This window comes from Adiantum capillus-veneris, chromosome 22 (genome assembly GCF_014529385.1).
Source record: "Adiantum capillus-veneris isolate H3 chromosome 22, ASM1452938v2, whole genome shotgun sequence".
Classification (NCBI taxonomy): Eukaryota; Viridiplantae; Streptophyta; class Polypodiopsida; order Polypodiales; family Pteridaceae; genus Adiantum; species Adiantum capillus-veneris.
In genome coordinates this window covers 95,894,957-95,967,045 of record NC_140952.1, presented here as the reverse complement: position 1 = coordinate 95,967,045, position 72,089 = coordinate 95,894,957, and the positions used below count along the sequence as shown (strand labels likewise).

Sequence of the window (72,089 nt, the reverse complement as noted above, 5' to 3'; positions counted from 1 at the left end):
GGACATAGGTGTCCCTTCTTTCATCTTCAAGTCAACAAGCTTCTTAAGCCAGTATACCTGTGAAGCTACACTCTCCTTCTCATAAAGATCACTTAGCTTTAACCATGCTTGATAAGCCGACATCTCGTCTGCTACATTGAAGTAAACGCTTTCTGCCAAAGTCAGCATAATGGTAGAAAGTGCCAATTCATCCATTTCGCTCCATTCATCTTCGTCCATATCTTCTGGTTTTATCCCCTTGAGCTTTATAGGTTTTATCTGCTTCTTTTGTACCAACACGTGCCAAATCTGCTTCTTCCACAATGGGAAATTGGTTCTATCCAGCTTCTTGATATTGTAAAGAGCAGTGTCCTGTGATCCAGCCATAGCTACGCTTCACAGTGGTTTACTTTCCTGGGAAAAATTCGGCAGAGTTTCCCCTGTAAACTAACCTCTGAACCAATATCAACCTGTCAAATGAGCCAAGAAAGCTTCAGATTCTGCATAAATTTTGGCAGAGTCTCCATTGTAAAATGGCTCTGGTGTATTAAAGAACAGACCCAAAAACAGCTCAAAAAACACTGTCTCTCTGACACTGTAAGCTTTGGGTAAACCTGTCCGGCACCTGTACTGTCTCTCACTGTCCTATAAGCATAGACTGCGACAATGCCTCAATGGCAGTAAATCAAAGATGCAATCCCAACTATCTAACTCAAAATCAATACATCCTAACTGCCTATCTAAGGGTGCTCGAGGGATCGCTCCAAGACCTGTATCACTGAAAGGATCTCAACATTCGAGAATCCCCCAGCTCAATAAAACCTCACTTGACCCTCAACAAAGGCTGCAGTAAATCTGACAATACATAGACTTCCCACAAAATCATACATCCACAAATTTCCCACTATATGCTGTAACCGCTGCTGCGGTTGTTTGCTGCGTGACTCACAGCCAGCAAACCCTCAACAGACATACATCATCTCTAACAATACATCCCATGTGGAAGTACCTGCAATGTCAGGATGAAATCTGGAATATCAAGCAGCAAACACAAGCTACCTGATGAACTAGTGGATGTCGCCTACAGTCTGTGTGTAGATGTGCCCGTGTCGTATGTGACACGCCTCCAAGAACTGTAAGCTGTCCTTCGTTGTGTAGATAGCCACAAATCAGCACTCTGGAAGTGCAGATATCCTCATCACTTGCAGTCGTAGGCCGAAACCCCAAATTTGCAGAGTCGGATCTACACCCGCCAAGACCACGTAGTCGAAAATGGCCTGTGCAAATCTTTGTCGAAGCCGAACGGTGGCCGAGATGACCTCAGAATGGGGCCGTGTCTTTGCCTGTCGAATCTCACTCCAATCTGAGCAGGTGACTCTGGCTACCTGCAAATGCTGCCCCAAGCCTCGATATGAGCTCTGATACCAGTTGAAAGAGTACAAGCGGAAGTGCGACGGGAGAGAGAGCGCGAGAAGAAGAGCACGACGATATGGTGAACTCGCTCTACTGTAATGTGTAGAGCATAGTGAGTTCTTATTAGGTTTTTACAAAAGAATATGTGTACATACCTGGCGGCTCGCCCACTTACCTGGGCGACCACATTGGGCTTTATACCCCAACAATTTGCACAAAGACGCAAATGTTTACCCTTACCTCTCTGATACAATTGGTTTCCAACAAGAGCATAGTCTCTTGCTTCAGTTTCAATTGCTCTTTGACAGCGTTTACTTATATCCTCAGGAAATGTTGCACAAAGACGCAAATGTTTACCCTTACCTCTCTGATACAATTGGTTTCCAACAAGAGCATAGTCTCTTGCTTCAGTTTCAATTGCTCTTTGACAGCGTTTACTTATATCCTCAGGAAATGTTCGGCTTGATAAGTAAGTAACTCGATAGTTACTCCACTTAAGAACAGGCGACATTTAAAAAAAATGTTACATGAGGTATGGGTGTTTGTTTTTGACATTGAGGACAATCCTTTACAAAAGATCGAACATCCCTCCTCATAGTTGGCCAAAATACTCCAAGTCTCAAGATTCTTTGCATAGTTGGTCTTCCGCAAAGCGAAGTCCTACTATGGTAATATGTGATTGACTTAGGTACTGGTTTTTCTCTTCAGGATTAATGCCTAAGAGCAATATTCCATCTCGATTTTTTTTGTATAACCTACCACCAGTGAGTAATTGATACATAGCCGATTGCTCGATTCTTCCAATTGTAATAGGAAGTGGTATTTGTGAATCCACTTGAGCTATTGTCATCAATGATACCATGTTTTCCGACCATCGAGGTATCATTTTCATGGAGAACAAAAAGGCATCTGGTAGATCATCGTCTACCCCTTTAGGTGATTCTCCTAAAATAATCCTTGACAAATGATCATCTCTTTGATGTGTAGTGCCCTTTTTTACAACCACAGTGAAATCAAATTCCAGAAGAATGATGAACCATCTCACTATTCTTCCTGTGTTGCATGGCTTGTTGACCAAATACAACAAAGCTTGGTGGTCTACAAAGAACACAAACTTGTTGGCTAATAGGTAATGTCTATACTTTTTAACGGCATAGATCATTTCTAACCCTTCTCTTTCAGTGGTAGTGTAATTCTTTTCTGCCATGTACAACTGTCAGCTAGCATAAGAAACCCAAGGGATTCACTATACATAAAAAACGGGACGCCACCTACGAGCGGACAACTTTGATAAAACCCCTATATACTACTCATATTAGGGAATTGACCCCCCTTTCTACGCTTATACAACAATCAATGAAGAAAACTATCATACCCCTATCGTACATATAAAATTTAGGTCTCACATAATCTAATTGAGTAAAGCTAGTCAAAGAGTGTATAGCACAGTGACTGGCAACATACTAAGGAACCACTTCTGTTGATAACTAGAAGTACCCTAAATGTGTCTTAGTTTAACTTTCAAAGTATGTGCTTGATCAACCTGCACTCTGGCTACTTGTTCAATTATGACCCATCCAAAGCTGGTAAAAATCAACCCTTGACCTGCTCCAAATCAGCCCTTATCTATGACCGGCTTGATGCAAAATTTAATGTGTGACCTGATAAAAACTTCCCCAAGATTCATCCGAGTTCTATGCACACCAATGATCAATCGTTACAAGTAATCAAGTATTTTTAAGCTTGGGAGATAAATTATTGGGGACATGCCCCTAACTTATACGCTTATGTAACTTGTAATAAAAACCCCTCCCTTGAACTTATGTGGTGTGGTAAGTTTTCCATGGTGAATCCCCCCGGATAAGAAATAGGAAAGTCAATTTTTCCGTCTCCTGGTTGAGCTAGTATACAACCGATAGCGAAGTTGGAACCATTTACATGTATGTGAAATATCTTATTCCAACCTGGTGCTTTCAATATTGGAGTTGAAGTGAGAGCTTGCTTAAGCTTCATGAAGGATTCTTCACATGCCTCGGTCCAGTCAAAGTGTGTAATCAAGCTATACATGGGTTTTGCAATTATAGCGAACATGTAAATGAACCGTCTGTAATATCCACAATGCCCCATGAAGGCTTGAACCCCCTTGATTGTTGTTGGTCTAGGCAAATCAGCAATAACATGAATTGTATCCAAGTCAGTTGCTATGCCATTTTTAGACACTATATGTCCAAGACGTTTTCCTTGTCTACCCATAAATGTGCACTTTTCAGGATTTAGGCAAACCCTAAAAAGTCTACATTTTTCGAATACCTTTTTGAGGTGTTCAAAATGATCAGCTCGGATTGATGAATGTACGCATAGATCATCCATATACACAAAATACCCCATTCCGTTGCAAAATCAGTTTTATGCCGATCTTTTGGGTCAACCAAAAGTTGATTGTATCCCAAAAAGCCATCTAAGAAATTGTAAGCTTATTTTCCTGCAACTCGTTCTAAAACATGCTTAGTTGTGATTGGAAGAGGAAAGTTGTCTCTAATGGTAGCTCTAAACAAGAATCAAAATTTTCATAGAATAGATTTGAATGCTTAGATAAGACGGACATGTATAACAACTGTTGGGTTCATCTATACCTGCATTTCGTGACTAAACAAAAATGCTAATGATTTTTTTGTTTGCATGATGGTTGCAAGTAAGGATCCCTACTTCTTTTATCTTTGAATTCAAATGCTGCTCGACCAGTTTTTGCAGGGAACTTCTACTACTGCTATTTCATTTTTACTTCTTAGATGTAATAAAACCATCAGAATTCTATTTCAAATGTACATATGTTTAAGAAAAATACGTGCGTACCCACTTTTATTCATCTTTGTCAATTCTCTATTTAAATATATGTTTCAAATTGTGGATAAGGTATATAGATTAATACTCCAACACACACACACACACACAAAGCACAAACGAGCCCAAGACTTGTCTTACGAATCCTTGTAGCCCTAGGAGATAAGCGTGCTATTTACGCAGATGACTCTACCCTTTTGCATCTACTAACCCTTTGAATAAAAAATCATTGATTCCAACTCCACATGAATTGGTTTCCACAGTTTGTGACCAAAATGGCTTGGCTTCATTAAAGGTGATCTCATCGACTGTTTTTGAATTGTTCCCAAACTTTTCTAAGGATCCACCATGAGTGGAGATTAGTTATTCAAAGTCCATTCTTGACTTCAAGTTTCCTTATTTTATTAGAAATTTATATGCTTTATTATCCAAAAAACAAGAAATATAATTACAAATACCCAAAAAATTAACCAAATGAATTCATAGATTATCAAACTTTATACAAAAGATAAAAAATTATTTTTGGATTTATAAATGAAAATTTGGAAATTGAATGAAGTCTATGTCACTTAATCAAATTTTCTTTTATAATTAAAAAGGAGGTTTTAATCCTGTTTGAGCCATTATTTACACATGTAGACTTATAGGGCTCATATTTGACAGCTGCCTTTTTATCCACTAAATGGGCATATCTTCTTATCAGAATACTTCCATTACCAAAATTCAAGGAATTTTATTTGACTTTAATTCAACATTTAGCAGGGTTTACATAAGTATGCCTCCCCCCACCTCTTAGTTGGATCTACAACAGATTTAAAAGTGGTGCTTATGAAAGGCCATGGAATGTGGCCCTATTATGAAAACACATATAAAAAAATCATGTTGCGTAGACTCGGGGTCTTATGTGGAGTGCCCAAGGGTACTTTTTGCTCAAGTTTACCATTTTTGGTGATAACAATTAAGGAGAATTTTTCATGAAGCAACATATGAAGCTATTTATTTCTTCCTTGATTGTTGAGAGATTACATCACCTTATACACTTTGTCGCGTTGTTTGTGGCACTTTTGGTTGCCAAATCTTGTTATGTGCCTATGTGAGAACTTTTTTCAATTGTGGTTCCTTTAGCTATTTTGGGAATCCCATTAGGAAGAGAATGGGGTCTAAGGGGGCCTCTTTATTTGCCATGGAATTAAAAAGGAGATTATGGAAGGGGCAAATGGGTGGATGCCATGTGGACTGAATGGTGGGTATAGAAGGGCCTAAAAGTAAGTGGTCAAACTTGTACTCTTTTATAAAATATAAAAAGAAAATATCTTATAAGTTCAAAAAACTGAACTTTCCTCTAAATAGTTGGGTAAAAATAAATCCTTTCTCTCTCTAGTGGCTACCAATTTCTCCCCCCCTCTTCCCTAAAAGAGGGTCCCTCCAAAAATGTGTTGATCATTCCCTCCCTCTCTCTCTCTCTACTGTACCATCTCTCACTTTTCTTCACTTCACCTTGCAAGTTGCTTCTCTTTCGTTCCTTTCACTTTTCCCTCCCAAAAGCTCTGTAGAAGAAGTTTGAGCCTCCTTTCCCTCCTCAAGGTTACAGCATTCTTCTCAAGCTTGCTGCACTCTCCTTAACCTCAAGCTCTCCATTTCTCCATGAGCCTCACTAAGCACCTCTACCTAAAGTTGAAGATCTGCAACATATCCTTCTGCTAGATCTTCCCTCTTTCTTTCCTCAACAGGTTTCCTGGTCCTTCTCCATTAAGCTCTCTAGGATCTACTTTTCCCTCAAGCTTTGCAACATTATCTTCCCCTTTAAGACAACAAGCAGGTGGAGCAATATAACACTAAGTGGCATCAACTGTCTTTGTGTACCATCAAGAATCTTGCTCTTTATACAGCTAAGAACATGGATGTGTAGTGATTAATTATGAGTGTTTGTTTGCAGGTTGTGCCACTATTCCCCATGGCATCATCAGGTATTCGACGACCTAGGAGTGTCATTGACTCCATTTCATGCATCAATATACAATGGATGTTGGGTGACAATGGAGTTCAAATGATTGATGTGGGTGACAATGCAATCTGTTGATCGCACTTCCCCCTTTGCAAGTCCACATTTTTGGTGTCATGTGAACACTATGTAGCTGAAAGATAAACACAAACACATGAAGAGACATAAACCATGTTACTGTGGCTTTGTGGGAACTGTAGGTGCACTTCATTGTTGCTTGCACATTCGCCTCGATTCTCCTTTTGGTTGCTGCGATCAAGGCATTGTCTAGCTTAGGCCATTCCAGACTCTGCAAGGTTGGCGAGTGAACCGAGAAAGATTACCATACCCATTTGGCCTAGGCATGACATAAGTATGGTTATAAAAAATTGTCCCGTGAGGCAAGCTCAGAGGATGGATAGCCATCATAGAGCAACTTACCAAGGTCAGTGTGGATGGCCTCAAAAGTTCTTCTGAAGGACTCTATGGCTCCCACTCTACAAAATCGGATGGAAAAACATATGCAAACATGAACAAGCAATGGAAATTTTTGTACAGGCAAAAATCAAAATAGACAATCTAAAAACTTAACAGAGTAGTAAAATTACAGTTTGCAGGACCTCGATGGAGCCACTGTTGTCTCGATCTTTAGTTGTGAAGCAACATACACATGTTGTCGTCTTGTGTTTTCTTGAACTTCATGATTCTTTCCTTCCAATGGTGTGCTTGAGAAGCCATGTGTTTCCTTGAAACCTTGTGTGAACCTCTTGAGATAGTCTCCTTATAGTCGGATGGGAGACTAAGGTGGTCAATCACCAGGGAGAGAGAATCAAGTGCTCTATAGTTGCTGAGAATGTGGTGTTCAGATACCACATTGCGAAGCAAAGCTTGTCAATGGTCTTTCCCTACAGATGATGGAAGCTAATGATGGGAGAATGGAAGGCACCAGACTCTGATGTTGCTGCTAGAGAATCAAAGAGCTTTCTGTGTGAGAACATTCCGTTTTCATGAAGTATTTTGTAAAAGCTTGTAATCGACATGAATTTTGCTCCCAATAATAGATACGGTGTTTTAAATCTCGTCTCTATGCATACTTGTTCATTCTCAACTTGTTAAAGTTTTAATTGAAATGTGCAATCTCTTTGATTTGAAGTAAAAATGTTTTCAATGTTGGTGTCTTTCAATGCTTTTTCGCGTGATTTTGTTTAAAGTTATAGTTTTAAGTTATTTTGTCATTAATTTTAAATGCCTTTTAAAATGTGACCTTCAGTATATAAGTGACTTTTTAGGTTTTAAACTTCAATTCTCACATTCACAAAACTCTAGCTCTAAGCTCTCTTCGCATCTTCTTCGCGAACGAACCCATTGTAACGTCTTCTACACTTCTCACACGACTAGAAAAGGTAGAACTTGTGAATCAAGCACATAAACTAGTCAGTGTGTTCGAGGGGACAATTGATATGCATGCCACTGCCAACCTTCATGCAAAGGCATTTGAAAGATTTCTTGACTACATGGCACAACACATGGAAGAATATGCCATAGTCTTTGAGGGATTTGACACAGCGTGGCTGCCAATGGATTTCCTCAAACATCTCTATGTGACCGAAAAAACTTTTGCTTTTGCTTGTTGAGGTTTATTAAAGGGCTCACTGAACGGGACTATAGGACAGAGGATGAGGATTATTTCATAGACTTGGGCATGGGGTGCATAGGCACCCAATTCATTTCTAGGGACATGGTTCTAGCCTTACTTATGCTTGAGGGCATGGATAAGGGAAAATCAAAGGAAAAGACCAGTCAAAGACTGCCCGTGACCATTGTGGAGGAATCAAATGAAGTTATCAAAGAGGTTGATGAGCAGGCTGAAGCATCTATGGCACTCTTCCTCTTGCAAGAGATCAGCTTCACTGAGGAGGAAGATCGTATGATAGAGGGAGATGAGGTGTTGGACGAAGTCCTTGACCTCCAAATTCTCACTTTGCATGAAGTGGTGGTAGATGATCATCACGTTTTGTTCCTTGACGATATTGCCAAACACTAGGATTCAAAGAAGATGAGTCGCTCTCAATGATTACTATCTATGTGGGCATGAAGGATCCCAATGGAAAGGAAGAGAAAGTCATATTTTAAATTGACTTTGAAGATCAAGGTCTCCCAGCAAGCCTCTCTTTTCTCCCCAATGAAAACAAATAGAAGTTGGTACAAACGGTGGCAAGTACATTTTGGAAATCAAATCATGTGCCTCGTTATACGAAAGCGTCCCGAAAAGCGTTTTCCATCCACAAAAACTGCTGATAGCTATGAGTGGAGATGATCGCTCTAGCATCGATCTTACCAGGAAAAATCTTGAAGAGATGAATGAAGAAAACGGAGGTAAACATTTCTTAACCTGAATTATTGTATATTGTTCCTTACAAGTGTTAGAGTCGTTTAAAATTCTTTACAGACGGCATACCTTGTTGATAAGTTTGCAATGCATACTGGAGGTTCATGCAACATGCCCATGGATAGGGACAACTCACTTTGAGATCCACAAAGCAACAATACAACTTTTTTCCTTTCAAAACGCTTCCATAAGAACTCGAAGAGTGACAAGGTGATCAACAGTGCTATGATGCTTTCAAAAACCTGCTTGGCCAAGCGCACGTTTGCCGTTCTTTTCAGCCCATTCACTTATCTTCATCTCCATGATACATCCAAATAACTTTTCCATCAAAGAACCAACCATTATAGTGCGATAGTTGTTCACATTGTTTCCATCTCCTCCTTTGTGCAAAGGTTTGATCCAATTTGCACTCCAATCATGAAGCATGCGATGCTGAAGTGCAATGTTAAACATATCGCGTATCCAATATCGTGTTTTCTTGCTTGTCCATTTAATCATTTCAGCCTTGACACCTTGAATGTCTCCTGCCTTGCGAGTAGCAAGTTTCTCAAGCGCGCAACATACATCTTCAATGGTAAAGAAGGGAGTCATAAACGGAAGGGAGCTACAAAACTCCATCTTATCAACATTGGGTTGCTCATAGAGGTTCTTGCAATGCGTATACATATCCTCAAGAGTTAAGTCACCAAAGCTCTCAACACGCTTGCCTTTTAGATTTTACCAAAACTTGCCACATGCATGTGCTTTCTCTTGTGCTAAAAGAAGTTGTTTTTTGACTTCCCACCTTCTCCTCTTCTTTTGAACAAGTGCTTTGTATGTGTGTGAATGTTCCAAGTAAAATTCCTTGTGTTTTCTTGCGTCCAAACTTAGCAAGTGTTTTCGGGCTTGATTACATTCCATGTCAAACCATTCCTTCTTGGTGCTACCCTTCTTAGACCTTTTGCAAGACGTGTTTCACCGAAAAGCATTCCTTCGCAATTTACTTCTTTGAAAACTTTCCACTTGCATTCTAATGTTGGGCTCGCTTAATGCTCTATCATGCTTAACATTTGGTCCACCATATCAGCATATATAAGTGCTCATTTGAAGTCTAGACGTAGGTACGAATGCTCGGGGGGTTCACCGTTCAGTACACCCCTATATAACGTGCGTTCGTGGGGTATTTAAAAAACCCCTCTTTTAGCATGTTTGAATGAATAAAATGACCCCTTATTTTAGGACATTTTCCCAAAATTGAATATAAAAACCCCTTATTTTAACAAATCTCTGTTTAATGATTGGAGGCTACATGTTCGGGCCTTTTACCACACTTGAGGTCAATACATAATATTGTAACATTTAATGGCCTAAAAACTTGTGTGTAGCGGAAATTAGCATGAACATAGTGGGCATTTCATTAGAATAGATTCCTAATGAGAATTACAAGAGTACTTGGGTGGAGAGAGCAACAAAAAGCATAACACCTAGTTAGATAGCATGAACAATACTTTCAAAAGAGAGAAAAATTAAGCTATTGACAATAGTTGAGGACCGGATTTGCATGGAGCCGGTCCCCCCTCCAAAAGGCTTTGTATTATGGTTTCTCCCATCAAGAGAGACATTGTACAATACAATTCTTTGTGTTCCTTCAAGACTAGCTAGTGCAATGAAGATGAAAGCTTCATGCACTAAGCAAAACACTTAGCAAACACAACATCAATTATCCCCGGTCTCCTCACACACCTTCAAAGATGGTGAGAGCTAGCAGGGTATGAGAGTAGATTGAGAGGAAGAAGGAGTAGTCTTACAAGAAAGATGTACATCTCCTCACATAATCACTCATATTAGCATAGCTTAGCTTAGTAATTAGCTTGGTAGAGGAGATGAGCATGCATTGGAGCTTGGCTCTTGGTTGGATTTGCATCCACATGCCAAGAGTGTGTCGATGTAGGCTTCTATCTCACAAGCTTGGAGTAGGTGATGAGCTCTCCATTAAAGCTTGGGAAGAGATAGTCTTTTTTTACTTCACACATGAGATTGTGTGAGTGTGTGTGTGATAATGCCTTGCAAAAATCAGCCCCCTTTCTCTCTTGGGCGAGCCCTCTTGCTATTTGCTCTTGTTGTCCTCTCATTGGACCTCCCTAGGGCTAGCCAATGACAATTAAGAAGCATAAGTGATGGCCTTCTGACATGTGTCCCCCTTTTCCCTTTTGTGAGAGCTTTAGGTAATTTAATAATTCAACTAAACTCTCATTGGACCCCTTTGCCTCCTGGCCAATAGAAATCAGGCAAGCCATTGGGCTGCTGAATGCTCATTGGACCCCTTGGGAGACTGTCCAATAGTCTTCTAGAGGACTTAATTCTCATTGGTTCTTTTATTAAGTGTTTTTAAAGTAATTAAACTAGATTTACTCTAGCCTAATTCTCATTGGTCCACCTCCAACGCCATCCAATAGGAATTGTGTACACCTTGTGGGCATCTGGCCTAGGGAACTGACATGTGTCCCTCATTCCCTTTGTGTAAAGGGAGCTTGTGTGTGTGGCTTTCTCTCTCATCCCCTACATGCAAGGCTAGCCCCCTCCTAAGTAGGGATTGTAAAGACTTTTTTGTACACACACAAAGCATCCAATTCCCCTATGGTTGACCTTTGGACACAACCTTTGAATTTTGGAACCTTAGCATTTTGGAAGTCTTAATGGGCTGAACCTTAGGGTCTCTTTAGCCCATTGTTGCACATGGCTCTTTTGCAGATGGCCCCCCCTTTGGATCCCTACTATGGCCGGTCTGCTAGCTTAACCAATATTCTATCTTTTTCTCCCCTAGCACTTCCCCATATTGGATGATCAGTTTAACATGAGAAAATCATTTAGGAGAATTAGATATTGATTATTATGACATTACCTCTCTCTTGAAATCATAGTCATCCTCGACTATGGTGTAGAGAAGATAAAGCATATTCATGACTCCTTTTCTTAGCGGGTAGAGGATCCCTATGTTACCCTACAACATCATTCCACAATGGATGACTAGTCCATTTGGTGCTTGAGAGCCTGAGGCTGCCGCAAGCATGTCTGCACATTAGTCCTATCAATCTTCCATAGTAGAGTGACAAGCTCTACTTGGTGTTTGGGAGACGTCGTCTCCGCAAACTTTATCTAAGCATGCATACTACTTCATTTTTGTGCACAATAAAGAAAAAGAGTGTCTTATAAGACAAAAACTTTGTTCATTTTTAACATTTTGTACATTTGCTTACTCTTGGGAAGCATTGTAAGCATTGACAAGGTTTAGGTTATCCTTTAATTGTATGCCTTGCATCCATCTAGCATCTTCAAAAGGATAATTATTAAACTTAATAAAATACCGTCAGATAGTCTTACCGCCTCTTAGTACCTTGTCTTCATGTTGGAGAATGGACTCGGGCTGCAGCACCTCCTCTTGGTCCTCGATCTCCGGTGGGTCTTCAATAGTTGGTTGTTGAGGTGGCTCTCCTTTGTGAGGATTTAATAGGCTCACATGGAAAGCATTGTGTATGAGCCAATGATTGGGCAACTTGAGTTGATAGGCCATCTCATTGATTGGCCTAAGAATCTTGAAGGGGCCATAGTACCTTTTTGCTAGTTTAGCATAATACTTTTGGTGTCCCGTAGGATTCTTGCCTGTTGTGTGCCTTAATCGAGCCTTGGGAAACTTTAATAAGACCCAATCATTTTCTTTAAAGGCTTGGGCTCTTTTGTGCTTGTCAGCAGTAGCCTTTTGCCTTTGCTATGAGATAGAGATAGCATCCTTAATCTTTTGAAAAGATTCTTGTAGGTCGCGGCTATACTCATCTATAGCGAAGATCTTCCCATGTACCTTAAGTAGCAAGGGACTTTTTTATATTCCCTCAATTACCTCGAAAGGTGCTTTTGCCATGGAAGTATGTGCAGTGTTATTGTAAGCATACTCCACTAAGGGTAAGTACTTCTCCCATTGGGATCTTTGATCTACTTCCGTTACATAGGCTTTTAGTAGATCGAGAATGGTTAGGTTAGCTATTTCACTTTGGCCATCCGTTTGTGGATGATAGGCCGAAGAGAAGTTTAGCCTTGTCCCTAAATTCTCAAAGAGACCCTTCCAGAAATTACTGGTCATTCTAGGATCTCTATCTGACACTATGGACATTGGCAAGCCATGGTACTTGAAAATTTGGGAAATGAAGAGGGTTGCCATTTGATGGGCTTTGATAGTCTTTTTGACAGGTATAAAATGAGCTTGTTTACTGAACCTGTCTACTATCGTCCATATTCCCGTATTCCCATGGATAGACTTAGGCAATCCAAAGATAAAATCCATGGATATGCTCTCCCATGGTGAATTAGGGATTGGCAAGGGTTGAAGCAATCCAAGTTGCTTCCCTCTATCAAATTTTTTCTTTTGGCATACCACACATTTAGAAACATACTCTTGTATGTTCACTTTCATGGTAGGCCAATAGAAATATGTTTCAATTCCCTTTAAGGTAGACTGAATCCCTCTATGCCCCGCATAAGGTGGAGCATGCTATTCATACATTACTTTCTCACGTAGTGAGTTAGTAACGCATAGTCTATTGCCATAGATAAGATAACCATCTTGTAAAGTAAATGGTTCTTCTTTCTTCCCTAATGCAACGGCTGAAATCACATCTCTAAAATCGGGATTAATAGCATACTCATCTATCATTGAAGATAGATCATTGTGAGTTGCTATGGAAACCGCATTCACTCTCGACCGTCTTCTATTCCTTGCAATTAATGGTATTCGAGCCACGGGTCCAGTAGCTTGAGTGCTTTTTCTAAAGGGGTAAAGAGGAGTCACAACTAGGGCTTGAAGTGCCAAAGTACACCTATAAAGTTTACACCTGAAAGTTGTTAGAATGGATGACAATAGTAAAGAGAGTGAAATTAAGTTGATAACTTTGATTTTGCTAATGAGCAAGCTACTAATGATGCTCCGATGCTCGTTAACTATCTTGTTTCTAGGCTTCAAGAAGCCATGGGCAATCCATCTCTTCAAAGTGAAGTGCAACGGTAGCTCCGTGCTCATGAGATTCTCCAAGCTCATCACCATGACGAGAGAACACCTAGGAAGCCTCCTTGTGAGACTTCCAAAAGAGGTCTCTCTCCGATTCGGGAAGAAGAAGAGAATCCATATCAAGGGCTGAAGAATTTACTTCTTGATGATGCATCTCCTTCCCAAAGGAGAACTCAAGAGCCTCCACCGAAGGAACGAGAAAGAAGTGAGTCTCCCGCCACCTCGGCGGAGATGGCTCTGAAGGAGTACGAGCGGAAGTGCGACGCAAGAGAGAGTGCGAGAAGAAGAGCACGACGATATGGTGAACTCACTCTACTGTAATGTGTAGAGCATAGTGAGTTCTTATTAGGTTTTTACAAAAGAATATGTGTACATACCTGGTGGCCCGCCCACTTACCTGGGCGACCACATTTGGCTTTATACCCCAACAGGCTCCACGAAGACGGCGGTACTTTAAGTGTGAGAGAAGCTACTATACAAGCTAATATACAAGAGATTTAGAGAAGTGATATACTACACTACACCTAACTGCTTGCGAAAATTCGCAAAGCTCTCTAAGGGAAGTCCTTTTGTAAGTAGATCAGCAGGATTTTCTGTAGTGTGAACTTTGACAAGCTGAAGTTGCTTATCCTCAAGCATTTCCCGGATGAAATGATACTTCACATCCACATGCTTTGTCTTTGAGTGATAAACTGGATTGCGAGCCAATTGTATAGCACTTTGACTATCACAATATAACACAGGCATCTCTTCTTTGATTCCCAAATCTGTTACTAGTCGATTAAGCCAAATTGATTCTTTGCATGCCTCTGATGCTGCAACATATTCAACCTCTGTAGTAGACTGAGTAACACAATCTTGTAATCTAGAACTCCATGATACTGCTCCACCAGCCAATGTAAAGACATACCCTGACGTAGACCTTCGGTTGTCTAAGTCACCTGCATAATCTGAGTCTGTAAAACCCTTTACACTTAGCTCCTGACTCCCATAGCATATACGCATACTCTTTGTAGCTTTCAGGTATCTCAATATTCCTTTCACTGCCTCCCAATGTTTCATGCATGGGTTTGACATGTATCGACTTACTACTCCCACTGCAAATGCAATGTCTGGGCGAGTAGCAATCATTGCATACATCAAACTACCCACTGCAGACGCATATGGAATCTTATCCATTTCAGCTTGTTCTTCCTCAGACACAGGACAATCTTGTTTGCTAAGTTTCACATATGGTGGCAATGGAACACTCAGTGCCTTTCCCTTCTCCATATTGAAACGTTGCAAAACCTTGTCAATATACTCTGTTTGAGATAACCAAATCAACTTCTTTGATCTGTCTCTCTCAATGCGCATACCAAGTATATGACTTGCCTCACCCATGTCTTTCATGTCAAACGATTTTGCCATCTTTGACTTCAAAGCTAAAATTTCTTCCAAGTGCTTGCCAGCAATCAACATGTCATCCACATACAAAATAAGGATCAGCCAACTACCATCCTTAGCCTTCTTTGTATATAGACAGTGATCGAACTCACTACGTTTGTAGCCTTGAGAAAGCATAAACTTGTGGAATTTATGGTACCATGCCCTCGGTGATTGTTTTAAGCCCTAAAGACTCTTTAACAACTGGCATACCCAATCTTCCTTGCCTTTCTCAACAAACCCTTCTGGTTGCTGCATGTAAATTTCCACATCTAAATCACCATGCAAGAACGCTGTCTTGACATCCATTTGGTGCAACACCAAATCTAATATGGCAACCAATGCAAGAAAGCATCTCAATGTAGTCATCTTGACCACCGGAGAGAAGACTTCATCAAAGTCAATGCCTTGTTCTTGCTTAAAGCCCTTGGCAACAAGCCTTGCTTTGTACTTAGGCTGACTATCATGAGCGGTGATCTTATACCTGTAAACCCATTTACAAGGTAGAGCCTTTTTGCCCTGTGGTAATTTAACTAGCTTCCATGTCTTGTTTTTATGCAGAGCTGTCATCTCTGACTGCATGGCCAATTGCCAATTCCCGTAGTCCTTCATTTGCACTGCTTCCTTGTAACATGAAGGCTCATTGCAATCAGTCAACATGACATAGTTCATAGATGGAACAAACCTATCATGAGGTCGCGTAACACGTCCAGATCTACGCACAATAGGTGGCTCAGGCTCAGCCACAACCTGTGGTTCCACTCTATCCTGTCCTTGCTCCTCTTGAGCCCTGACATTTTGTCTTGCACGTGCAGGTCCATCTTCTTGGAAGACAACTCTTCTAATCTCCTCAACCCTCTCTGGTTTAGAATGATATTTAGCTTCATTAAAGTGAACATCATTGCTCCGGACAACCTTTCTGGATTCGGGATCCCAAAGTCTGTACCCCATCTCACCAGAATTACCATAGCCTAGAAAGATGCACTTTCTACTCTTTGGCTCAAGTTTGTTCCTAAATTCCTTTGGAACGTGAGTATATGCCTCACAGCCAAAGACTCTGAGATGCTTGTATGAGGGCATTTTGCCTGACCATACCATCTCTGGCACTGAATCCTTCTGCAAAACCTTGCTAGGAGATCTATTTACAAGATGAACAGCTGTTGATACAGCTTCAACCCAAAACCCATTTGGCAGTTGTGCATTAGACAACATACTTCTGACCTTCTCTTGTATGGTCCTATTCATCCTCTCAGCAACACCATTTTGAGGAGGATTGTAAGGAGCAGTAAGTTCATGTTTTATACCTTTTGACTCACAAAAGTCCTGAAAGGCCTTTGAAACATACTCTCCACCATTGTTAGTGCGTAAGCATTTAAGCTTCTTGCCACTCTGATTCTCCACAAGGGTCACAAACGTTTTGAAAACACTAAACACTTCATCCTTGTGCTTGAGAAAATAAACCCATACTTTCCTCGAGTAATCATCTATAAATGTCATAAAGTAAGAAGCTCCCCCTAGAGATAGGTTAGGCATAGGTCCACAACACAAATCACTATGAACAAGTGCCAACTATGTATCTCTTCTACTGCTTCTATGCTTATGTGGCTGCTGTGTTTGCTTACCATACAGACAATGTTCACAGAATTCAAAATCATTAAATTAAAAGCCAGGCAAATAACCAGAACGAGACAAGATTTCCATTCCCTTCTTGGACATATGTCCTAACCAGCTATGCCACAAAGAAACGTTCGGCTGCTAGGTTACATTGATTACATTTTTAGAGACATTTGATACATAAATCATGTAAAGTCCTCCAGACTTTACTCCATGTGCTACTGTCATAGAACCCTTGGATATCTTCCACATGTTCTGTCCAAAAGTGGTGATGTAGCCAGCATCATCAAGTTAACCTGTGCTGATCAAGCTCTTTGTAATTGCGGGAACATGTCTCACATTCTTCAGCGTGAAAGAAGAGCCATTCTGAAACTTCAATTGAACATCTCCAACACCTAAGATCTCACATGTTTGCCCATTGCCTAGCCGAACATGATCTTTAGTGGTCACATAAGAAGTAAACCACTCCTTGTTTGGAGACACATGAAGTGATGCTCCTGAGTCTATAATCCAGTCACTCAGTGCATTTCCATCAAATGCTGTAAGAAGAGCTGAGTCCATTGTATTCTTCAAGAAGTAGATGTCTCCTGACACTAGACTGTCATCCTCTGCAACAATGTTTGTCACATTTATTTCTTGAATCTTCACTGAGGAATTGTTCTTCTCACCATGGTCTTCAGCTTTCTCTTTGCCTTTTTCTGCTTTCCATTCTCTGCAGTCTCTTTTCATGTGACCCTTCTTGCCACAATGGTAGCATTCTATGTCACTCTTGCCTTTAGCACTGCGGGACTTGCTACGAGACTGATTCCTCTTTCCACCTTTGTACTTTTCTTTGGTCCTTCCCCTGACAACTAAGGCTGTTCCTTTGCCTTTGTCCATTGTCTTTCTATTGGTTTCTTCAGTAAGCAGACTTCCTTCTACACCTGATATGTTCAAACCATCTGGAGGTGCATAATTACTCAAAGCTGTGCGAAAAGTGTCCCAACTTTCCGGCAATGTGATCAACAAGAACATAGCTCTAACAGGTTCATCAAACTTGACACCTTGAGCTGACAACTGACTGTAGATGGTGTTGAATTCATTCAGATGATTGGACATAGGTGTCCCTTCTTTCATCTTCAAGTCAACAAGCTTCTTAAGCCAATATACCTGTGAAGCTGCACTCTGCTTCTCATAAAGATCACTCAGCTTTAACCATGCTTGATAAGCCGACATCTCGTCTGCTACATTGAAGTAAACGCTTTCTGCCAAAGTCAGCATAATGGTAGAAAGTGCCAATTCATCCATTTCGCTCCATTCATCTTCGTCCATATCTTCTAGTTTTATCCCCTTGAGCTTTATAGGTTTTATCTGCTTCTTTTGTACCAACACGTGCCAAATCTGCTTCTTCCACAATGGGAAATTGGTTCCATCCAGCTTCTTGATATTGTAAAGAGCAGTGTCCTGTGATCCAGCCATAGCTACGCTTCACAGTGGTTTACTTTCCTGGGAAAAATTCGGTAGAGTTTCCCCTGTAAACTGACCTCTGAACCAATATCAACCTATCAAATGAACCAAGAAAGCTTCAGATTCTGCATAAATTTCGGCAGAGTCTCCATTGTAAAATGGCTCTGGTGTACTCAAAAACAGACCAAAAAACAGCTCAAAAAACACTGTCTCTCTGACACTGTAAGCTGTGGGTAAACCTTTCCTGCACCTGTACACTCTCTCACTGTCCTGTCACTGTCCTGTAAGCATAGACTGTGACAATGCCTCAACGGCAGTAAAGCAAAGATGCAATCCCAATTGTCTAACTCACAGTCAATACATCCTAGCTGCCTATCTAAGGGTGCTCGAGGGATCGCTCCAAGACCTGTATCACCGAAAGGATCTCAACATTCGAGAATCCCCCAGCTCAATAAAACCTCACTCGACCCTCAACAAAGGCTGCAGTAAATCTGACAGTACATAGACTTCCCACAAAGTCATACATCCACAAATTTCCCATTGTATGCTGTAACCGCTGCGGCGGTTGTTTGCTTCGTGACTCACAGCCAACAAACCCTCAACAGACATACATCATCTCTGACAATACATCCCATATGGAAGTACCTGCAATGTCAGGATGAAATCTGGAATATCAAGCAGCAAACACAAGCTACCTGATGAACTAGTGGATGCGCCTACAGTCTGTGTGTAGATATGCCCGTGTCGTATTTGACACGCCTCCAAGAACTGTGATCCATCCTTCGATGTGTAGACAGCCACAAATCAACACTCTGGGAGTGTCGATATCCTCAGCACCTGCAGTCGTAGGCCGAAAACCCCAAATTTGCAGAGTCGGATCTGCACTCGCTGAGACCACATAGTCGAAAATGGCCTGCGCAGACCTTTGTCGAAGCCGAACGGTGGCCGAGATGACCTCAGAATGAAATTCTGAGAACACCGATTCCTTCGGAGCTGCCCACAGTATTTGGGGCCGTGTCTTCGCCTATCGAATTTCACTCCAATCTGAGCTGGTGACTCTAGCCTCCTGCAGTGCTGCCCCGAGCCTCGATCTGAGCTCTGATACTAGTTGAAGGAGTACGAGCGGAAGTGCGACTCGAGAGAGAGTGCGAGAAGAAGAGCACGACGATATGGTGAACTCACTCTACTGTAATGTGTAGAGCATAGTGAGTTCTTATTAGGTTTTTACAAAAGAATATGTGTACATACCTAGCGGCCCGCCCACTTACCTAGGCGACCACATTGGGCTTTATACCCCAACAGGCTCCACGAAGACGGTGGGCTAAACGCTCTCCAGCACCACCAAAGCGGAGAAGACCATCGCACCCTTCTCCACACCATAATTCAAAGAGGGATGATAAAAAGCAAGAGAAGAAAAAGGCGAGAAAGAGGACACCCTCTTCTCCATCTTCATCATCCTCTTCCTCTTATGAAGGTGATGGTGAAGACGACGAAGATCAAGACAAGAAAAATGTGAGAAAGAGGTCACCCTCTTCTCCACCTTCTTCAAATTCTTCACCTTTTGAAGAAAGTGATGGTGCAACCTTTGAACCATCAAAAAGAAGAGGCCATAGGAAATCCTATGCCGCATGGAAGAGGTCATCCAAGCTGAAGAAGCTCAAAGAGGGAGGGAAGAGCATCTCTTTCCTTACCTATGATGGCACCTTTGGTGCTACAGACAAAGTTTTGGCCTTTATCCAACAGTTTGATGCGGCGTTTGGAGATGAGGGCTTCACGGAGTCCTCTAAGCTACGCCATGTAGCTATGAACTTTCAAAAGTCCGCCAGACAATGGTGGTCTAGCCTATGAGCCAACGGTGAAGCTCCACGAAGATGGAAAGCTTGAAGAGCTTCCATTATGAAGCAGTTTTTGGCCACCGATGCTAAATACAAAGTACTCACCGAATGGCGAAGCTTAAAGCTCTCTCCCTATGAATCCATCCACAAATATGTAAACAAGTTTTGGGACCTACAACTCAAAGCCACTGTCTTCAAAAAGTTGGATTTTGGAGAGCAAAAGCAACAATTTTGTGCGGGCTTGAGTATGTCAACTCCCAAAGGCCACGTACCATATCAGCGGTAATACACCATACTATGGTGGCCTCTCGAATCAATTTCCAAATGGGGGCTAAAAGAAATAATAAGCCCACGAAAAACAAGGGTTCCAACGAGCCTAAGGGGAAGGACAATGTCCAAAAGTCTCCTAAGGGCAACTCCAACAAAGCTAAAGAGAAGGGAGTTTACAAAGGTAAAAACAAACTCTCTCGTGAAGGGCTTGAGCGTTATCGCAAGGATAACCGGTGTTTCAAGTGCGGCAAACAAGGGCATGCGTACCGCGCTTGTCCCCAAAAGAACAACTGCCAAGATCCTCCTAGAGCTACTTTGGTTGAAATCCAAGAGGAGGAGACTCACCAAACTCACCACAAAGGATCTCCTCTATGCCATGCTTGGGGAAAGGTAAGAAAACATGATGCTTTTATTCTAGAGATAGATTCTCCTTTGCATTTACTTACTTAGAAAGGGGTTGCTTTCACTTGGGCACTGACATAAATTTTCACTTTCACACTCTCAAAGAAAAGTTTGACTATAGGACCAGAATTGGCCCTGCCAGGCTTGCAAAAGCCATTCGAAGTTTATTGTGATGCTTGTGGTTGCAATCTAGGAGCAGTTTTGATGCAAGAAGGCCATGTCATTGCTTGCAAAAGTAGGATGTTTTTGCGTCCTGAGTTGGTGGCACAGATTTATGAGAAAGAGCTATTGGCAGTTATACATGCTCTTGCGTAGTGGTGACACTATCTACTCGGTGCTGATTTTACAGCCTTCACAGATCATGAGAGTTTGCGTTACTTCTTGTCGCATAAGCAACTTCAGGAAAAGCACATGAGGTGGGCTAACATATTGTCATAGTTTCACTTTCAGATAGTCCATGTTCAGGGACAAAAGAACTTATCGCAGATGTATTGTCTCAAAAACCCTTGGTTCTGTCTATTTCCACGATACATCATCAAAGGTTCGAGGATTTGGTCGACCAGTACACCACAGATCTTGACTTTGTAGACATATTTCACTAGATACAGAGCAGGGAGACAGTTGCAGGCTATTCCATATGGGACGACTATTTGATGCGCAAAACAATGTTGTGTGTTACACGGGTTTGATAGTGCCATTGTCCACCTTTTTCAGGCCACTGCGGCATAGATACCACCTTGAAGGGTATTGAGTGTTACTTTTACTGGCCAAGGCTAAAAAAGGATGTGGACGAGTTTGTTCGTAGTTGCTTAGTATGCCAAAAAAGGTCAAGTTTGACAGGCATAAGGCACAAGGACTTCTACATCTTTACCTATTCCTCCCGGCCTTGGGAAAGCATTGCTATGGATTTCATTTTTTTATCTTCCCAAGACCCAAAGTGGGTATGATGGGATTTGGATAGTTATTGACAGATTTAGCAAGTAGACCCACTTCATTCCGGTAAAGAAGACAGTCAAGCATGACCATTTGGCGAGATTGTTCATCTCACAGATTTTTCAATTACATGACATGCCCGAGTCCATAGTCTTGGATAGAGATCCCCGATTCACGAGTTTGTTTTGGATGGAAATCTGGGAGAACATTGGCACTCGATTGTAGTTCTCATCCTCATTCCACCCACAGACAAACGGGCAGTCTGAAATATCCAGTTCGATGGTTTTGGATTTATTGAAGTCTTCCATTTCAGATCAGAAGACTTGATGGGAAAAGTACTTGCCCTTGGTGGAATTTGCCTACAACAACACGGTTCACTCATCGACCGAGAAGACGCCATTTGAAGTAATCGAAGGCGTTAAGAAGGTTCCTCCATTTCTAAGCACCAAAGACAAGATTTTTGAAGCAAATCAGTACACGAGGGATTTAGACACTTCATTTGCTAAGGTTTGCGAGGCTCTTGAGAGGTCTCAAGCACAACATAAGAAGGCAATGGATAAACATAGACGCGAGTTGCAGTTGAACGAAGATGATTGGGTGCTCTTACAATTCGAGAAGGCACGCCTGAGGAAACGCAAGGAAAAGGAGCAGAATATTTTTCCAAAGCTCAGTATGAGATGTTATGGCCCTTTCTAGATTCAAGAAAAGATAAATGATGTATCCTTCAGACTGAAGTTGCCAGATAGTTGGAAGATTCACAATGCTTTTCATGTGAGTCTGTTGAAACCTTTCAAGGGTGAGGTGCCAGTCAACAAGGAGCTTGAGGAGCAACTTTAAGTATAAGAGAGCGAGTATATACTCGTTCCAGAACAGATATTGGCTCACAAGGAAAGGGAAGTGAAAGGTAAAGTGATACAACGGTTCTTAGTGAAATTCAAGAACCATCCGGCATTGGATGCGAAGTGGATGGAGGAGGAGGACCTGGCATATACTCCTCAAATATTGGAACTTTACCTTGAACATGTTGCTTCATTACAAAAATTGACTTGTACTTTTTGTGATATTTGGTCATTAGAAGAGAAAAACGAAATTGTACTATTTCCCGGTGTTCATCTTTTGAAAGAATGGGAGACCCTTAAAATCCTAAAACTATATCAAAGGTTTTGCCTATGCTTCACAACTTGACATACAACATCGATTATTTTGGCAAACCATGTAGTTTTTTCACTAGTGGACCAATCTTTTAGCACCAAGCTTAAACTATAAATAATGCAAAACCATTAGCAAAAATTTATGGAAATCAACCTTTTATTATATTATGAGTAGATTACCAGCATTTTTACAATTCTTTGTATTGTGCCTGACTACGTGAATGACATGTTCAATCACCTATTTCTTAATTACCTTGATAAAGACATTAGCAATATAAGAATCACTTTTAATAGCACCAAAACTGTCAATAGCTTCTATGAACATCTCTCCTCTCGGACACACCCACATAACATTGATCGATGGTCTTCTTTGAACATTAGACCAACCATCAATAACACTTGTGCATCAGGAAAGTGATCTCTTGCCAAGAATGATTTTGGAAACACGCTCTTTTACTTTGAGGTAACATTTGTCCAAGACATCATTCCATATCGTGTGATATAAAGGAACTGAAAATCCTCGACCGTACTCACACATTTTCTTCCATGCTTGTTTCCAATGATGGCTGTCAACCATGACTAGTGCACTTCTAATGAATAAAATTGATTTTGCAAGCGCATTTTGTGCCTCTTCAAACATTTTTGTTTGAAAGCTTTGGTGCAAAGATCTTTGTCACATTTGCCCAAGCCCAACCTCACTGTCACGCTTAGAAGAAACACTACTATGTATTTTGTCTCCTTGAACATTTTATTCTATAGTGTTCGTTGGTGCTACTATAGGATATACATGATTGGATTTTAATTGTGGTTGCTCTTGTATGCATTCATAACAGAATTCTCTACCTGGTATCTCTTACCACTCTTCTTCTTGCGCTTTTTCTTGATTGCTTTGCAATTGTGGACAGTTGAGGATGTGCGCATTTGGGACATCTCTTTTTGAAGCCACCCAAAAAATGCTCCCTAATACGTGGAGCCCTACTTGATTTTATGACCATGCATAATTTACATTGCCACTCCATCCATCAATCGCATATGTTATTTACAAATTCCCACTCTTTGTTGATGCCTTTTTTTTTCTTCTTCTTGATTGTGTACTGCTTGTGCGAACATTTTACAACTAGTTTTTGTCCATTTCCTTTGACTCAAGTGTTATTAAATTGTTGTTTCAAACTTATTCTGAATAGCTGGATATTTCAATTGTTCATAACATCATGTGCTTATTCAAATTTTCCATATCCTATTAAAGGTGTATACACTAATGTAGGAATGATGCTAGTGAACATGCCATTGCAAAAGAGGAGAAACTCGCATTGTTTCCCTTGCATGATGTGGACTATGCCATGGCGTGGGAAAAGGCATGGATGTGGTGAATCAAAAAGGCCAAGTGCCTCAAAAGAGAGAGAATTAAGTCCAAGAAGTGCTTGGACCACTTGATTATGCACAAGAGGAAAATCAAAGAGTACTTCAATTATGTACATTCCTCTAGGGATGCCATTTTCTTGTATCCTCTACCGGACCCAATATGGTGCCAAAGCTACAGGAAGACGAAAAGTGACTTGATTTAAATGGTCTATTGGTTACCATTGTAGAGACTTTCTTTGGTGAAAAACCTTCTCTATATGCATGGGAAATTGTAAATACCTAGAGGTATTTTTCTTATCTCTTGTAAATAACTATACTTCAATAAAAACAAATGAGGGTCCCCTCATTTGATTCTCCATCCACTTCACATCAAGAGCAAGATAGTTCTTGAACTTGATCAAGTATTTGTGTACCAGCGTACCCTTCACTTTTCTTGTGTGCTACGATCTACTCTAAAATAGTTTATTCTACCTTAGGTTGCTCCTTTGGCACTTATCCCGTTTGTAGAAGACCCATGTGAAAAGCATTATGAATTCTACAAGTAACTAGCAACTTCAGCCTAAAGGATATCTCATTGATCTTTTTTGTGATGTGGAAGGGTCCATATTGTCTCATACTTCATCATTCTCAATCTATAGTTTGAGGCACTTTATTGGGTTACTGGAGCTTTTCACCATCACCTCATCATCACTACTATCTTCAAAAACAAACCCACTCCTCTCCTCTTGGGATTCGGAGATGGTGGCTAGTGCAATGTCTTCCCTTAGACAAAAAATATTCTAGATTTTATTGAAAAAAATAAATGTTCTATTGCCAATTTTAAACTCTGGCAAATGAGGCAACATCAACACAGCTTGGCTCTTATTGTTGAAGCTAGAAACATCTGAAAATAGATTTATCTCAGATTTTTGACCGACAACATTTTACTTTGCTCGGCCTCTTTTGCTTCTTCCTTGAGGTTAAATGTTCTCCTCAATTGTAGCCACTTTATTATTGTCCTTGTCCTTATCCTCCTGTTATTCTGGTGGTAAATTCCTATGCCTTCGTAACTTCCTCAGGCTTCTTATCAGATGACCAAATAGGCAATTAATGTATAGAAGAAAGCCAAAGTATTCTTGTAGATAGAAGCTTGCAATCTCATTGGTGCATGGGCCACTAGTAGGGTCTCAAGAAAAGTGATAGATGATGGCACTTCTTGTATAAATTTTGTCTACGATCATAATCTTTTATATGGATCACACACACAATTTAAATAAATATTTGTACTTATCCAAAAGAATTTTTTCTCATGGAAATCATACGAGATGCATTACATTGTCACGATTTTGAACTCAAAGATCTCTATAGAAAACTTACTTCTCCTTTTGTTGCATTACGTTGGCTGCCTAGCAAGAAATAAAATTTGAAAGGGTCATTGTCCATAGTCTCCTTCACTTTATCATATCGGAGTTGGGGCAGGTTGCAATACTCCCTTGTTGTTATCATTTTCACAAGGTTGAGGTCTTTATCCATCACTTTCACATCTATGACAACGTTCTTCTCCAAACCTATTGACTTTTGATCAATAGGTATACAACAACTTCCGACAAAGTGAGAACACTTGTACCAAAAGGAGATGATAAGTGACTCAATGAAAACCATATAATTTGTAACCAGAGTCTCAAGTGCAATCTCACACCATAGGACATCCATCTCTTTCACATACCAACTTTACTTATCACAAAAGGAAGAATCAAGGGATTTGCATGCTAACATAGTTTTAACAACATATACATGGAAGGTGTGAAAAAGCTCAACCAATATACTAATACGAGATAAATTTTCATGCTTCACCATTTTAGTGTATATAGAGTTTTGGAGAGACCTTGTAAATCCCTATAGAGCTTAATCCACAATGCTTACTCAACAGTGTGTCGAGAATTGGCCAGACCACGGAGTTCCAATTGGTTGGTAGAGGAACCTTTACCAATTTTCCTTTTTTATTCCTTTGACTGAGTTGGTGGAAATGGTCTTAGAAGAATATATCTTCATATGCAAGACTCTTGATAGTTCTTCCTGCAAACTATAAGACAACAATGTGAGCATCGTTCAAAGGGAAATAAGTTATAACCAATCATTTCTTGCTACGTCAGTGTAATGAAATCTTCCTTTAAAAGGTTGTCAATCTCTTCCTTGACCTTCTTTGCATAATTCAGGTTCATTATGTACCATTGAAGTCGTGCTATACTTGCATCTAGTTTTGGTGGTATCCGATGTTGGCTGACTTTTGGGTTGACACCTTTCAGATCCATATGTTCCCAGGCAAAACATCCCGATATTTTTGAAACAAAATTTTTGGTCTTTTTTTTAATATCCAATTTCAAATTCTTATTGATTTTTATTACCTTAGAATCTAACTCAAACCCAAATTCTATTCTTTTATTTCTTGATCAACTAGTAACAACCAGTTTGGCATTCCATCCCCTTCTCGTGTAGGCATGGATTCAATTTTTTTCTCTGTATGAGTACTTGATGCATACTTATTATAAGGAGTATCAATACTGGTTGAATCCTCGTCTCCTTCCGCTAATACCTTGTTGTGTTCAAGTACTTTAATGTTTTGCTACCTTTTTTGTGTCCGTTCCATTTGGTCGAGTTCTTCCAGATGTGCCCCATGTGTCTAACCTCCTCCCTCTTTTGAAGGCCTACCTTCCATACTAAGTGGTCTTTCACCTTGATTTGACTTGATAAAGTTTTTTGGGTATTGTTTTTGTTGTTCATCCTCTCTCTACTAATCCAATAGAACTGCATTCATATCTATTTTGGCTATGGGAAAGATATTCATGGATGCTAGCATACGTTCTACCGTTTGGGCCCCATACTTCCCACATAACTCCTTTGAAAACATTCCTCTTTTCCAGCTTCTGGTATTGTTTGTCTTAACATGTATTCTTCTATTGGGCCCTTGGATGGTCAATGTTTGACTCGCATAATCATGGATGGCTCTTGCACTTCTTAGCCATGGCCTTCCTAAGAGAATATTGTACACACCTTGGAAATCTAAAACCAAAAAGACATTTTTCAATTTTCTTGATCCAATCCTAATCTAGAGGTTCTCGATCAGGCCACTCGCTTGGACAATTCTTTGGGCTACCATCGTATTTCTAAGAGGAGTAGGCTTCATCTCCTAAATCCCTAGTTTTTGTCTGACATGCTCTCCCAAAATGTTCACTCCAATCATAACATCCAAAATGACACCTGAAAATGGATCCCATTGCTATCTAACCTTGTAGTCAATCTGAATGACAATACTTTGTTATCCTTAATTTTAGATAGATCAACTACCAATGCATCTAGTCCTCTCTTTTTTTTGGTTTTTTGATGAAATTGGAAGCTTCAAGTAATCTCCTTTTGTTATTATTAAGCTCAATAGCTAGCTTTTGGATTCTTTCAAATATTTTGATATATATATCATCTTATTTGTTTCCAAAACTACTATCTGAATTGAAATTTTTTTCCTCTAGAAACCTATATTCACACTGCTATGCCTCCGTTGGCCTCCTGTGTCTTCTAGATGATGGATCGTTTTGTGGAGATTCAAATTGCTACTGAATATTTTCTAACCTCAAATCCTTTTTATCAGCTTTGGAAAAGTCAATCTTAACTTGTCTTAGTTCCTTCTCACGATGCTCCTCAGATCCTTTTGCTAATTTCTCATCTATTGCCTCCTCAACAGTCTTCTTACCTAATTAAAAATCTAGTATTTTCACTCATAGAGCTTTTGAAGCTATTGGTGAAATCCTTTGAATGGTTTTGGCCTTTGAGCATTCTACTCTCCAAATTACCCCGCTCCAGATCTTGATTGATTTGCACTGTCAGCACCCTCTACTACTGTGTCTCCTTCCCTTTTTGCCTTTCCCTTACTCTTCCAGACAGCCCTTTGTTTCTCCCACTTTTGAGCCGCTTTGCATTTTTGCATCATTCGGCTAGTTGGATCATTTAATAATTCTTCACAATGACAACGCCACCATTCCTAGTGATTACAAGCATTGGTACTGGTTGTGCCACATGTTCCTTGGCCAACAACTTTCAAATTGTTTGGACATTGCACTGCAAAGTGTCCGTACTTTCCACATGTGTAGCAACTAAAATTATATATGGTAAAGGTAGCTCTACCTCTATCCCAACCAAAAAATTTCTGGTGTCATCTTCTTTCAGCCATACCGTTGGTACTAGCTCTATTGTCTATGTTTCAAGTAGCTTCTCCTCCTTGGTTGGCTCTGGGTTTGTCAAAGCTTTTTTTCTCCCTGAAGTGATGAACTTTGATTTTACAATTATTCCATAGATGCCCAAAAGCTTTGCAGTAGGTACACTCGCAAACACTCATCAGAAGGATGTTCTTTGGACTTTTATCTTGTGCCTAGGCCTTTACTTTCCCTACTAGAGGTCTGGTCCTAGAGACCTTGGAGATCAGCTTGCACAATGCCTTGACATCTTCTTAGTACAGAATTCCTTCTTCCTACTGTCGGTGGATGTGCCTTCTGAATTAGTATTCGAAGAGTGGAGGTGTTCAATGAATCTTCAATAGATGACTCATTAGAAATCATGAAAGTTGCTTTCCCTCTTTAGCCCTTCTCTTTATTGGCTTGTTGCTCCAGTTTCAGATCCCTTTGCACCACCTCCCGTCCTCTAAGTTTCTTCCTTTTGAACCCACTCAAAGACCATGCATGCATTCGTTTCTCTGATGGTGGTTCCTTCAGTTGCCTTGTGAGATCTTTTATTTTCTCAACATAGCTCCTAACCGATAGCTTTTCTTTCCTGATTTAATCTAATTCAAAGGGGATATCCTCATCCTCGTGGTTCTCATTGTATTCCAACAAAAAAGCCTTTTTTTAGCTTACTGTAAATTCTGAGTTTGCAAGCTGAATAATGGTAATACCATTTTTGTGCTCCACATCATCTCTTTGATTTCCTTTGAAATTCAAAAACGCTATCTTCAAATCACCGAACCTCTCTCCATGTTTGGATTTTTCATGGTGTCTCATAATCAATATCTGCTTTCATCTCTTTGATCTAACATGTAGTCTTCAACAGTCTCTCCTTCCCTCGACCAAATTTTTGGTGTGTGATCCTGGTCATATTCTAAACCTATGCACGCTAGAATCACTAGAATCAGCATGAAGTTTCACTTTGCCCTTCCCATCTGAATGTTGAGCCATATGAATAAAAACGTCTTTCAATGAAAATATCTTTGTGTATCGCCTTCTTATGTGCCGATCGTTTAGAGGCTCAATGCTCCTCGACCCCTCTTCTACCTGGATTGGCATCAATTTCTTATAGTGAGAATGTGGATGCTGCTTATCATAGCCCTGCTCTAATTATTCAACTACTATGTTGATGTGGTCCTCCTCGTCAACAAGCACTATATTATCTCTATTTCCTTGAGTTGGATGTCGTGGATGCATTGTGAATAGATGATTGACTTTGAATTCTAACTTGGAGGCCGGTTCCTATCAAAAGCTTTAGCTAATCATCAAAATGGAACGAGCTGGATCACTTTGATAGCTATTCTAGAGCTGGACTCAGTGTCACTGACCAAGCTTCAAACTTAAATGACCAGATGATAGATACAAACTTTACATATGGAACAAATTCTAGATAATAGATGAGGAACTCGAAATAATAGATTTAGATGATAAACAACTACAATGAACAATCGGATGTGTATTTATATTCAGATAGTAATTTGAAGTACAAGAGTTTAGAGAACAATACTCTGGAATGATTAAACTGGTTAATGCAATGATACAAGGGTCAACACATAGTGCTCCTAAGCTCTATAAGATGCCTAGCATCTAGATTTCTAAAAGATACAAGAGTCAATCCACATCTTTTTCCGGGCTTTGTTATAAGGAGGATCTTTCTCACCCCTTTGTGTATGAGACACAAAAGAAGCTCAACAATAATTTCAGCCCCAAACACAACTAGCACATGCATAGTAATAGTCACGTGACATACTGCCAACTAGCACATGCAAACTTGTCTCTTTGTGTTAAGTGGCATGTCACTAATAGTGCTTCTTGTTAAGTATGGAACCTAATTTACCCCTTGTAACTTTTAGTCTCAAAAACACACATTTGTAAGACCCCATTATGAGGAGAAGCCATCGTGTGTAAGAAAAATCACTCCCCGAAAAACCAAAAAATCACACCCATCGGAATATTTCCTTTTTCCCAGAATTTTATGGTCGGATGGCAACCGAAAAGTGGTCAAAAAATGATCATTTGGTTGGCCAGTTGGCTGGTGACCGGTAGTCAATGGCCAGTGATCGATGGACGGACTCTTTGGCCGGTGGCTGAATTCAATGGTCGGTTACTGATTTCTAGACGGACTTGTCTTCTCAAAGACGGCCGCACATAGGCGCATGAGAGAATTCAACTCGGACTTGTCTACACAAGGGCGGCTACACACGTCTGCCTCTCATGAGAGAAGGCAACCCTTTGGTCTATAAAAGGAGGCATATTCTACCCACAAAATACATTGTGAAGTTGATGCAACAAGGTGTGTGAGATGGTGAGAGTGAAGGCGGGAGTTCCATTAAGGGCTCATCCCTTTGTAACCTACTTTTAGTTTGAAGTACTAAAGCCATTGAGTAACTTTCTCGTGGATGTAGCCCACATCGAGTGAACCGTATCATGGCACAGTCGAGCCTCATCTCTAGTATCCAGGATCTCACAGTTGGACCCAAACCTGTTGGTGTGGCAGTGGATCATGCTCTTGTGTCGTTTGACCATCTCTTTTAAGTTTAGTGTAGCACACAGGCTACGGGCAGCAGTCTCTGCTCGCTACACCTTCACGCGGGAGACAGACTTTGTATACATAGATGGGATCTACAGATGCCTGTGCACAGAGGAGCCAGGGCGACCTCTGGAGGACTCTGGAGGAGCTTACTACTATACTGACACAGACACTACATTGATGCAGCAACAGAGGCATACCCACATACCCAGCCTGAGCAGAGATGCCGTTCGAGAAGCATGCCCAGAACAGTTGGTATGATGAGGCATGCCGGGACACTAGAGCTAGACTTCAGAGGGAGGTGCTTTGCGGGACATCACTCACAGACAGTCACAGATTGACTTCGACACCTAATGCAGCGGAAGAAGAGGGCATTTTTGGCTTGCCTAGAGCAAGATCTATACCAGCTATTCTTGAGTCAGGACTCACGTGAGGCATGGAGGCTCTTTCATGAGCACTCCCCCCCCGGCCATCACTTCTACAGAGGCCTGGGCCAATACGCATCATCTCTATACACAGTTTTTGAGCATCCCCCCCTTCCCGAACCCCCCAATCGATGCCCACACACATGTGCTTTTTTCACCACCACTGAGATGGTGAGGAAGGCCATTTGACAGGATGAGGACTGGGAGAGCATATGATCATGATGGCTTAGTGGATGAGCATTTTAGGCATGCCAGAGATTTACTAGCAGATCTTCTAGCAGTTATGTTTAACTGTGCCATGTCTGAGGGCTTGCCTAATACTTGGAGCCTATCTACTATTGTACCTATTTTCAAGTCGAGAGACCCTATGGAGCCTGGGAATTATCACACTATCATGATTGGACAAACATTGGCACGGTTGTACGCATCTATTCTTGAGCAACAACTGAGTAGATGGGCAAAGAGGGAGGGGATACGTGCAACCGACAGGCAGGTTTCAGGAGGGGTTTTTCTACTCTTGACCATATCTTGACACTCAGAGCAATCATTGAGGAGGGAGGATCACGTGGGAGACGGATCTGTTGTAGCTTTGTGGATTTCCGCAAAGCATTTGACACAGTGCCCAGAGCTAGATTGATGCGCAGATTATAGCATATGGGAGTACCTACTACAGAGGTCATTTGGGGGGTCATTGGCATTATATAGGTCAGTAGTGGGGCATGTACGCATCTGAGAGGGTCTATCCACACCATTTCACTCCACTATTGGGGTGAAGCAGGGCTGCCCGCTCTCTCCTAGTCTATTTGGTATGTATGTGGATGAGGTTTCTCACTACATTGATAGAGATGGTGATAGAGGTGCACAACTGGTAGGGACATGGATTCCACTATTGTTATATCCTGACGATATTGTATTAATCTCTGACTCTCCAGAGGGGATGCAATGTCACTTGGATGCTTTGCATAGGTTTGCCCAGGAAAGTGGTTTGTCCGTCAACCTTGGTAAAACCAAGGTCATGGTATTTAATACCACCCCACAGTGGATCAGGAGGTCGGCGCCCGCATTCATATGTAGCCAGGAGACAGTGGAGTATATAGATGCTTACACTTACCTTGGAGTGGTTTTTGGTGGGCAAGCATTTTCATTGAGGAGGGCAACAGAGACTAGATTGACCAGAGCCCATGCAGCATTGGGTAGATTGGAAAGGATGTGTTCACAGGTTCAGTTTCACGAGCCTCGGACGAAGCTCTGGCTCTTTGACACTTTGGTGGCTTCTACATTGCTTTATGGAGCTGAGATTTGGGGACCTTCATTGGATCATCAAGGGAGGACTGGCCGCAGTGATGGATGGGGGGACATGGAGAATCCTCTAGTCTCTATGATCTCGTGGCTCATTAGAGCCAAGGCTTCAGTACCACGTGCTATTGTACGAGTAGAGCTAGCTGCCCCCCCACTAGTGGTTGAGACGCTCACCAGATCTGTCTCCTTCATACATCGCATGTGGGAACTTCGTAGAGACAGATATGCCCGCCTTGCACTTGAGTCCTCTCGACAGTTATCCATGCAAGGAGATACAACATGCTGGTATGAGGAGATGACATCATGGTTTCAAGCTCATGGGTTCAGCATAGATAGATTTCCTCCCTTCCAATACTCACTGGGTGCGCCCTCTCTGACTCTTACACAATCCAAGATCACCAGGCTCATCCACCAAGACTTGACTCAGCTAGACACCAGGAGGACATGGATACAGCCAGCACATGAGTTGGACACGAAGATGGCTTTCTACAGAGAGCATCTCCTCCAGCTTACGGAGGATGGTTTTGTGACGAGACCCAAATACATGGACACCCACTTGTCTCATGGTATACGATGTGCTTTTGGCCAGATACGCACATCTTCACACCAGCTCTGCGGATCGAGACTAGGAGATACAGCGGAGTACCAACAGAGGTTAGGACATGCCTGTGTGACATCAAGCTTGAGATAGAGTTGCACGACACATGCCACTGCCCCGTCTACTACGAGATACGATGCCGCTTCCATTTCTTGTTTAGAGAGGGCTTTGGAACATTCTCTAGAGTCATGCGGTACGAGGATCAGAGATGCCTGGGTTTGTTTTTGCTCGAGCTGCACAGACACAAAGAGAACCTGATGAGAGGAGAGCATTAGGAAAAATATGGACTCTCCTAGGGCCCTTTTCATTAGGGAGGGGTTAGTGGAGGACCAATGAGAGGGATCTTGGGATATCACCTATAGCCTAAGGAGAGATAGGGGGGCAGCCTATTTGTCCCCCTCTTCAATGCTTGGTTCCTATAGAAAAGGGGAGGTGGACTGGGGGGGGGGGGGGGGGGGAGTGGGAAAGAGGTGTGATAAAGACTAGAGAGGGACCCTTGACAAAAAGGGACCCCTAAAGAAAAATTGCGCAGGTCAAAAAACCCTAAAAATTTGAAATTTTTGAAAAGTCTCAAAAATGACCATTTCCTCTCCAAAATTGCCCAAAACATAACCAAACATCAAAAAGTCACTTTTTCTCTCCAAATTCCCTCTCTCTCTCTCTCTCCCTCTCTCTCTCTCTCTCTCTCTCTCTCCCACAATCTTCTCTCCCCTGTCCCCTCCCCTCCCCTCACTCTCTGTGCAGTCAACCCCACCATAGCCAAAATCTCACTCTCCATCTTCTCTAGCTCTCCCTCCCCTCCCCCCTCCATTCTCTCTGTGTTGTGTAGCCCACCATAGCCCAAATCTCATCACTATCCTCCTCTTCAGTTGTCCCCCCTCCCTCTCCTCACTCTCTCTACAGTCAACCCCACCATAGTCAAATGCTCACTCTCCATCCTCTCTAGCTCTCCCTCCCCTCACCCCTCCATTCTCCACAATGCAGCCCACCATAGCCCAAAGCTCATCACTATCCCACCATAGCCAAAAGCTCACTCTCCATCCTCTCTATCTCTCTCTTTCTCCCCTTCATTCTCTCTGTACTGTGTAGACCTCACTATCCTTCTCTCCAACCCTCACCCCCCTCCCCCTTCCCAATCTCTCTGTTGTGTGGCCACCCGACCTCTTTCCAAGAATGTCCACCCATACCACGCATAGACGGCCCAAGTTTGAGATACAAAAGGTCATATTGCACAACACAAAGAGCTCAAAGGTGGAATGGATCCCACAGGTATTTAGCAAGGCTCATAGGTCTACATGCAACCATTCAGTGTTGTTCCTCATGGAGTACAATGTCGAGGCATACTGGAACGCCTAGAAGTGAAGACTGATGGCTTTCAAAACAAAATCTGGAATGGTGGCCATCACTCAACATGTGTATAGTGTAGCTGAGATCCACTTGCAAAGAGATTCAAACCAATTTCCACCTCATTGTAAGTCTAATGCTAAGTCATCTTATGGATATGTCCTCTTTAATTTGCATGTGTTCATATTTTTTGACAACGGTATTTGTGAACGTATTTTTTAATCCAGCTTACTTGCAAAGCAACCGCTTGAATGCCTCTCGGGTACCTTTATGGTTGTGCATGCTATAGATAAGAACTAATCTATATAACTCAACAATGTATATTAATTTAAACTATAGTAGCTAACAACATATTTGTCGTATTACAGGATGTTATTGCAGTGGATGCTTGGGCTCAACTTAGTTTGGTGTCAAGTGGAAAGTGCGACTTCTCCAATCAGAAGATCATTCTAAACATTCTTTGTTTGGTGTGTATACTTGTGGATATGGAGGTCCATGGAGTTATCAATGATGAGACAAGCCTTGCTAAGAGCATAGCAATTGCCTCAGTCTATATTTCATTCAATGTATTTGATCCAAAACATAACATCCCAAGCTATTATTGTAGCCAAGCTACAAACTTTGTAATGAAACTACTTGAATAGAAAGCACTCTTGTTTCATTACATTTTTGTCCACTCTAGTTAATCTTCAACTATATGATGTTGTGCTTGTGATCAATTTTTGTTTCATCTAATCTTGTATGGGTATTGTGCTTCCTGCCAAATTTTTGGTGCTCATAAGTGAATTGATCAAGTAAATTGATTTTTTGGTAGCCAGTACACCTTTGCAATGTGCCTGCATGTAGATCTAGTAAGCCATCTAATCTCAAAAGTCAGGTTTGATTCATTTTCTATTGTATGAGCACTTAAAATTTATCTCAAAATGGTGGCAAGCTTTAAATTCTTAGAAGAATCCCATACTCAAGACTAATCTAAGCAAGATAGAGCAATCATATTTCCTTGCGTTGCAGGCATAGACATGAGTCTCCTTTGGCATTGAACAAACATTTAGTTCATGAGCACTCAGAGTTTATCTCAATATATTTGGCAGGCTTCAAATTTTTGAAAGAATACACTCAAATCTAATCCAAGAAAGATAGAGCAATCATATTCCCTCATGTTTGCAAGCACACACATGAATCCCCTCTTGGCATTGTGCAAACACTTCGTTCTACCTTTGCCATCAATAATGCAATGGCATGCTATTATGTTGTATTTAATATGAATTTGTGTAAGTTCAACCATAAGCTTGTGTTCTTTGAAATCCCCAAGGAACACAGACTATGAAATCAAAATAAAGAAAAGAGAGAGAACAAACAAGATAGAGATAGGGGATATATATATATATATTGTACATAGATAGATGGAGGATAAACAGACATACAAACAAATAGATATAGATAAATACATTAATAGATAGATAGATAGATGGATATATAATTTGATAGATAGATACATAAATAGATAGATAGATACACATGCAGATAAAAAACACAAAGATAGATAAATAGATAGATAACTAGGGATAGAGAGAGAGAGAGAGAGAGAGAGAGAGAGAGACCCTTTTGGAACTCAAGGGCAGTGCCCCTTTATTGAGGATACACTCTTATGATGGATAAATGACATGATACATGGATCAAACCCAAGACAAGTTATTCCTTGGATTGCTTGCTAATTGAGTATGCATCATGCATACTTTGAGCCATCTGTAGTAGAGAATGAGTAGAGAATGCATCATGCACATGGTGAGCGATCTATAGCCATTTGTAGTAGAGGATGAGTTTGCTTTTTCTAGATATATCATTTGAGCTATAGTTTTGTAAAATGCTTCTTTGGATGGATGTTCATGGTTATCTTGTAGGCCCAAGTCCACCATGCCCAAAACTAAGCAAGCACAAAGAGTAGGAGGCACGGCAGGGGTGCATAGGCCTTGGGAGGCCCAAAGAAAGCCTGCCACAAGGGAGCGCATTTGGGCCTTCCCAAGGCCTATGCACCCCTGCCAAGGGAGCGCATTTGGGCCTTCCATAGACCTATGGAAGGCCCAAATGCGCTCCCTTGTGGCAGGCTTTCTTTGGGCCTCCCAAGGCCTATGCATCCCTTGCCTTGCCTTCTATCAGTGCCAGCTTGCTTTGGAATGGTTGACATGGTCCTACAGGATATTCAAACTTCACTCAACCATGCAATAAAAGCTATCTCATACCATGGCGCGTTGCAAGCCCCCCTTTGATTTTCAGGATAGTGCCCCATAGTGTGTATGCTCTAGTTTTGGTCTCTAAAGAAAAAGGGGGTGCTTTGCTTGGTTGTACAAGACACTTTTTAGTGTCACAAAGGCCTACTAGTGAAACAGAGCTGCCCAAAAAGGAGAGATACAGAGAGAGATAATTGATTCTTAAAGAAGCTACCCATAAAGGAGCCAATATTCTATTAGTACAAAACACTACTCTATAGGTTTATGCAAAAAATAATTGATCATACATGGCTAGCTAGCTGAAAGGAGAGATATTGGGGGGGGGGGGGGAAGAGAGAGAGAGAGAGAGAGAGAGAGAGAGAGAGAGAGATAATAAAGGTTTTCTAAACCCATCCCATGTCTCTTTATAATCCAATGCATGAATAGGCACCCTTGCCTCCTCTCCTAAACTAACCAACTAGCCCCTACCTTTGAAGCATTGGTTGATATAGTTTTGCAGCCTCAGAAATGCTACCATGATGCAATTACATGGCCCATCTTGATGCAAGCTTATGAGTGATGGGTAATCCTCCCCACTAGTATAATTCTCAACATTGGTTCAACACTTTCTATATTACTTATGAACCCCTAGTATTCACCAAGAATTTACCGTATTCATGTGACACACTTGTATAAGCATCAAACCCCTCAGTAAGAATCAAATCTTCAAAGAAATTGCTACATGGAAATAATTTGCAAGATCAAAGATTTAATATATTAAAGCCATAGCGCTTGTTGTTACAAAACCATGTCCATTGTAGACCACCTCAAACATGATTTTATGAGATTACAAAGGAAAAGCTATGTTGATAGCTTTGGGCATTATGGATACATGATCGGCATGTATAGAGTACAGATCTAAATTCTTCAAATATTGCCTCAAATACACTCAGGTTTGAAACCAGTGCCCTTGTGTAAAGTAACATCACCATTGCTTGACATACTTGACCTTCCTATGCTTGGGATCCATCGCTATCTCACGGCTATGGAGTTTCCACCTGTGGTGCAAGGGCACCCTTCTGTGTCCTTCCAACTAGAAAGTTTGTGATGTGACTCCACCTTACATGAAAAAGAAATATTTTTTTCCATAGCTTGCAAGAATTTGGGTATGCTAGAGTCTTTTCCATAGCTTGTAGAAGTTGGGTATTAGTGTTGTGGGATGCAATAGAGGCAAAGGTGGATGTGAAGACAACTACATTAGATTGTAATCACGGTGGGCTTTGTTGATAGGGTAAGTTGAGTGGGAGGGAAGGGGTAGGGTCAGGGGAGGGGACGTTGACATTGAAATGGAAGATTGAGGAGGTAGATGAAGAGGTAGTTGCTGTAGATCTTGGTATTTTTGAGAGAGGACAGTGAACAATGGAAGAGGGTACAAAGATAGAAAGAAGAGAGGCGAGGAATGTGACAGTGAGAGGAAGGGTTTAGCAGGTAGATGAAGAGGCAGATCCAGGAGTGTGTAAGAATGAGAGGGAGAGTTTAGCAGGTAGATGGAGAGGGAGATGCAAAATTCTGTAAGAGTGAGAAGGAGGATTTAGCATTTAGATGAAGAGGGAGATGCAGCAGGTCCTGGCTATAGTGGGCATGGCTACTTGGAGGAAGGGGAGTGAGAGAGAAAAAGAGGAGACATGGAGAGAGAGAAAGGGATTTTGGAGGCAAAAAATGATGTTTTGATATTAGAATAGGTTTGGGGTCACTTTTTGGGGAGAAATGACTACTTTTGAAAATTTCAATAAATTTCAAATTTTTAGGGTTTATTTTTGGCCGAGCCTTTAGAAAAAAATGAAAGGTGGGGTTCTCTTTTTTTACAAGGGTCCCTCTCCCTCTTTATGACACCCCCTTTTCTCTAGGAGATGCTGAAAAGCTAGAGAAAGAAGGTAGCCTCCTAGTCACTACTTACCCCACCTTTTCTAGGCTTGAAGGCTAGAAAATGACCTACTAAAATAGCCCCCATCATTTCCTTTGTCTCCCTTAATCACAACATACTTCCTTAAAATTAGGGATTCTTACAAGGCCCATGGAGAGTCCATATTTTTCCTAATGGGCTAGCCAATTTCAGAGACAAATCACAGACTTCTTTAGAGCAGCCATTGGACACACAGAGGAGTTACTACCACAACAGAGCTCGTCGCCTCACACCAGAGGCACACTGATCGACCGAGTGATTGAGCGGGGGAGATCCAGACGCCCAAGAATGTGGAGGACTATACAGCATCAACGGAGGGTGCATTAGAGGATTTGGATCACTTTGGCTCGACATGCACGACGCTCGATCAGACTACTGACCATGGAGGAGATTGATAAGATCCACCAACGACCGATGCTGGATCTCTTGTGATCTAGCTATCCCAGCTGGCTGCTTAGCTGCTTAGTTCACACCTAGCAATTTAGGATTCCATAGTATTTTATTGTATTTTATTTTGTCTATCTGTCACTTTGTCATCTTGTTACTTTGACTTTGTATCAGATCCACCACATTGTAACTTTCTGGTCTCATAGGTCACTGGCCTTTTGAAGACGTTAAAATTACATTTCATTTCATTTCTCTTTAATCTCTCATGTGAAAATTCTCTCTCTCCCTTAAGTAAACTACTCCAATATCTACTTAGCTACGTCTTATTTCCTAACACTTCTTACCAATTCACTTTGGAGAAAACCCAAGCTACTAATTGCTTTCCATAAGTAGCATGCAAGGTGCTAATCGGTACAAACATGGATGATAATTAGATGATTAGGAATAATTTGGTCTACCGACTATCTCTCCAACATTGTGTGGTGTGTGACTTATCTCCACAACATTGTGTGGTGCTAACAAACACAAAATTGTCATGTCTAGCATTGCAAACACAACTCATTGTGGTTGTTATACTTTGATGTTTGTTTTATATTTGTTTCATTGCGCTAAAAAGACACATAGAAATGAACTCATGTGCTAATTAGAAAAGGCATATGTGCTTAGTAGCTTATGAGTTTGTCTATACATATTCTTCAAACTGCAGTTTACCACATTGTGGGTCACCATGGTTAGTAATAAGTACTACTAACAAGCACTACTCATTACTGGTAATAAGCAAACTTGCAACTCTAATCAATAATAACATGCAAACAGAGCTCATTGTTCAATTGAGCATTCATACTAGTTAGCACTTTTTGACCACAATGCATTCTTGTGATAATGATTTGTAGAGAAATTAGAATGCTAATTAGCATGGAAAATAGTGATATGAGCACAACATATAGTGCTAATTAGCATACATGTACTTACACCTCCCGTAAATTCTAATAAGCACAACACGGGTAAAATACCTACTGCTAATGAGCAATAGATATGGAGTGCTAGTCAAACATTACACAATCATACTACAGAGTCGTACTACAATGACAAGAAAATGGACGAGGTTTTCGAGTTAATATCCATACCTCCAATCCTCATTTTGAATCTCTATAGAGTGTGGCTATGGCAGATATCTTCATGCCATTGTTTGGATTTCTCTACATGTGCTTCCAAGTTGGCACATGTTCTCAAAGTAAACCCCATGGTATGATCACAAGCAAGTGGACACCCCTAGCACAGGTGCACATCTCACGAATTTTTACCAATAAGATTGAGAAAGCATTCGAACACGAGATCGAAAGTTAACAAAATACTCGGACAAAATATTCCTCCACTAGTTTGCTTGTGTCAAAGCTTCACATAAATTACTGCTAAATTTTAAGCACAATGTATTTTGTACACCTAGTCATAACTTCAGTAAAAGATTGCCAATGTAAAACACTTGCAGCGTTGTAGTAATGTCGATGAAGGCCATTGAAAATAGGACAAGTAAACAAGCAATTGTGCTGCCTCCTTATTGCAGCCCTGCTCCTCCCTTGAATGTTAAGCAACTTGCCAGACCCATCGTATCCATATTACATGTACTTAATTCGGGTACAGTAAAGTGCCATTTATGCAAGTTAACAAGGACACATGCATTGAGGGTCCTGTACAACTGGAACTATCAAAGGAAACCCATTGATTACTGCTCTCTCTCTCCAGTCCTTGCACTCCGACGTTCAGCGTATGATTTAGAGCACCATATTCCCTTCGTTTCATCATCATCCCATCATCGAATTTTCTTCACATCATGTCCGGATAAACATGATGCCTTCGCACATTAAAGTATTATATAGACACACAATGATGCCAGATACAACATCAGCCATTGGGCACTAATGGGCTACTACCTTTCATTTCCATGGTGGTCCTCAGAGCAAAATAAAACCTGTCCCAAGTAGAGCATTTGCAGGCAATCAACTTCATCCATACAGGTAATGACAATCTCCTGAAATAAGTGGGCGTAGGTGTGGCATAAGGAGCGGATGGTAGCAAGTTCAGTAAAGCCGCGGTCCTGAGATACGATGGATTATTTGGAGCTACATTGTCTACCTTGTGCTCATAAATTATGCCATTTTCATCAAGCTTGTATTCCGAAGTTCCTTCAAATAGGCCTTGTGCTTCCCATGGAACCCGGGGTATGCCACGCACGGCCCATCTGACAACTATAACACGATCTGATGGTTGCCAAATGCGAAGAACTTCAACCCAAATAGCTTTGAAAAACATCTGCCCATGAAACCTCAAAGCCCAGAATATGAGTTTGTATTTGTCGATACCAATAAACGTGTTTCTAGGGTCGCGGAAAGTTATATCATCCCTGCAAGTGCAGCTACTTCGATAAGCATAGAAACCTATACACAGATTCCAAATTCAAGCACTGAATCTGCAAGAAATGATGCAGGGAAGGTCCATGCTCCTGGGGGTTACCTATAATACATGGAACCTATCACCTGGTCTCATTAGAGTTTTAATTTCAAATATTTTCATATTTATACTTACAAAGGGGTATCATTTAAGGATCTTCAAAAAAAAAAATTACACATTGAAGCGAAGAGAAAAATTGTGTTATAAACATGAAAAATTGACAGATACTGGATTTTTAGGATACCCCTTGAGATAGTAGTTTTACGTAGGGTGAACACCCTGCGGGTCCATGCATCCTCAAACACCAAGATGGGCATCTGCAGCCAGTCCTCTTCCTCTAGGAGGTAGGATCAGCCCTAAGATTTGAAACAACAATACAAGGCCATGGCATCATGCACCGACCAGAACATGAAGGTTATGCTTATCCTGGATTATTCAATACCCTCAATAATACTCTCATTCTTTGCTAACAAATACTTTTCATGCTTCTCAATGCAGATGACCAGTCTTGACATCTAATATATATATACCTAGATTCACCCTTTCTTTAAAGACCGAACACCTAATACCCTTTCTGTTTCGACTGAAGAATCTGGGTTGAGATGGTTAGACGGATGAATTCTACAAAATTATGATCACATCACACACAAGAGTTGCAAAGGTCACACAGTTGGACCAACATGTAAGATATGGGAGAGTAGTGCGCCATCATGATAAACAGCAGAGAGGGGAGTTTCAGATTTTCATTAAAGTCCACATTTAGAAGGGAATTTTGCCTTTGCAAGTGAACCCAATCTCTCTTTTTAGATGCCTTTTTACTTCCATCATACCCCTCAGTATCATTTTGTTTCTGGAGCTTTGCTTGTGCTCTTGTTAGCTTTGGCCTTTGCTCTGGTTTCTGGAGCACGAGAATGGTGCCGAATGGGGTAAATAGCAGCAAGGTGGACCTGTTTGTATCTTCTATACCTCTCCTCAAGTCAGATCCCTGTCACTCAGCTTGAAATGCTACTTCTACTAGGTAGACAGGAGAGGGCTGGGTTTTTGCTGGACCAACAAAAGAGGGGACAGCACTTTCCATAAACCAAGGTCCAGAGAAAGCAGTTTTCAAAAGCCCATGGCCCTTGCCATCGCAGTCGGGGGTCAAGGGGCAGAAGATCGCAGCCCTTCATCGCCTCTGCTTTACTCGTCATAATCCTTGCTGTAAGCATTGGATTATTGACAACTCGGTACTCTTAAGAAACCCCGCTTTTGATATCTGAGGAGCAACCACCAATCAACTAAGCATCAGGAAATCGCTGCCGTGCTGCAACTTAGCCCATGGAATTGTGCTGGGAACTCAGTTCAACACCTGCACTTGTGACACGTCAGCACACGGTATCTATTGTGATGCTGACAAGTCTGCACATGGAATACAATAGTCAACATACTTCCATGCAGAGAGCACCTCACTGCCTCCTATGATTGCCTACGTTCAGTGTGCGCCAGCTCAGCATGCAATCAGTCACCTACATTCAGAGCCTGCCGTTTCACATACTCAATTCTTGGCCCCTCTCCCCCCAACTGTGACGAATGAGAATGGTCCTAAAATGACCATTCCCATAATCTGTGCTCCCAACATAGCTCCCGACTCCCGCCAGTCGCCATGGGTCGCACAGATTATGGGGAATGGTCACTTTAGGACCATTCCTACTTCTTGATTCCAACCTCTGGCCCGCCGGGAGCCATGTTGGGAGCACAGATTATGGGAATGGTCATTTTAGGACCATTCCTACTTCTTGATTCCAACCTCTGGCCCATGCTCCACATCAAACTACAGTATGCACATCTAGAATGCCACATATGACAGTTTACAAACCTGAATTGAACACTGCTATGCACCTAAATGCACTTAATACTGTAAATTCATACCTCTTCTCCTGCTACTGGCGATGCTAAAGGGGCTGAATATGGAAAACACTGGCTGCTGCTGATTTGGGAAGAATGCAGGAACCGCGAGGCTATGGCTGAAAAACGCTGATGCAACAAGTGCAAAAACGCTGGACTGCTGTGGTGAACACGCTGAGGAAGTGTAGGGAAAACGCTGGACTTGCTTCCTCCTGCTTCCTGCCTACAAGTGCTGACCATGGGCTTCCCTTTATAGGTGCCTAGAGATGGGTCGAACAGGCTACAAGGAAGCCCACGGTTTCATTAAATTGCTAAAAGGCACTTATTACTTAAGTGTCCTCATAAGAGGTGATTCATGCGGCACAAAATGCCTACATGCTGAAAATGTTATATTGTGCAAGAGAGGGTATGCAATCTATTGACCGGCATGGACATGCACGTCTTGCTAGAGGCTCACAAAGGTGCCAAGCTCAGTCCTAAGCTACTGGATCATGCTAGACTGTGGGAGAACATGTTCACATAGCGCAAGTGAAGTGCGCACGTGACATTCCCCCTATTAAAGGTGAGGCACAACTGCCGAACTTCTATCTGTACTTCTGATGCTGAATGCTTCTGATGCATGTGGATGCATCAATCGATCAAAATTCCTCCAAACAGGTGGGTACTACGGATGTAGATCTGGTGCGATGCAAACACCTACCATACAAGTTTCTGGGTAGCTTTACTACTGTCACATAATACCAGCCTTCCTGCTGACTCTACCTTGCGAGCAAGTACGACCACTTGAATAATCTTGTCATGAAAACATTGCAGGTGAAGCTGAAAGGTAAGGGTGCTCGGGGGTAATTCCAAGGGTTTCATGTCGACCGAAGTGGATGGATGCTACATGCGAATGCTAATGCAGAAGAGGTTAGGGATCTTGTCTCCAACTCCTTCCACATCCGCACAAGAGGCTAGTAGATCTTGGTACTCAAGATCTGGGTTCTCGTGTATCCGATGTCGATCTTCCTTCAAAGACATGGTAATGAAGATAGGATATGCAAAGTCTGTGATCGGGACTCAAAGATTCTTTCAAGAAAAAAAATTTGGGAGAAGTTTTTTTATTCTGATTGGGTTCTTGGGTTCTTGGTTCTTCTTTAGGTTCTTTCCTTGAGTTTGCAAAGCCGAAACACGCACACAGCTCTGATACCAATGTCAGGTGCAGCGGAAGAGTTTATGGATTTGCTTGGATCTTGTACTCTGCACAGACACAAGGACACTTTACTTCACTTGAAAGAACTGAACTAAGAGAAAGAGAGAGACGAGAGAGAGAAAAGAGACGACACCGAATGTCGGGTCCCATACCCTCAAGGTCCCCCTTGCTATGTTGCCAGAGCAAGTACTTTCTTTATTCTTGCACAGATGCTCATCCAATAACTGAATGTTGAGATGCTGATGCTAATGGATTCTGATGCTACTGATGCTCGGGATTGCTGGTTCTATGTCGAAGTCGATGACGGCGATGACGATGATGTCGACAATGACGGCGACGGGAATACGGACGAATGCCAAACTGCTAGCAAGGTCGATGGTTAGGGGTCTGCAACCACGACAATGCTAGGGGCTGAAATCTGCAACGCTCCAAAGCTGAGATCGCTGGCTGTTCTGTTGCAAAACACTGGCTTCCTTGGGCTGAAACACAGGTTCTACTTTGCTGAAAAACGCTGCTGAGAAGACGGCTGAAACTGGTGGTCTGCTGGCCTGAAAACGTTGGGCTACTGGTACTTCTTCTCCTGCTACTGGTGATGCTAAAGGGGCTGAATATGGAAAACGCTGGCTGCTGCTGATTCAGGGAGAATGCACGAACCGCAAGGCTATGGCTGAAAAACGCTGATGCAACAAGTGCAAAAACGCTGGCCTTGCTTCCTCCTCTACTTCCTGCCTACAAGCGCTGACCATGGGCGTACCTAGAGATGGGTCAAGCAGGCTACAAGGAAGTCCGGTTTCATTAAATTGCTAAAAGGCACTTATTACTTAAGTGTCCTCATAAGACGTGGTTCATGCAGCACAAAATGCCGACATGCTGAAATGCTATACTATGCAAGAGAGGGTATGCAATCTATTGACTGGCCTGGACATGCACGTCTTGCTAGAGGCTCACAAATGTGTCAGGCTCAGTCCTAAGCTACTGAATCATATAGACTATTGGGAGAACATGTCCACGTAGCGCAAGTGAAGTGCGCACGTGATATTCCTCCTATTGAAGGTGAAGCACAACTGCCGAACTTCTACCTGTACTTCTGATGCTAAATGCTTCTAATCCATGTGGATGCATCAACTGATGAAAATTCCTCGCAACTATTACTGTCACAAAATACCATCCTTCCTGCTGACTCTACCTTGCAAGCAAGTACGACCACTCGAATAGTCTTGTCATGAAAACATTGTGGGTGAAGCTAAAAGGAATGGGTGCTCGGAGGTAATTCCAAGGGTTTCATGTCAACGGAAGTGGATGCAGGCTACATGCGAATGCGAATGCAGAAGAGGTTAGGGATCCTGGCTCCAACTCCTTCCATATCTGCATAAGAGGCTAGTAGGTCTTGGTACACAAGATTTGGGTTTTCGTGTATCCGATGTCAATCTTCCTTCAAAGAAATGGCAATGAAGATGGGATCTATTAAGTCCATGGTCCGGACTCAAAGATTCTTTCAAGAAATTTTTTTTTGGGAGAGGTTCTTTGGTTTCTTTGGTTCTGATTGGGTTCTTGATGGTTCTTGGGTTCTTGCTCCTTCTGATTGGGTTCTTTGGTTCTTGGGTTCTTGCTCCTTCTGGGTTCTTCCCTTGAGTTCGCGAAGCCGAAGCACGCACAAAGCTCTGATACCAATGTCAAGAGCAACGGAAGAGTTTATGGATTTGCATGGATCTTGTACTCCGCACAAACACAAGGGACACTTTATTTCACTTGAAAGAACTGAACTAAGAGAAAGAGAGAGACGAGAGAGAGAAAAGAGATGACACCGAATGTCGGGTCCCATACCCTCAAGGGCCCCCTTGCTATGTTGCCAGAGCAAGTACTTTCTTTACTCTTGCACAAATGCTCATCCAATGACTGAATGTTGAGATGCTGATGCTAATGGATTCCGATGCTGCTGATGCTCGGGACTGCTAGTTCTATGTCGAAGTCGATGATGATGATGTCGACAATGATGATGACGGGCATACGGATGAATGCCGAACTGCTAGCGAGGTCGATGGTTAGGGGTCTGCAACCACGACGAGGCTAGGGGCTGAAATCTGCAACGCTCCAAAGCTGAGATCGCTGGCTGTTGTTTCTGCAAAACGCTGGCTTCCTTGGGCTGAAACACAGGTTCTAATTGGCTGAAAAACGCTGCTGAGAAGAGGGCTGAAACCGCTGGTCTGCTGGCCTGCAAACATTGGGCTGCTGGTACCTCTTTTCCTGCTACCAGCGATGCAAAAGGGGCTGAATCTGGAAAACACTGGCTGCTGCTGATTCGGGGAGAATGCAGGAACTGCAAGCTATGGCTGAAAAATGCTGATGCAACAAGTGCAAAAATGCTGGACTGCTGCGGTGAACACGCTGAGGAAGTGTAGGGAAAACGCTGACGATGGGCTGCCCTTTATAGGTACCTAGAGATGGGTCAAGCAGGCTACAAGTAAGCCCACGGTTTCATTAAATTGCTAGAAGTCACTTATTACTTAAGTGTCCTCATAAGAGGTGGTTCACGCGGCACAAAATGCCTACATGCTGAAAATGCTATACTGCGCAAGAGAGGGTATGCAATATATTGACCGGCCTAGACATGCACGTCTTGCTAGAGGCTAACAAAGGTGCCAGGCTCGGTCCTAAGCTATTGGATCATGCTAGACTATGGCAAAAGATGTCCACGTGGCGCTAGTGAAGTGCACACATGACGTGTGATAGACCCAAGCCTGTTAGCTCTTGAGTCAAGACACTGGCGATTATGGATGTGAAAGAGACGTCCCCTGGTGCCAGTGCAGTGGGACCCAAGGGAGTGGTTTTGACAGGACTCTTTTACTCTATCCGATTACCCAGTGACTCCTTTCTTCTAGTACACAGTATGACTGGGACGTCACATACTGATAGCGCAGAGAGACATTATTCGTCCTACAACGGACCATTGGCAAGAGGAGGGTCTCACGACTGAGTTCTTGATAGATTTTTAGGGGCGCCCGTGGGACAGCAAAACATTCAAGGAGAGTCACTATGTTGCAATGGTTGGTTGCCCATCGGCTACTACAATTGGGAGTTGGTTACTGCACAACGATCACTCTACGGCATGCACCACATGTGACCATTCACTTGAGACACAGCACCACTATTTTTGGGACTTCCCCATCGCACAACAGGTTTGGCTTCAAATTCATCTACAAATCCCTGTAGTTTTGATAGCTAGCCAATACACTTGGGGTGTTGCAGCTTGGTCAACCCCCACGGACCCAGCACTTCGTTTTGAGATGGCTTTAGTCAGAAGGATGATTGTGATTCACAAGGGCTGGCCCAAACTCCAACCTCCCACAGAGCTTGTACCTTAGGAGTGGAGTCTAGATAGAAGAAGAAGAAGAAGAGAAGTTTAACGTCATAGGAAACTATCCCAAGAGACCTTAAAAATCTATCCGACAAGGAGAGTCTAGATAGAGAGAGTTGTCCGGAGCTCACTAGAAACCTGACACTTTGGTTCATTTGGAGAGCCCGATGCTTTCGCATCTATGAGGCTCGACCCCTCCCACTGGCAGAGACAATATAAGACATCTAGCTAGAGCTAATTCATACACTCAAGGGACAGTTTGAGAGGCTTCAAGGCAGCTCCGACCGCATGGGGGAGATCTTGATATAGCCATCATTGTACATATCTAGTTTTTTCATTGGGAAAGTCTCCCCACCTCTTGATATAGCCCTCTCTAGTAGGGTCAGTTGTTATCACAAAGTGATGACGTGGCATGACTTAAAGGACAGACTCCGGACAGAGAGTGGTCACAGCCCAACTGAAAGATGCAAAAGAAATGTTACCAACTTGCAAAGCCTAGCCGAGAGGCTTCAAATTAAAGACCAAAGACTTTTTAAGTTGTTCCAACTTATGGGACTCTGTCCGACAGGGCCTAAGGAGACACGAGAAATAAAATAAAGCTAGGACCCCAAAATCGCATGGAGATGATGACGTGGCAATGTTGTACGGACGTTCTGCGATTCACGCTGACTACTGACGTGGCAGACGTATGGATTTCTGTGATTTGCATTGGCTGCCCTAGCGCTAGCTTTAGGGACCCATATGCTTTTAGCCTTGAAGCTTTTCATGTATACTGGTTATGGAAGGCCCAGTGTCTATAATAAAGTGACAGGGCCTTAGTTTAAGGCAAATACCCTCGAACATTGTATCTTGTGAAGCATTAATAATAAAAAATACCGAAAAGGGCGCTTGTCTTTGGGGCCAATCTCTCTAGGTGCGGAACTTCGCCATGCTGTGTCGGCTCTCTCTCAATTTTGTTTAGCTCTCGTGTGTTGTGGCAAATTCTTGACTTGGAGTGTCCAAGTCTATTACAGTAGTATCAGAGCTCAGTCGATTCTTCTTCTACGAAGGATCCGATCTCTTTACTCACAGCACACATGGATTCAGTTGACGAATCGTGCCAGGAGGAAACTATGGCACCGGACCATTCCAGCTCCGGAGAAAATAATGAAGATTCCAATGGACATTGCCCATCTTCGGAATATTTGGAATAGTATGAGTTGTCTGCACCTACTAAGTACAAAAGGATGGAGATTCAACAGCAACAGCAGGTTGATGCTTGTGCCCAGCAGATGCTTCAATACTCCAAGGATCCGCTTATGCAAAATTATTGGCCAAGCACCCGCTTATGCAAAATATGCAAAATTATTGGCCAAGCACCCGCTTGATGAGATGCATTCCACATGGCGCTCCGCATCAGATCACCTCTGAAGTCAGTGTTGATCAAGGCGATTACACCTAGGACTCCTGCTCTGAAAATGTACTCAGAGAATGAACGAAGTAGTAGAACGGCGAGTCAATAGACTCAAGAAGACCAAGAAGTCGCCAGGAAAGCAGAGTCAAAGAGAAGACTCTCCAGGCTACTTGGGTCAGAGATCCACTTTTGAAAATTCCAAGAAGACAAAGAAACGAGTGAGATTCGAGGACGTTTCCAGTTTGTCCTCATCTTCTTTTGACGGTTCTTTGACCTCCGAGTCGAGTGACGAGGGAAGAAAGAGCAAGAAGAGGAGAAAGATTTAGAGACACAACAGAGTCAAGAAGGCGGCAATGAAGAGTCGACCCCATAGAAGATCTCGGAAGTATTTTGACAATTCAGATGAGGATTCTTCTTTCTCAGATAACTCAGATTCTAATGAGCCGATGTTTACAAAGAGGAAGCACTTTTACAGATCCAACCAATATGATTTTCTTGAGGACAGGAAGAAAAAACCCAAGGATTTTGAAGAGGGCGGACAAACAATGAACTTTGATACTTTTTCCTTGTTTTAAGGATACTCACAAGGCCCTCGCTTTTAGTTCACGAATTTGACATTGCGTACTCTGGAGGACGATATTCAGAGCATTCCAAAGTCCGGAGGGCGGTATCCTACCTCAAGGGGAATACAGACTTGGTGGTCTACCCTGCTTCTATAGAGGGAGGCACCAACAAAGTGGCTTCAGCTCAAGAGAGTCTTTACTTCCTCATGGCTCACTCAAGAATATGAATGTAATGTGATTACAGCTTGGAATCATCTAATGATGACCAAGGAAGACACTTTAGATACTTACTGTTAGAGATGATTTTGGGACACTTTCTTACCGGCCTCTTCTTTTAAGAAAATTTCGTTCAAGCAGAGCGATTTTGTTGTGGTCTACTTAGAGAGATACGTGATTATTGTCTGTTGCATAAGCCTGAGTCCATGCAACAACTGATGGGGCACGCAAAGCAAGGGTTTGCAATGCACAGGGACACTCTTACGTACCCTACAGATAGATTAGTCATAGTTCGGACCGGAGAGGATACGAAAAACAGTAATATAAGGGAGGGAAAGCAACAGAAGAAGAGACCTTCAAGCCCTCGCCTATTGGCAATGCAACGAACTGAATATTTCAAGGAGGGTAAATGTTACAGTTGTGGGGAACACGGCTATGTGTTAGCCAAGTGCCCTAACAAGGCACCAAAAGAACAGCCAGAGGACAAGCCAGAGAGTTCTAAAGCACCAGAGGAGCCAGCAAAGAAAGGAAAGACAAAGGCGGGACTGGTAGCAGATTTTGTGGGGACCGACCTTGAGCAAATGGATGAAAGTATAAAGCTCTGCAGAGTGTGGGGCAAAGTACGAGACCAAGAAGCCCTCATCTTCTTCAATGGAGGAGCCAAGCATAGTCACAGGGGATGCCCATTTTTGGGCTTTCCATCCCCACTTGCCGTCCTGCCCTCTTTTTTACACTAAAAATCCATCTGAGCCCCGTCCCCACTCCTTGGGACGCGTCCCTTGAGACTATGGAGCCAAGGCCAACTTCATTTTGACTGGATTAACGGCTCAACTTGGAATTACGCCAGATGAAATGAGACCACCGACTGAGGCAGTTCTAGCGACACCCAGGACGGGATGTTGCCATTACACTTGTCATAGGCAAAACTTCGGTTGCATTGCCAGGGGTATCTGAGGCATGAGGACTTTTACATCATGCTTTTGGAGGGGTGTGACTGCCTTTTGGGAGTCCATTGGTTCCACAAGAACAATGTGGTGGTCGGGCGAGAAAAGCAACTTTGAAGAACGAAAGGGTAGAGAGATAGTACTTGATGTAAAATTGAAGGGCGAGTCAATTTCCACTTGTATCGGCTTCTTCTTACATGAGATAGATGACAAGAAAATGTCAAATTTAACCAAACCTGAGAAGGAACGACAAGAATTTTTGCAAGCTCAAGGTGACTTTCTCTGAAGGCTTACTAGGAGAGCTACCTCCTCAGCATCCTGGAGATCACACTATTAATTTGATTCCGGGCAATACGTCACCGAACCGGCCACCTTACAGAGTAAGCAAAGCCCAAAATGAAGAAATTATAAACCAAGCGAGAGAAAGGATTAATTCAACTCAGTACATCACCTTACTATTCGCCAGTTTGTTGGTTTAAAGAAAGATGGATCTTGAAGAACGTTCATTGACTACAGGGATCTCAATAAAATCACCATCAAGAACAGGTTCCCAATACCCAGGGTCGATGATATACTGGACAAGTTACAAGGTTCTACTTGTTTCAATAGAATCGACCTAAAAAGTGGCTATCATCAAATCGGGATTTCTCCAGGAGATGTATACAAGACCCCGTTTAGGATGTCCTTTGGATTGTACGAGAATTTGGTTCTCACAAATACTCCTGCAACGTTCAACAGGATAATGGACATAATTTTTTGAGAGTATAGGTCATTTGTGGGTACCCTTTTTGACAATTTCATCGTATTCTCCAAGAATGAGGCAAAACATCGACACCACCTGTCACAAGTTTTCCAGGAACTACGGCAACATCGGTTGGTGGTGAATGGGAAGAAGAGTGAGTTTCTCTTACCAAAGATCCACTTTTTGGGACACATTGTCTGTGGAGGGTGTGAAAATGGATTCGGCCAAGGTTGAGACCATCAAAGATTGTATGTACCTTCATAAATTCAAAATAGTCTAAACTCAAGAATCAAAGATTGGCAAGATTTGAAGAAAGTTCATGAGGTTCGAAGCTTTTTGGGGTTGTGCTCTTACTATCGGCGATTCATTCAAAAATTTGCGGAGATTGCTTCTCCTATACATGCTTTGACCCAGAAAGGGGTTTCTTTCACATGGGGACCATCTGAGATTGCAACCTTCAAGACTCTCAAGAAGAAGTTGACGACTGGCCCTGTGTTGGTTTTGCCAGACTTGCAAAAGCCATTCGAGGTATATTGTGATGCCTGTGGGTGTAGTTTGGGAGCGGTCTTAATGCAGGAATGCCATGTTGTTGTAGCTTATGAGAGCCGAATGTTTTCAAGACCAGAACGGGTTGCACACGTCTATGAGAAGGCGCTTCTCGTAGTTATCCATGCTCTTACTTAGTGGCGACACTTTCTACTTGGAGCCGACTTTAAAGTGTTCACTGAACATCAAAGTTTACGCTATTTCTTGTCTCAGAAACAACATTTAGACAGCAGATGTTTTGGGCAAACGTTTTGTCACAATTTCACTCTCAGATTGTGCATGTTTACGGAGAGAAGAATGTGGTGATGGATGCACTATCTTGTAAGCCTTTGGTTTTGGCTATTTCGGCCGTTCATCACTACAGGCTACAGCTTCAAGGATATGGTAGATCAGTACGCCACAAATCCAGATTTTGCAAACATCTTGGACCGACTATACAGTAGGGAAGTGGTTGTAGGCTATTCCCTCAAGGAAGGCTATTGCGGAAAAACTTGTGTGTTACACAAGCGTTACGGAATACGGTTTTGACAGAGTACCATTGTCCACCTTTTTCGGGCAATCGCAGCATAGACACCACCTTGAAGGTGTGGAGGGATTCTTCTATTGGCCGAGGCTCAAAAAAGACATGGATGAGTTTGTTTGTAGTTGTTTGATATGCCAGAAGGTCAAGTTCAACAGGCATAAGACACCAGGTCTTTTGCAACCTTTACTTACCTAAACGTAGCCGACCTTAAAGAAGTAATGCAATGGATTTCATTTTTTATCTTTCCAAGACTGAGGGTGGTCACGATGGCATCTGGACAATCAACGACAGATTTAGCAAGCACGCTCGTTTTGTTCCAGACGGTTAAGACACATCATTTGGCTAAATTGTTTCTCACAGATATTTCAACTACAGGCCATGCCTCAGTCTATAATTTCAGATAGGGATCCCCGTTTACCAGTTTGTTTTGGAGGGCAATCTGGGAGAATATTGGTACTCGGTTACAATTCTCGTCCTCTTTCCACCCACACAGATGGACAATCGGAGATTGCAAATGCAGTGGTTCTAGACCTGTTGAAGTCTTATATCTCTGATCAGAAGGCTCAGTGGGAGAAGTATTTGTCCTTGGTGGAGTTTGCCTACAACAACACAGTACATACGTCTACGGGGAATGCGCCATTTGAGATCATCGAGGGTGCGAAGAAGGTTCCACCTATTCTAAGCACCAAGGATAAGATTTTTGAAGCATTCAGTATGTTCAGGATCTGGAGACTGCTTTTGCAAAGGTGTGCGAGGCTCAAGTCTTGAGAAGTCTCAAGCAAGGCATAAGAAGGCAATGGACAAGCATCGACGTAACTTGCAGTTGAAGGAAGATGATTGGGTGTTGTACGATTTGAGAAGGCATGCCTTGCCACAAGACGGGCACCACGTGCCAATAGAAAAGAACAGACTGAGCAAGCCTTTTAGCACTTCAATAACAACTGAACTGAAAGAGAGAGACGACACGCGACACGGAGTGGCGGAATTCCGCCCCGAAGAGTATTGGCCCCAAACCTTGGCGCCCCTTTTGGTATTTCTTTATATTGCATCAACTCAGTACAAGCAGGTACTCCAGACTCTACACCTTCTCCAAGAAGCATGCCAGAGAATAAGCCCTAACCTCATCTTTAAAGGCCCTAGGCCCCAACAGCAGTTTACAGTAAAAAGCCTTCAAACTTAAAAGCATCTTAGTCCAAAAGCAAAGCCAAAAAGCTGCCAGCGTAAATCACGAAAATTCGTACAGCCTGCCACGTCATCAACCAGCGCAAACGCGGAAATCCGTACAGCATGCCACGTCTTCATGTCAACGCAATTTTTGAAAATCTGCCACGTCATTAGTTTGTGTGTGTGTGTGTGCGCGCGCGCGTAGGTCCTGCTCTATTTTAATCCTTTGTCACTTGGGGCCCCATCGAACAGGGCCCCCATAAGTTGGTAGGACTTTTTCTTCTGTTACTTGTTCTTCTTAGGGTTTAGGCTCCTCGGCCCACATCTGCAAGTTGGCTCCATTCTTTAGGCTTTGACACATCGGCAGTTTGTTACACGCCTACGGAAATGAAAGGGTAAGGAGCGACTTTTTCCAAAGTTGAGTATGTGATACTATGGCCTTTTTCCAAATTCAACAAAAGATTAATGACGTATCGTCCAGACTGAAGTTACCAGACACTTGGAAGATTCACAATGCATTTCATGTGAGTCTGTTGAGACCTATCAAGGTGAGGTGCCAGTGGACAGGGAGCCAAAGGAGCAACCTGAAGTGGAAGAGAGAAGATATTCTCATTCTAGAACAAATACTAGCTCACAAGGAAAGGAGAATGAAAGGTAAGTTGATAGACCCGTATTTAGTCAAGTTTAAAAACAATCCGACATTTGATGCGAAATGGATGGAGAGGGAGGATCTATCAGATATCCTCAGATTTTAGAGATTTACTTTGAGACTTTTGGTCTAGCTTCGACTATTTCAAAGTTACCGATAATCAACGGGTTAAATCTGGTGCAGAATGAAAATAAAGCTAGGACCCCAACTTGCGTGGAGATGATGACATGACAATGTTGTATGAACGTTTTGCGATACGCGCTGACTGTTGACATGGCAAGCGTATGGATTTCCGCAATTTGCATTGGCTGCCCTAGCGCCAGCTTTTGGGACCCAAATGCTTTTACACTCTAAGCTTTTCATGTATACTGCTTTTGGAAGGCCCAAGGCCTATAAATAAAGTGTAAGGGCCTCAATTTCAAGCAGATACGCTTCGGAGCATTGCTAAAACAAGGACTGTCACGTGCATATCTAAGACTATGTGCATGTGGACAAGCTACTTCATGACAAGGGTTCAATTCAGCTTAGGAAGTGTTCTGGCACCTTTGTGAGTCTATTCACAGGCCAGGTATGTCCAGGCACTTAAGAGTAGTTGCATTTCCTCTGGTTGCACACAGCATGATCATCAGATTACCATCAGAACCCATCAGGAGCATTTTTACAGTGCACAGACCTATTTTCCCTATTTTAGCCATTTTTCACTTATTATTAATAAGTGACTTTCTTGTTAGCGTTTTCAGATTTCAACCATCTCATCGCCGTCCTCATCGTCGTCGACATCGTCGGCAAGTCCATTGCATTGTAGAGATTTGTGCAATCAATAGTAGACCGCTCTCGCCATAGAGAGTGGGGCCTTTGGAGGAGGGTTTGACAACATTCTGGTGTTGTATTCTTCTCTCTCTATCTCTCAGTCTCAGTACCTTCATGCACAATGTTTACCCACTTTGTTTGTGATCATTTACACTCTCTCATTAAAGGAACAGAAGGCTCTCCCTTCCGTAAGTAAAAGGAACCCTTGAGCACAGTTCGGAGCACTCATCTTGAGAAAAGTTCAACATTCACTTCCGCTACACCTTACATTGGTATCAGAGCTTTGGCAATGTTCTGTATCACTCAAGGAAAGAACCACAATAATATTTCTTGCTTGTTGCGGTCGCACGTAACCCAAGTTCACTTGGGCGTGTCAATTCCTAATCGTGTTTTTGAAGAGTGACAGAAAATCCAAGAAAGAAGGGCTTTTTGTCCAGCCTCCCCTTGTTTCTCTTTTTACTCATTGAGAGTGGAGCGTGCACTTAGTGGCCGGCCAATCGACCTGAGGTGGGAAAAAGAAACCTTGGTGTGAGCGCAAGGCCGTCGAGGGGTGTGCCCGCGGGAAAGAGAAGAGCTCGGGTAAGAGAAGATCCTTCTCTAACAGAGATTGCAAGCTAGAGAAGAACGTCACGAACCTGAAGAACTAAAGACCCTCAAGAACTCAAGAACCCAAGAACCACAAGAACCCAAGTTCCTCATGAACTCAAGAACTCAAGACTTCAGTGTATGGTCATCACCCAAAGCGGAATGGATACTTCGCATAGAGGTGATGAGCATGGAGGTGGAGAAGAAGAATTTCCCCCACCAGGAGGTTTTCCCGGCCCTTCCCCTTCCCCATCTACGCCAAGGATTGCACCAAATCCTATGGAGGCTTTGGTCAAGCCGATGATGGACATGATGATACAACAAGGAGTGCAACGCACCACCTTGGAGCGCGAGCGCGAAGAAAGAAAGGCAGAATTTGATTGTGAACGCGAGGAAAGAATGGCAGCCTCCTTCGAGCGTGAGCGCGAGCAAGAACGCTTGGCGGCCGAAGAAAGAAAAGCAGAATTGGATCGCGAGCACAAAGAAAGAAAAGCAGAATTGGATCGCGAGCGCAAAGAAAGAAAGGCTGACTTCGAGCGTGTGCGCGAGCAAGCGCGCTTGGCGGCCGAAGACAGAAGGGTAGCCTTGGAGCACCTTACATCGGTATCAGAGTTTTGGCAGTGTTCTATATCACCCAAGGAAAGAACCACAATATTTCTGCTTGTCACGGTCGCACGTAACCAAAGTCCACTTGGGCGTGTCGATTCCTAATTGTGTTTTTGAAGAGTGATAGGAAACCCAAGAAAGAAGGGCTTGTCCAGCCTCCCCTTGTTTCTCTTTTCACTCATTGAGAACGGATCGTGCACTTAGCGGCCGGCCAATCGACGTGAGGTGGGAGAAAGCAACCTTGGTGTGAGCGCAAGGCCGCCGAGGGGTGCGCCCGCGGGCAAAAGAAGAGCTCGGGTAAGAGAAGATCCTTCTCTAACAGAGATTGCAAGCTAAAGAAGAAACTAAAGAACCCGAAGAACTAAAGACCCTCAAGAACTCAAGAACCCAAGAACCACAAGAACCCAAGTTCCTCATGAACTCAAGAACTCAAGACTTCAGTGTCATCACCCGAAGCGGAATGGATACTTCGCATGGAGGTGATGAGCATGGAGGTGGCGAAGAAGAATTTCCCCCACCAGGAGGTTTTTCCGACCCTCCCCCTTCCCCATCTACGCCAAGGATTGCACCAAATCCTATGGAGGCTAGACGATGATGGACATGATGATACAACAAGAAGTGCAACGCACCACCTTGGAGCGCGAGCGCGAAGAAAGAAAGGCAGAATTTGATCATGAACGCGAGAAAAGAATGGCAGCCTCCTTCGAGCGTGAGCGCGAGCAAGAACGCTTGGCGGCCGAAGAAAGAAAAGCAGAATTGGATCGCGAGCACGAAGAAAGAAAAGCAAAATTGGATCGCGAGCGCAAAGAAAGAAAGGCCGACTTGGAGCGTGAGCGTGAGCGCGAGCAAGCGCGCTTGCGGCCGAAGACAGAAGGGTAGCCTTGGAGCGCGAGCAAGCGCGCTTGGCGACCGAAGATAGACGAGCGGCCTTGGAGTTAGAGCGTGAGGCGTAGAGAGACAAACGCATTCAAGAGTTGGTCCTACAGATACTCACCTCGAAACCTGAGCCGGCCAAAGATGTTGGTGGTTCATCAAGTGGCACAAGCCGAGATTTGGAGTCCAACAACCCCGTCAAAGAGAAGATCACCTTCAGTAAGTATGATGGTAAGATGGATGCTAGTGTTATTCATTCTTGGTTGCATCAATTTAATGCTTATTTTGCGACAACTAAGAAGACAAGGAATAGAAAGGTTTTAATGGCAACCATGTACCTTGTCGGTGATGCCATTAATTGGTACCATGCATGGCAAGAGGCACAGTTGGCCGCGCACCTAGAGGTAATCGATGAAGACGCGCCCCTTTCCTTCAATTGGGCCGACTTCCAAAACAAGCTCAAGGCGCGGTTTATGCCACCACAGTACCTAGCACGGTTGAAAGACGATTGGCGCGGTCTCAAGAAAAATGGTATGCCAGTTATGTCTTTCTCTAATCGTGTTTTGCAACTCGGCACACAATTACGCAAATCGGATAATGAGTGCAAGGAGGCTTTCATTTTCAGGTTGGACGACTATATCAGGTTTGATGTCGAAGTCCCTCGACCCCATAGATCTTAACAAGGCGGTAGCGATTGCTCTCGCACAGGAGATGAAGCACAATAAGGAAAAGCCGAAGGAGAACAAGACTTCTCAAGGTACCACTCAGACTTCTAAGAACCCTTAGAACGGTAAGAATGGTCAAAAAGGATTAAAAAATCTTCTAACCAATCTTCCTCTAGTCTCTCAGAAAAGAACTCTCCAAATGAACCTAAGGGTAAAGCAAACACAATTGCTAAACCTAAGCTCACTCCATATGAAAAGGCAGAATAAGGAATTTTAGGAGGATACATAACGTCGGAAGAACAAAGCATTTATTCTAAGGAAGGTGTAAGGTGCAGCGGAAGTGAATGTTGAACTTTGCTCAAGATGAGTGCTCCGAACTGTGCTCAAGGTTCCTTTTACTTATGGAAGGGAGAGCCTTCCATTCTTTAATGAGAGAGTGCAATGGACACAAACAAAGTGAATGGACACTGTGCGTGACGGTGCATGAGACTGAGAGATAGAGAAGAGAATACGACACCAGGGATGTTGTAAAACCCTCCTCCAAGGGCCCCACTCTCTATGGCGAAAGCAGTCTACTATTGACTGCACAAATCTCTACAATGCTTGGACTTGCCGACGATGAGGATGATGACGAGACGGGCTGAAACTGAAAATGCTAAGGGCTGAAATCTGCAAATCTTTATCTGCTGAATTCTGACTCTATGTTGGTGACGGTGTCGATGACAACGGTACGACGATGACGCGCTGAAAATGCAGATGCTGAAATCTGCGTTTTCCGGGCTGAATCTGTAAACCTTGCAGAATCTGATCGTGCGGGGAGGATTTGCTGCGGGAAGGTGAGATCTCTGAGGTTCGGGACTTGTTTTGCGATGTCTAAGTGCTGAAAACTGAAAACGCTGGTGCTTGTGTTGGTTCCGTCGCGGTAGATCTGCAAAACGCTGAAATGCCTGGCAGATGCAAAAACGCTAGGGCTGAATGTCTTCCTACGATGGGAATCTGCTAACGTTGGGTTGATCTGTTGTGGTTCTGCCGCAAGGCTGTTGCAATGCAAAAACGATGGCTGATCTGATGCAAAAACGCTAGGCCTTCTGGTGAGAGAAAACGCCAGACTTGTCGTGGAAGGGAGTCTTGCTGAAAAGTTGCTTGATGAACAAACTGTTCCTGCTGCCTCTTCTACCATAGAGTGCTAAGTCTGGTTTACTTTTATATTATCTTAGCAAAATTGCCCTACATAGTTCCCAACAAAAGTCACTTAATAAATAAGTGAAAAATGTCAAAAATAGGAAAAATAGGTTTTAATACACTGAAAAATTCCCCTAATGGATTCTGATGGGAATGTTGATGATTATGCTGTGTGCAACCAGAGGATATGCATCTAATCTGAGTGATTGGTCATGCAGGGTCTGCGAACAGACTCACAAAAGTGCCAGACCACTTCCTATTCTAGACTGACTTGACTGACTAAACCCTAGCCATGCTGTAGCTTGTCCACGGACACATAGGGTTGGATGTGTCACGTGACAGAAGGTCGATATTATCATTGTCACATCAAGGGTCACACAAAAAGAACATGTCCTAAGCTTGACTCTGATGAATCTAAAGAACCCACAGAACCCACATCCTTTGTCAATGCAATAATGAGAACACGAGTGTCATCCAAGTTTCTCATGTCCCATTGATGAGTCTCTCATTAAGTGTTATGGTCCTGTGAAGGATCAGCGTTTTGTCATATTGTTTGACCCAGGAAGTATGCATGATGTGATTAGTGACTCTCTTGTCGAAAGAGCCTGCTTGGAGGTTAGCAAGACATCTCCTTTCGAGGTGCCAGGCTTCACTCCCGGTATAGACTCTCTCATCACGCAAGAGTACCTTGATGTTTTGTTCACTACTCAACAAGCGTCCTTCCGCAGAAAATTTGTAGTCTCTCCTCTTTCAGGATGTGATATGCTTTTAGGCATTCGATGGTTTCGTGAGCATAACCCTCTCATTGATTGGGCAGCTAATACTTTCACTTTCAATGCCAAGAGTGACTCTCCCATTGTATTAGTGGGGAACAAGTTGCTCATTCTTCATCTCTCATTTCTAATGTGCAGGCGAAGATTGAAAAGAATCAGGAGAAGGAGACTCTCTCAGTCTTGTCTTCTCCAAAGCACGATACACATGATTTGCATGATAAAGATGTGATTATTCACAAACATGATGATTTGCATGATAAAGATATGATTGTTCACAAGGATGATGGTACTTTGTCTAGTGAAGCTAACCTCATTGCAGATTCGGTCAATCACAAAGAACCGATCTTGGCTCTGGAGTCGAGGTCCCAAGAACCCCACCGGAAGTATTATGTGTGCGCATGATTAGTCAGCACGCATTGTTCGAGTGTTTCATTCGTGATGGTATCCTGTATTTTAATCACCATCCTTATGTGGTCCCTTTTTATAGGCATGCCATATGGTACGATGAACACGAATCACTCATGAATGAGCACGGATGTATGCGGATTACTCATGAAAAGATGAAATGTTTGCATTCAAGGAATTCACATTCCATGTCTCTTGCTTGGCATGACACAGTATCCGAAAGAGCACAACAAGAATTGAGCATCAAGCATCGGCATTTCCATTGTGATTTGCCACAGTTGATAGATTTAGATCAAAAAGACAAGTTTCGATTACATTGTTTGCGAGTGTTTAATGAACGGTATGGCACTCTGTCAGTATGTTCATCTACATTGCATGCACAGTCTTTAAAGAAGACTAGAATTTTTCCAGTCACTTTACATAAAATGGGTACGTTCATGTGTTGGAAGTGGTTTCAGGAATTTTCATCCTCAGAGATTCTTGAAGAAGGTAGACGCATGACTATAGACGAAGTTGAAGCATTGAAGGAGCCACAGATAACTTTGTCGCTTTCGGCGCGGCCCAAAGAAGCAAGCGTTACAGACCTTTATGAAGTTCAAGCATCGCATGACCCACGCATCAGAGTGGGCCGACAAAGAGTCCTTTCCAGGATTCCAGACGCTGTTGGCGATCTCCCTCGACGCCATACAATTCGGTACCATTACCTCACTTTAAAAAAGTGGGGATGTCACGTGTACATTTAACCCTATGTGCATGTGAACAAGCTACTCCATCACAAGAGTTCAGTTCACCTTAGGAAGTGTTCTGGCACCTTTGTGAGTCTGTTCGCAGGCTGTGCATGTCCAGGCACTTAAGAGTAGTTGCATTTCCTCTGGTTGCACACAGCATGATCATCATATTACCATCAAAACCCATCAGGAGCATTTTTACAGTGCACGGACCTATTTTCCCTATTTTCGCCATTTTTCACTTATTATTAATAAATGACTTTGTTGAGAAACTGGGTAGGGCAATTTGACCAAGCAGTAAGAAAAGCTAGCACTGGCAGAAGAGGTAGCAGGGACCAAGTGTCCAACAATGCACCTTCTCAGCAACTCCCTGATAGACAACCTAGCGTTTTCAGCCACCAAAGACCAACGGTTTTCTTCAGATGCACATCAGCCCCAGCATTTTGCAACTTGCAGATCAACCTGGCGACAACAGAATCAATAGCGTTTTTGCAGCAAATGTCCCATCAGCCCTAGAGTTTTTGGACTTGCAGATCATCGAGCATTTTGCAGATTCCCGACGACAAAACCATCATTAGCTTCAGCGATTTCAGTTTTCAACATATAGACACCGCAGAGCAGCCCCAAACCTCACAGATCTCACCTTCCAGCAACAGATCCTCGCCATGCAGTCAGATCAGCCAGCGTTTGCAGATTCAGCCCGCTATTCGCAGATTTCAGCATCTGCGTTTTCAGCACGTCGTCGTCGTCACATCATTATCATCGCCGTCGTCACCGTCATAGAGTCAAAATTCAGCAAATACAAGATTTCCTTAGCGTTTTCAGATTTCAGCCGTCTTGCCGCCGTCCTCATCGTCGTCGACATCGTCATCGACATCGTCGGCAAGTCCATTGCATTGTAGAGATATGTGCAATCAATAGTAGACCACTATCGCCATAGAGAGTGGGGCCTTCGGAGGAGGGTTTGACAACATTCTGATGTCGTATTCTTCTCTCTCTATCTCTCAGTCTCAGTACCTTCATGCACAGTGTTTACCCACTTTGTTTGTGATCATTTGCACTCTCTCACTAAAGGAACGGAAGGCTCTCCCTTCCGTAAGTAAAAGGCACCCTTGAGCATAGTTCGGAGCACTCATCTTGAGCAAAGTTCAACATTCACTTCTGCTGCACCTTACAAGGACCCTTGGACATTGTACTTTGTGAAGCATTGATAATAAAGAAATACCGAAAGGGGGGCCAATCTTTGGGGCCAATCTCTCTGGACGTAGAACTTCGCCGTGCCATATCATCTCTCTCAGTTTCGTTGAGCTCTTTGAGTTTGCTCTCGAGTGTTGTGGTAGATTCCAGACTTGGAGTATTCGAGTCTGTACGATAGTTTAAAGCCCATTGGGCAGGTTTTTTAACTTATAAAAGTTTTTATTTTTTAGGGAAAAAAAAATCTCTATCAAAACTTTGTTCTTTTCACTTGTGTTGGAAGTAGATATACCCACCAAACTGTTCAATCAATATCCAATACACAACATAAGACCAATAGTCAAAGTGAGAGTAAAGAAACCACCTAGGAGATCTGCAACACGTCCACAAATGGATTGCCCCAAGCATCAGTTGTATCCTTAGGGTCACCCTCTATAGAGATCCAAAACTTAGAATCGAGAGCCTTGAGCAAAGTACAAAAGCAACATTCACTCCCTTCGTGACACCTTGTCAAGCACCACACTTTGTGCTTGAAAATAATCAAGACATCCTATAAAAAGTCAATTCGGATTCTATCCTCTGCGTTGGAGTTTGGAGATTGACAGCCAAAAACTCAATTATGCTTGAGAGGATATGATAAAAATGGATCAAGCTATCAAATTCAAGGAGTGGATTTTAACATACTCAAAGTTGGTAAGTACCTTGGAGACACTTGCCAATTTAGCGAAAGAACCATAGCCACATGGAACGCAAGGAGCACGGGTGGTGGTGGTTTGGGGTGGGGTTTTTTTATGGGGTTTTTATAATTTCTTGTTTTTAGAGGGGGGGGGGGGGGGATTCTCTAATTGTGCTCCCGCAAAAGAACACGTTCCCTTGTGACAAGGAAAACATTTGACTGTTTTGACTCGTTTTGTTGACCTGAACTTAGTGAGAGGGAGAGAGAGAAAGAAAGATCTGTTGTATCCAGTATATGGGTCCCTCATTTTACAATAGAGACTGGCCCCAAATTCCCATACCAAAGAAGAGATTTGGTCTTAGAAAGTCATTGCACAATTCCAAACTGCCATTTTTACATTACCATGGGCTGTTCACTATTATGCTGACCAACCTTCCATATGTTAACCCTCCCATCTCTATAAACAGCCTATTTTCCTTAATGTCATGTGTCGTACAAGTTTGGCATATTTTACTTCATATGCGTCACTCAGACAAGTCTTAAGATCCTCGTCCAAATGAATTCTTTCCCCATGAAGAGCGCTACTCTTGTACAAGAAGGTCCCTTTGTTTTCCCCATGTACGAGAACTTCAACATCAAGACACATGCTTTTCTAAAAATTCTTGCCCACCCTCCATGCAGCTCCAATCGCAAGTTTGACATCTCATTCCCAAGTTTTTCTTTGGGAGTAGTTTTCTCCACCCACCCAGCAACTCATACATGTAATATGTGGGGACGTCTCTTAGCTTCCTCTTCAAGAGTAGCACTCATAACCTCCACCTTATCTGGGACACCCTTATACCGCTCCACAACTTCAATCCATTTTGCATTCTCTTCAACCTCTGTCTTAGTTTGTTGGTGGCCTCTGCAAAACTTTTGATCTCTTTCTTTATGTGTACCTTCAACTGCTGCACTTTAATTTGTCAATCCGACTTGCGGCTGTGGGTTGCCTTTCACCACGTATAGCCATTTTCTCAATGAATACTGCCAATTCCTTTGCAAGTCCTGAAATACAATCCTTTCATTCCTATCAAAGGAGTTGTGGAACAATCTAGAAAGCGAATCATAATTTCAATTGTTCAAAATATGCAACAATGCAAAGGTCTAGTACAAGGATGGAGCAACTTTTGCAAAGAAAATGAAAGATATACACTTCAAGCTCGAGACTTTTACAATGACTGATGTTGGTACAGCTAGAGTGAATCCCAAGAGAGTCTTCCAAGGCCACCACTTACAAATGCCCTGAGCTGCTCTAAGTACGACTCTGGAGGCCCCAAGGAACCCATCAAAGACACAGGTCAATGACAAGATGCACACATCCAACTCCATGATAGTGTAATGGAGCTAGTATTTGCGTACAAGGGTGCAGCCAAGGCTACACACACCAGCACCAGTAATGCAGCAGCTGTGTGATAGAAAAAAGGATTTACCAAACCCATAACTACACTAGCAATTTTCCAATCAGTCTTTCTCGTGCAATGCGACCTCTAAGATTCTCATTTTACTTGGGTTTTCTGCATAGCTTCCGAAAGATCATAAAAATTCAGAATACATACTATTGATTGTCATGCTTAAGACCTAAAGGAAACCGTCCCCCACATAAGTCCGAAGTTAAACATAAGAAGCAAACCTGTAAATGCTGTAATTGAGGTCCTTATAAAAGAGAAAAGGGGTCTCCTCCCTGATGATGCGAATAGCAGAGCCCATGTTGGCGTAAAAGTCATCACGTTCTGAGCTCTCCTGTTCCTGTTGAGAGCGGTGTGAGAAGAAAAATAGGGAGCTGCTGAGCTGAGAAGGGTGGAGGAGGAGGGTATCGTTGGAAGGGTCAGGAAAGAAGATAAGACTGGAGGCAAGCTCATCTGCCTCCTGGCCGTTGGGCGCGATGAGAGGAGGTGTTTGCTGGAGGCGCAGCTTGCACGGCCTGGGCTCGAAATGCCACTTCGGTGCGGATGACACAACGGGGATTCGTATGTTGTGCCGCACGGCCCCTCCATTCAACGTTACCGGTGGTGGGCTGTGAGTCGAGAGTGCAGTGGAAGAGAGATCAGCAGCCATTCTCTTCTTCTTCTTCTTCGCCCTCTCGTCTCTCGCCTTCTAATAATCTAAATAGATTGAGAGTAGTTGATAGGCTATTGCCAAGCCACGTGGATCTCAATACTTGCACCACGTGTGCACGTAAAGAAGCGTCCACGTGGAAATTGCTCCCACATTATCGAGCATCGATATTGCCTACCATTGTTTGAACTTGTCTTCACTTGGACCTTTCACAAGAGATTCTAAGGGAGACTGAAATCATAGGTATGTGTTATATGATCGTTCTCTACAAAGTGGCACGCTCTTGATGCATCCACTTTACCAGCATGATATAAGTGGGTGCTACAATGTGAACTTTGCATTTGTGAGAAGCATTGAATAGTGCTATTCAAGGAGCCACTTGGAGTCACTCCTTCTAAGCTAGTCTTTAACGCCCCTATTACGCCCTTCTGCATATGCTCTCAATTAACCTTCACTTTTGCCCTTGAGTGCATGATCAGCTCTTCGCTCACATAATCAACTTCAGCCCCTTGGTTTTTCCTGGTCGTTGCTCATAGTCTTCTTGTGATCGTTAGCGTCCTACTATCACTTAGTGCCTTGCAAATCTCTTCATAAAGAGAAGTACATTACAACATATCATAACGCCATCCCATCACCATTTACACAACCCTAATCATGTTGGGGTAAGCTCATGCACATGCCCTAGGAGTGAAAACCCATTAGTTTACATGGCATGGTCATAGATTCATGATTTATAGTTGCTCATTGTTATGTCTAAGAGGCGAGCTAGCTTACTTAAACGTAGTTAAAGCATCTCCACGTCCCACCCACTTAGAATTCCCCTAAAGTTGATGGAGTCATAAATTATCCAATCAATCTATCCTATGTCACATATAATGTCACTCTGCGCTTCACAAGTGCCTATATAAGGCATTTAACAGAACCATCAAGAGCTTATCTCCCAACACACTCATGAAGGATAAGTTGAGTTTGTGTTTACTTAGAAAATCCACATTACAACTCAAGAATACAAAGCCAAGATTTGCATTAGGAAGTGAATGGGGTATAGGAGGGCCTCTTTATTTGGCAGTTTAAGGGAATGCTTAAAGCTTAAGCCAAGTTTGACCAAGCCTAAAAGAGAGGGCCAAAAGGCATATGCTGGGATTTTAGAAAATGTCATTTTCATATTTTGTATATGAAAATAGTCTATTTAGTAACCCAAAAGAGAGGTGGGTAAATGAATTTTAAAATATCTTTTTCCCACCCCTTTCCTCTCTCTCTAACATATAAAACACTCTCTCACTCAGATCTCACTAAAGGAAGTCCTGTCAGCAAAGCAGATTTTCCACATTCTCTCACTGTATTGTCTCTCTAAAACGTGAGTGAATTCTCTCTCTGTCTTCTTCCCCCCCCCCCCCCCCCCTTTTTCTCGTCACTTCCCCCTCCCAATCATTGAGGGGACATTCTTTGCTGCCTACTTCTGACAGAAAGTGCAGATCTCCAAAGTTGCAGACCTGCTCTCTCTCCCACTCTTTCCTTTATTCTCTCTCTCTCTCTCTCTCTCTCTCTCTCTCTCTCTCTCTCTCTCTCTCTCTCTCTCTCTCTCTCTCTCTCTGGCAAGGCACCAATGACTTTACATGTAGAAAGCACAATGGTGATAGTGTGATTGACTATATGTTGTTTTCAGAAGCCACTCTGGAATGCATACGAAGCTTTACACTTGGTGAATAAAATCCGGAATCGGATCATAAAATATTGTCATAATAATCAATATCTAATTCTCCTAAATGATTTTCTCATGTTAAACTGATCATTTAATATGGGGAAGTGCCAGGGGAGAAAAAGCTAGAATATTGGTTAAGCTAGCAGACCGGCCAACGGTAGGGATCCAAAGGAGGGAAAATAGGGATCCAAAGGGGGGGCCATCTGCAAAAGAGCCATGTGCAACAATGGGCTAAAAAGACCCTAAGGTTCAGCCCATTAAGAACTCCAAAATGCTAAGGTTCCAAAATGCAAAGGTTGTGTCCAAAGGTCAACCATAGGGGAATTGGATGCTTTGTGTGTGTACAAAAAAGTCTTTACAATCCCTACTTAGGAGGGGGCGAGCCTTGCATGTAGGGGATGAGAGAGAAAGCCACACACACAAGCTCCCTTTACACAAAGGGAATGAGGGACACATGTCAGTTCCCTAGGCCAGATGCCCACAAGGTGTACCCAATTCCTATTGGATGGCCTTGGAGGTGGACCAATGAGAATTAGGCTAGAGTAAATCTAGTTTAATTAATTTAAAAACACTTAATAAAAGAACCAATGAGAATTAAGTCCTCTAGAAGACTATTGGACAGTCTCCCAAGGGGTCCAATGAGCATTCAGCAGCCCAATGGCTTGCCTGATTCCTATTGGCCAGGAGGCAAAGGGGTCCAATGAGAGTTTAGTTGAATTATTAAATTACCTAAAGCTCTCACAAAAGGGGAAAGGGGGACACATTGCAGAAGGCTATCCCTTATGCTGCTTAATTGTCATTGGCTAGCCCTAGGGAGGTCCAATGAGAGGACAGCAAGAGAAAATAGCAAGAGGGCTCGCCCAAGAGAGAAAGGGGGCTGATTTTTGCAAGGCATTATCACACACACACTCACACAATCTCATGTGTGAAGTAAGAAAAAACTATCTCTTCCCAAGCTTTAATGGAGAGTTCATCACCTACTCCAAGCTTGTGAGATAGAAGCCTACATCGACACACTCTTGGCATGTGGATGCAAATCCAACCAAGAGCCAAGCTCCAATGCATGCTCATCTCCTCTACCAAGCTAATTACTAAGCTAAGCTATGCTAATATGAGTGATTATGTGAGGAGATGTACATCTTTCTCGTAAGACTACTCCTTCTTCCTCTCAATCTACTCTCATACCCTGCTAGCTCTCACCATCTTTGAAGGTGTGTGAGGAGACCAGGGATAATTGATGTTGTGTTTGCTAAGTGTTTTGCTTAGTGCATGAAGCTTTCATCTTCATTGCACTAGCTAGTCTTGAAGGAACACAAAGAATTGTATTGTACAATGTCTCTCTTGATGGGTCAACTGTTGTCAATAGCTTAATTTCTCTCTCTTTTGAAAGTATTGTTCATGCTATCTAACTAGGTGTTATGCTTTTTGTTGCTCTCTCCACCGAAGCACTCTTGTAATTCTCATTAGGAATCTATTCTAATGAAATGCCCACTATGTTCATGCTAATTTCCGCTACACACAAGTTTTTAGGCCATTAAATGTTACATTGGTATCAGAGCACAAGGTTTCTCTTTTCTTGCTCAAGAAGGGAGGTCCTCAAGCTAGCTATAAATGGTTGGTATTATTAATTGCCTGTGAGTAAGTAGAATAGGGATTTTTCATTTTTGCAGTGCGCCTGCCTTCGTGCAGTTAACGGGGCATCACCTTCGAGAGCTATGGTCTTAATAGTGGTGTAACATTTAATGGCCTAAAAACTTGTGTGTAGCGGAAATTAGCATGAACATAGTGGGCATTTCATTAGCATAGATTCCTAATGAGAATTACAAGAGTGCTTGGGTGGAGAGAGCAACAAAAAGCATAACACCTAGTTAGATAGCATAAACAATACTTTCAAAAGAGAGAGAAATTAAGCTATTGACAACAATTGAGGACCGGATTTGCATGGAGCCGGTCCCCCCTCCAAAAGGCTTTGTATTATGGTTTCTCCCATCAAGAGAGACATTGTACAATACAATTCTTTGTGTTCCTTCAATACTAGCTAGTGCAATGAAGATGAAAGCTTCATGCACTAAGCAAACACAGCATTATTTATCCCCGGTCTCATACCCAAGACCTCACACACCTTTGAAGATGGTGAGAGCTAGCAGGGTATGAGAGTAGATTGAGAGGAAGAAGGAGTATCTTACGAGAAAGATGTACATCTCCTCACATAATCACTCATTTAGCATAGCTTAGCTTAGTAATTAGCTTGGTAGAGGAGATGAGCATGCATTGAAGCTTGGCTCTTGGTTGGTTTTGCATCCACATGCCAAGAGTGTGTCGATGTAGACTTTTATCTCACAAGCTTGGAGTAGGTGATGAACTCTCCATTAAAGCTTGGGAAGAGATAGTCTTCTCTTTCTTCACACATGAGATTGTCTGAGTGTGTGTGTGATAATGCCTTGCAAAAATCAGCCCCCTCTCTCTCTTGGGCAAGCCCCCTTGCTATTTGCTCTTGCTGTCCTCCCATTGGACCTCCCTAGAGCTAGCCAATGACAATTAAGCAGCATAAGTGATAGCCTTCTGACATGTGTCCCCCTTTCCCCTTTTGTGAGAGCTTAAGCTAATTTAATAATTCAACTAAACTCTCATTGGACCCCTTTGCCTCCTGGCCAATAGGAATCAGGCAAGCCATTGGGCTGCTGAATGCTCATTGGACCACTTGGGAGACTGTCCAATAGTCTTCTAGAGGACTTAATTCTCATTGGTTCTTTTATTAAGTGTTTTTAAATTAATTAAACTAAATTTACTCTAGCCTAATTCTCATTTGTCCACCTCCAAGGCCATCCAATAGGAATTGGGTATACCTTGTGGGCATCTGGGCTAGGGAGCTGACATGTCTCCCTCATTCCCTTTGTGTAAAGGGAGCTTGTGTGTGTGTGTGTGTGACTTTCTCTCTCATCCCCTACTCCCAAGGCTCGCCCCCTTCTATGTAGGGATTTGTAAAGACTTTTTGGGTCACACACAAAGCATCCAATTCCCCTAGGGTTGACCTTTGGACACAACCTTTGAATTTTGGAACCTAGCATTTTGGAAGTCTTAATGGGCTGAACCTCAGGGTCTTTTTAGCCCATTGTTGCACATGGCTCTTTTGCAGATGGCCCCCCCTTTGGATCCCTATTTTCCCTCCTTTGGATCCCTAATGTGGCCGGTCTGCTAGCTTAACCAATATTCTAGCTTTTTCTCCCCTGGCACTTCCCCACATTAAATGATCAGTTTAATATGAGAAAATCATTTAGGAGAATTAGATATTGATTATTATGACATTATCTCATTGATTGGCCTAAGAATCTGGAAGGGACCATAGTACCTTTTTGCTAGTTTAGCATAGTACTTTTGGTGTCCCATAGGATTATTGCCCGTCGTGTGCCTTAATCGATCCTTGGGAAACTTTAATAAGACCCAATCATTTTCTTTAAAGGCTTGGGCTCTTCTGTGCTTGTCAGCAGCAGCTTTTTGCCTTTGCTGTGAGATAGAGATAGCATCCTTAATCTTTTGAAAAGATTCTTGTAGGTCTCGGCTATACTCATCTGCAGCGAAGATCTTCCCATGTACCTTAAGTAGCAAGGGACTTTTTGATCTCCCCTCAATTACCTCGAAAGGTGCTTTTCCTGTGGAAGTATGTATAGTGTTATTGTAAGCATACTCCACTAAGGGTAAGTACTTCTCCCATTGATATCTTTGATCTACTTCCGTTACATAGGCTTTTAGTAGATCGAGAACGGTTAGGTTAGCTATTTCACTTTGGCCATCCGTTTGTGGATGATAGGCCGAAGAGAAGTTTAGCCTTGTCCCTAAATTCTCAAAGAGACCCTTCCAGAAATTACTGGTCATTCTAGGATCTCTATCTGACACTATGGACATTGGCAAGCCATGGTACTTGAAAATTTGGGAAATGAAGAGGGTTGCCATTTGATGGGCTTTGATAGTCTTTTTGACAGGTATAAAATGAGCTTGTTTACTGAAACTGTCTACTATCGTCCATATTCCCGTATTCCCATGGATAGACTTAGGCAATCCAAAGATAAAATCCATGGATATGCTCTCCCATGGTGAATTAGGGATTGGCAAGGGTTGAAGCAATCCAAGTTGCTTCCCTCTATCAAATTTTGTCTTTTGGCATACCACACATTTAGAAACATACTCTTGTATGTTCACTTTCATGGTAGGCCAATAGAAATATGTTTCAATTCCCTTTAAGGTAGACTGAATCCCTCTATGCCCCACATAAGGTGGAGCATGAGATTCATACATTACTTTCTCACGTAGCGAGTTAGTAACGCATAGTCTATTGCCATAGAGAAGATAACCATCTTGTAAAGTAAATGGTTCTTCTTTCTTCCCTAATGCAAGGGCTGAAATCACATCTCTAAAATCGGGATCAATAGCATACTCATCTATCATTGAAGATAGATCATTGTGAGTTGCTATGGAAACCGCATTCACTCTCGGCCGTCTTGAGAGTGCATCAGCTACTTGATTATTCTTGCCAGCAATGTGAGCAATATGAAAATGAAATTGCCAAAGGAAATTTTCCCACCTCATTTGTTTGTCGGAGAGCTTGGTCTGCGTCATGAAGTACTTAAGACTTTGGTGATCCGTTCGCAGAATGAAAGGAGTCCCCAATAAATAGTGCTTCCATGAGTCTAAGGCATGTAGAACTGCAAGGAGTTCCTTTTCATATATTCCTAGAGCTTGCTCAATAGGTTCGAGCCTTCGACTCTCATAGCCTATGGCGTGCCCTTCTTGGAGCAAAACAGCTCCAAGGCAATCACCACAAGCATCACATTGGACCTCAAATGGTTTTGAGAGATCCGGTAGTGTAACCACATGTTGAGAGATAAGCTTTTCGAAAGCATTGTTCTCCTTAGCAGACCATGTATACCTAATGCTTTTCTTTGTTAGGTCATGTAATGGTCCCGCAATTTGTGAGAACTTTTCTATGAAGCGTCTATAGTATGCACACATACCTATAAAGCTTCTTAGTTCATGAAGATTCTTTGGTTTAGGCCATCCTTTTATTATCTCTAACTTTGATGGATCCATTTGGATGCCATCTTGA

General features: G+C 42.5%; 1 protein-coding gene across 9 annotated transcripts; it reads right to left on the bottom strand.

The window, feature by feature from the left end:
* Positions 1-40,394: 40,394 nt before the first annotated feature.
* Positions 40,395-65,331, bottom strand: LOC147429838 (uncharacterized). Of its 9 annotated transcripts, none has more exons than XR_015185904.1 (3): positions 64,862-65,328; positions 64,131-64,236; positions 41,340-41,477 (listed from the first exon to the last, which is right to left on the bottom strand). XR_015185904.1 is itself a non-coding variant. In XM_086496050.1 (2 exons), the coding sequence occupies exons 1-2, from the start codon at positions 65,223-65,225 to the stop codon at positions 40,979-40,981; spliced, it is 897 nt and encodes a 298-aa protein (XP_086352176.1). In that variant the 5' UTR covers positions 65,226-65,331; the 3' UTR covers positions 40,395-40,978. The 9 variants fall into 9 exon arrangements, 6 of the variants coding, with proteins under 6 accessions (XP_086352176.1, XP_086352175.1, XP_086352180.1 ...); XR_015185905.1 differs by lacking the exon at positions 41,340-41,477 and adding an exon at positions 41,495-41,511; XR_015185906.1 differs by lacking the exon at positions 41,340-41,477 and adding an exon at positions 41,572-41,587.
* Positions 65,332-72,089: the final 6,758 nt, after the last annotated feature.

Excerpts from the sequence above, each read along its gene's own strand:
- LOC147429838 (XM_086496049.1), bottom strand. The coding sequence starts at position 65,286 with ATGGCTGCTGATCTCTCTTCCACTGCACTCTCGACTCACAGCCCACCA. Across the intron at positions 41,478-64,861 it reads CTCAATTACAGCATTTACAG|GGATGATATAACTTTCCGCG; the intron begins GTTTGCTTCTTA and ends CTGCACTTGCAG.